The following is a 72089-nucleotide window of genomic DNA, read 5'->3' as shown; positions in this document are numbered from 1 at the left end:
CAGGCTACAGTCAAGCACGGAGGTGGCAATGTAATGGTGTGGGGATGCTTTTCCTGGGCTGGTGTTGAAAATCTGGTGCGAATTCACGGAATCATGACAGCAAATGACTACATCGACATCCTCAATAGCAACCTGAAGGAAACGTTTCGAAAAACTGGCCTATGAAACAGCCTATAAAATTTTCCAACAGGACAATGATCCGAAGCATTCTGCTAAGAGGACCAAAGTCTATTTTCGTCCACGCACAATAATGCCCTGTGAATGGCCACCACACAGTCCTGACTGATTTCAAACCGGTTGAGAACCTGTGGGCTATTCTCAATAACAAAGTGGTGAAAGATGGTGTCACTAATAAAGACACTTATTTTACGACTCTCCAGTATGCGTGAAACGAAAGCGACCCTCAGATCCTCAGAACTTGGTCGAAATACTATCAGCCCAAACGTCTTCAACAGGTCATTGAAGTTTCAGGAGGCCACACTAAATATTGATGCTTTTAACATTTTAGCTTTCATTGTGTGATTTGTTTCTTCACGAATTCGGGCTTTTGTGCTTGTTTTCTACATTTATAATTATGCGCACGTTCTTTCTACGTGAAAAATCACGTTAACTTCTCTATAGGGAGTTACGTGATTTTCAATTGATTGTTGATTGTTATTGGAAAAAATTATAACATCTATTTAATTTTTACGTAAATGCATCAGTATTGGTGCGAACTACTTTAAATTCACGTAAATAGCACAGGAAATGTTGGATAGAAAATAATTTCTTATAATCTCGACATGAAAATTATTTTGAGTGTGTTTTTATTTTGCGTGCCATTGAAATCAAATGTTTGGTTTAAATTTTATGAATTGAATCCAGCTTAGTATGATGGAAATGCGATAAAAAATGTTGTTTCTATAATAAAGACTCATGAAATTACTACTTTTACTTAACAAAATTGTTTTGTTTCTTTCAAACAAAATTGAGAATATCGTTATCTAATGCGGTTTTTAATATAATGTAAATAACGCTTTGTTTATATTGCTTCAATATCGATTGCTAACAATACCACACAGCTCTAACTGTCATAACATGAAGAAACGAGGTTTAAAGGTTGAAGATTTTGAGTGATTTTAATATTATTTTTTGGGGATGGGTTTATTTTTGTCAACGCATATTTCCACGCATTAAAGAAGTCATGTAAGGGAGTAAACAAATTCTAGTAAAAATGGCAGAGCTTGTTAATTACTTGAAAGAATATTGTTTTTCCTGAGTGGACTCATCACTGCGACCAGCATAGTTGACCTATTTGATATCGCCCGGGTGTTGGTGTTTACTGTATGACCTGCACTGCATTTCTTTTTGCTATAATCGCCATTGAATGAGCGATATGCTTATTAAATTTTATGCGTGTTTGTTTGTATGGTGGGGTTTACCCTTCCTTCAAAGCTTGATCTACTTTACCCACTTATTCCGCACTGCCAATACTATCCCATATTATAGCCGTCCGAGGACTCATTCGTTCCTCTGACCAATACACTTAAGGGGGCATAGAACTTTTTCAACTTAAAAAAATCAAATTTCTTTTATTGATTATTTCGAAAGATTAACATTTTGACCATATGTGTTTCAAGTCATTTCAATGAATTCCAAAAATTGACAAAGTTACAGCAATTTGTATCGCGCATGTCTGGAGCGATTACACGGCGAATAAAAAGTTCAACAGCGTTTTTCTCGAAACCAGGTTTTGAAAGTCGGTACCATAAATATCTCAAGAACGGCTCAAGCAATTCTCATGATTCTTTTTTTGTTTTAAAGCCAACAAAATTATCTGTTTGACCCATCCTTTTTTTGATATTACTATTTTTGTATTTTTTAGAAACGTTTAAAGTCAATTTTTTCGACTAAAAACCTTTCTTTTATGTTTGAATGTCCGCCATTTTGTTATGCGTTCGAATTTTAAAAAAAGGATGGGTCAAACACGAGATAATTTAATATACTTTCATGTCGTTTTGGAATTTTTCAATTCGGATAAGACCCCCAGCGCCAATCCATGGTACCGCAAATCATGTTTTTTTCCAACGATCATGTTCAAGGATCCGCAGGGGAGAGGGGAAGAGGTTCATATATGCAAACAAAATTGTAAATATTAGTATAAAGTGCAATGTTTGGAATGCAAAAAACCCGAATCGATTTGCTTTTCGCGTTATCGAGAATAAAATATTTGAAATTAGGCAAAAAATATGGTGTTAAAAGTACTATGCCCCCTTAACTATAGGAGGGACTTTCGCACTGTCAAGAGTGGGTAAATTTAGAATTCAGCATGAAGGAAAAGTGAATGGGGCTGAGAATAAACCCATGCGAAAGTCACTTGACATCGAATGGCTTGATTCTACTAAGATTCGAACCCACGACCACTCGCTTGTCAAAGCAGACTCGGTAATCTTGTGGCTATGGAGCCCCTTTGAAAGAATAATAGTCAACAAACAATTTTTTTTTTGATAAAATAGTCCAGAAATTGAGAAAAGTTTCTAAAAGTCCACAGGACATAAGCATAAACTTTTTTATACCTACCTATCACTGGATGTGCCTATTACCATTTCATTGGAAGAGTAGGGAAAAAATTTATAGAGTCGTGGCAACGATGTGCTACTCATTAAATATTATCGAATCCGTAAAATGGGAGAAAGGCTGGTAATAAATAGTATAGTTGGAGGTCTGTGCCTAGGGGAATAAACGAGGGGTTTACGTAAGACTACGAATACGGGCAGAATTCGACAATGCTTGACAATTGGAAAATGTTCAGTTTGTTACTCAAATGTTTAATTTACTTTATGAAACCCAAAACCTTTATATACATTTGTTAAATGCAGTTTAGCTTAAATATCTCAAATGTCTGTACTCTGTTTATCATTTTATTAGTTTCTTAGAGTTTGTAGCTACACTAAGGGTTAAACTATCAGGTCACAATTACACATCTTCTAATGATTGGCGATATTCTCGCATTTTGACAATTTTTGCATGACTTGTAGCACTAGTCAACTTCAAGTAACTGGCGTGAAACTAGTACACAATCGATGAAGTTAGTTTTCTTAAGTAGCTTGATGAACCGTAGTTGATTAAACCGAAAAAAAAATTATTCTGGGCTATCATTTTCAACATTGATTCGCATTCGTCAATTTCCACGAAATTATTGATAACATCATTCATTGCAATAAATTGATTTGTTGTGCATAGGGGCCTCGAAAAAAAATACCAAAATACCAAAAAATACCAAAATTTTAGTTGCCACCCTTTAGGTCCAAAAACGCTAAAAAACTTACTAACTAGCGTGAATAGGAAGAAAATGGTTGTAGCTCAAAGCTTAAGTTCATCACTTAAGGTTTAAAATTTAATCGTTATATGAGGAAATCGATAAAACTAAACAGCCGCTCTGTCCGTGTGGTACGGTTGAACGAATAGAGCCGAAATTCGTATAAATATAAGCATATCGCAAAACAGCGTGCACGTATCGTCGATTACTGTTGTGCAATGTAACTTCAGTTGCACCCTTCATTACGCGTTACGTGCTCCGTTCACACATTGCACATTGTTTACGCATAGGACCGCATTGCTACCGATGAGCATATATTAGTACAGACCAATTGCTAAACGATCGGCTTGCAACTAAACACTACCGCGCTGGACCTTGAGTGAAGATGGGCTCACCACTTCGAGAGTAGGTATAGTGCTGCTGGTATGTGACAGAGCTGCTCCCACCGTGCGTGAATCGTGAACAATCAGGGAAAGTTTCGATGATAATTTACTATAAACGAATTGATGGACGAATATCACCATTTCATGATGACACCTGGCTCTATAAAATATGTTTAACGGTAATTGTTTACCGGACAAATAATTGCTACCTGGTTCGATTTAAACGGTTTTTAAGCTTATATGCAAACAATCCAAATCACTGACGTAATTGCTTAAAGAGACCAATCATATGAGTATTGAAGGATATTTACCCTTCCGGTTTTGGTAGAGTTCATCACTGCCATAAAGTTGTTAATAGTTAACATATGAAACTGCTTTGTGGATGTTTATGGAAGGAAGATCACTGCTGCATATGTACTGACCTTGCCGTTTCAATCATGCGGTGACGGCTCGTTTCAATTCCTTAAACCATTTAGGCCGTCTGTGAATTGACGTCTTCAATTCGAATATGTTTATCGAAGTTCTGCTTCAAAACTGAACTTTGTACATTATCCATCCTTGTAGTTAGCATGCTTCTTGACCTAAATCAAACCGAGCTCATTTAATATGACTAAACTCACATGCTATCTACGGGAACATGTTTTCATAACAGGAACTATTTCCTGTCTGCTCTCTGATAATTTTTGGTTCTAACACTCTAATCATATGCATGCTTTTCCAAATGGACGTTACCAAGCGATTAAAGGCATAGGCAATGTAAGAAACATGCCTACTTTAGCATTATCTATATAATAAAGCCAAGTTGGTGCGTTTGTTTGTAAGGGATAAACTCAAGAACGGCTGAAAGGAATTGCATAATTCTTTTTTCAGTTGGTGTGTTTTGGCTTGCGTCAGGTTTATATGCAAAAAAAATAATGAAAATCTACGCGAAAAGCTGGAAAATAGTCAAAAACTGATATTTTACTTTTCCCGCCATCCATTGTATAGACAATGTTTTAGATTGCTATGATTATTATCGGTGCAAATCAGCCGACCCGCATTCAATATGAAGCAGCGTCGCGACGTTGCTGGGCAAACAAACACATTGATGAAGGTAACTTGATTGAATGGTGAATTGTGCCGAATTTTCATAGAACATCGTGTTCGTTATAACAGTGCTAAACCATTAGTTAGAAATGGTGTTCTTTCCAAAATCCGAATGATTACTGCCGAATATTCATTGGAAACATGTGGAAAATGTTAATTTTTCAGTTCTTAGGACTCAACAGTTAAGCCGGCTGTCAATTTGTTTGTTGTAAAAGTAAACTCGATAGTTTTAGATAACACCTAATTCCGTTCGCTGTAGTTGATTGTCAAAATGATTATATTCAAACGAAATCTTATTCTTGCTAATAAACGATTTTATGAATTTGCAAGATAAGAAAATAATAAACGTTGTATGTGTTATGGGTTCAGTTTATCAAATAGCCTAACTGCCTAGAGCTAATTCTTTCACCTCATTTATCAAATTAATGTAACTAACCAAAACTGGAAACTTTCTACATTAGGTGCGTATCTAATGCATGTTAAAAAATTTTTACACACTAAATTGACTGAATAAAATATACGTAAAGCTATCTGACTGTCAAGTGAACAATATATTTTATGTACTAAAAAAATGTAAATAAAATTTTGTGTTGGAAAGGAATATTGGCCGGATTAAATTGGCAGTAAAAAAGTTTTACAATGATGGTAACCCATTAGAATAAATCGTATTTGAGTATTGTTAATAATTTTTTGTCTTTTTCACTTCCAAGTGGACTTCTTACAAGTGCAAAAAGGCTCATGAAATACCAAAATAATAAAGAAAACAAGAAACGATTTAAAGCAAAGCAAAGGTTTAATATCAAACAGAATTAAAGATCTAATAAATATTGACATCGGATACATATCCGAATTTACACGTAAAAATTACTGTGGAAATCAAAACAAAGCTCTGATTACGATAGAGGAAATGTGATCGAAAGTGTCAAAAAATTATTTGTTTATTAAACCAACAATTTGCGTAAAAAACAACATGTAAAATTTCAACCTAATGGGCGAATGCACAAAGGCAAATAGAAATCGTTTGAGGGCGGAAATGAAAATATAATTGGTGGCGCAATGATTCTGTTCTCAAAAAGTTTAGAATATATATTGCATATCGTTAGTCGGTTAACCGCAGAAGACGAAATTAGACGCCATCGAGTTTACTTTTCCAAAAAAATAAATTGACACCCAGCACAACTTTTGAGCACTGCGAATTGAAAAATCGACATTTTTCACAAGTTTTTAACGGATATTTGGCAATAAATGTTATGATTTCGTAAAGATTGCTATTCCCAACAAACATTTTATTTGAATAGTAGATATTATATAGATAGTAGAACCGTTATATAGCCAATGTTATATTAATAAGCAATTACATATACAGCTTTTGTTAAACGTTTGTTGGGTTTCTAACTAATTGCTAAACGATTGTAGAAAACAGACGTTCTGTGAAAATCCGACATTTAATTAACCATTCCCTCAAACTTCTCAAAACAAGTACAAAACGTAACCTATACTTTATATACATCCGCCATTAACAATTTACGTCTTTTAATACAATTGGTGGCAGTACGAAGTTTGCCGGGTCAGCTAGTTAATAAATAAATTCCTCAAGTTCTTATCAATTAAGTGTAACACATACTTTCACGTAACTACTTATTTGCCTTTTTACCAAAATAGTTCAAAGAAACGTAGTTATTTTTATTTTCAGCTTAGTCTTATCCAACATCTGCTCGACAGTGCTATGGTCTGTACCATTTGCGCGTTTTACGACCTGAATATTACCATTAAAGCTGACATTGATAGAAAAGGAAATACCTTCACTATACATATATGGCTTCGTTCAAATGCAGAGTAGAACTTTTCTCATAGTAAGTAAGACTAAAAGATTTTAGTAAAGAGCCAAACCTCGTAAATAGGCTTCTATTTCATGAAGCAGCGCGTCATATCTTCCGTAACTAGCTTGGATTTTTGTCCTGCACGTTCGACTATCATAAATCCAGAATATGGAAAATGATAATCAAATACATACTGTTTACACAGTCTTAAAGGTGGCCTTTGACCGTGTAGACTACGATTTCCTTTTGGTTAAAATAAAGCAGAACTTAACTGATGAACCAGCGTTTTTCTGTGAGACTAGGCAAAGCTCACTCGAACCAATTTCATGCAAAAATAATAATCGTCGCCAAGGCGATTGTCTGGTGTATTTGTTGAATGATGGAATTGGGAGGAACATGAAAATTAGGTATTAGACCACCTTATATAATGGTGCAGCAGTATTTTAATGAGTTAAACATTCGGGTTCTACCCGAAAGAGCGTGAGTGCGCGCCCCAGTTGCCATTGAACGACCAGAGCTCGGTTTGTTTACATTCGTAAACTGTAAACTGCAGTGGTTGGAGAATTCGCGAAGAAGTGATTATTTGAATCGATGAACATCCCTCATGAACATACACTAGTAGCCTGCCTCGCCGATAATGCACCCATCAGCTTTGAATTTTATCACGAACAGAACCTCATTGTGAACATCAGAATTCGTTCAAAAATTGAATATTGAACATTGAACATTGAGTGTGTTCGATTTAGCGGATATAGGATACCCGGGAACGCCGGAAAATATTCAAAATAATATAACCACGAAAAGGGAATAGTTTAAAGTAGTGTTAGTGGCTTTATAAACATGGCGGGGAAACGCTAGCAAAGGCTCTACACTGGGTTATTTCGAGGATTTGGGAGGAGGAAAAGCTACCGGAGGAATGGATGGAAGGAGTGGTTTGTCCCATCTACAAAAAGGGTGATCGGCTAGACTGCTGCAACTATCGTGGTATTACGCTGGTAAATGCCGCCTACAAGGTACTCTCCCAGATCCTGTTACGCCGGTTGTCACCGATAGCACAAGGTTTCGTAGGGAATTATCAGGCGGGTTTCATGGGGGCTCGCGCAACTACGGACCAAATGTTTACTATCCGACAGATCTTGCAGAAATGTCGGGAGTACAACGTGCCCACGCATCACATCTTTATCGATTTCAAAGCAGCATACGATACAGTCGATCGAGACAAGCTATGGCAGATAATGCACGAATACGGTTTTCCGGACAAACTGACGCGACTGATCAGAGCTACATTGGATCGAGTGATGTGTTTCGTACGCATCTCTGGGACACTCTCGAGTCCCTTCGAGACGCGACGAGGGTTGAGACAAGGTGACGGTCTATCCTGCATGCTGTTCAACATCGCTCTTGAGGGGGTGATCCGACGAGCGGGCATTGAAACGAGAGGCACGATTTTTACCAAGAGTAGCCAACTTCTAGGCTTTGCAGATGACTTCGATATCATTACCAGGAACTTTGCGACGGCGGAGGCAATCTACGCCAGACTGAAAGCGGAGTCTAGGAGAATTGGGCTAAAAATAAATGCGTCGAAGACCAAATACATGAAAGGAAGAGGCTCAAAGGAAACAAATGCGCGCCTCCCACGGACGGTAACCGTTGACGGCGACGAACTAGAAGTGGTAGAAGAGTTCGTGTATTTGGGATCGCTGGTGACCGCGGACAACAACACTAGTAAGGAGATCCAGCGGCGCATCCAAGCGGGAAATCGGGCCTACTTTGCCCTTCGTAAAACGCTACGATCAGGAAGCATACGCCGCCGCACGAAGCTAACAATGTACAAAACCATTATTAGACCGGTAGTTCTTTATGGACTTGAAGCCGTGACGCTGCTTACGGAGGACATACGCGCCCTTGCCGTGTTTGAGCGGAAAGTGCTGCGGACGATATTTGGCGGAGTACAAACTGAAAGCGGAGAGTGGCGGAGGCGTATGAATCACGAGCTACAGGCACTGCTTGGGGAGACTCCCATCGTACATCTAGCGAAAGTTAGCAGGCTACGGTGGGCCGGACACGTCGTAAGGATGCCGGACGACAGTGCGACGAAAACGGTCCTCTTCAACAACCCCACCGGCACCAGGAACAGGGGGGCCCAACGTGCACGATGGCTCGACCAGGTCGAAAGCGATTTGCGACTTCTGAGACGACTAGGAAATTGGCGACGAGTGGCCCAAGACCGAGTTGAATGGAGACGAGTGCTTGAAACAGCACGAGCCACCCCGGCTCTATGCTGCTGAAGAAGAAGAAGTTAGTGGCTTTACAAGCAGCAGAAGTTCTTGTTTCGCACTTTTGCGTTGCGCACGATATTCGTATATTCAGCGATGCTAAGAAGTGTGAATGTATGTGACTCATTATTATAGGCTAATTGAACCACTCGCGTCGCTGTTTTCTCATGATAAAACCGTTTGCCGATGCTCGGCGTGTATATACATTTCGCGAGTTTTCCAACCTCTGGTGAACTGACATTCCGTTTACTCTGCTGCTAGTGGTCTGCTGTAGTGGTCGGAATTAATGTTTACATTGCGCCACGATAGGTACTCTAATCACAGAGAACAAGGTAATTAACAAAAAGTGTGTAAAAGGTTTTTATGTTATCTACGAGTATTCCTTCAATAGAGCACCCCTCGAGCAGTAAGTGCCAACTAAATCTTGATGTCGCTGCCGTCACTGCTATTGTGCTCCAGCACAAAGAAATATTGATAAAGGTACATGGATATTTTTTGATGCGTTTGGCAAACTATTTCTGGAGGGCGCTACCGACAGATTTTACACACAAAAAATCGATTACTTCCTTCGAGCCTGTTAATCTGTTCTCTGTGCTCTAATGTCGATGATATCCGATGATATCCTGAGTATCAGTACGAGGGATAGCCTTACCAGCCAGGAGCGTCTGTCCCCTTTTCAGAGGCAACTCTTGACGGCTGAACATTCCTCAACTTAGTGAACGCCTGTATTGCAGGTTAGAAGCGGCTCATAACAGTGTCTGATACAGAGCTGGTGACTGAATTAAGCAATATGATGTCTCGATACTAAAGCTAAGATGGCAACATAAACCTTTCTTACTACACAGACACGAATGCATCGAACGGTGTAAAGTGTCTTTAATAAACAAACAAACAAAAACCATCTCCGCACTCCACACTCTCCACATTGTAGCCCTGTCGGAAGTCTGTTGCAAAGGAGAGAAGCTTTGAAAGATCCGCTGAGGAAAGGCCCTGTTCGACCAAGTGTCCCAGTTCAACACAGTGAACAAACAGCGAAATACGTGATCGTGTGATATTGCGCCGAAACGTGAAGATTTTCGCATGTAGTGTCTTTAGGAACATTTCTTGGTATAATCAGCCCCTTCTTGTGAGAGAGATCTTTGGGTGATTAATTCCCTTAGAAGTGAGATACGAAATTTATTTTCTCATATATTCGAGATACAGGTGTGGTACTTTCGGCAAAGTTGTTGTAAATATTAATACAAACAACTTTGTTAAAGACACCATACTTGTATCTCTTCATGGAAATTATCTATTAAGCGTTATTCGTGAAAAAACCCTTTAAAACAGTTTTTAAACCCTGACTTATTCTGGTCAATTTTTACGTGTTCATGTTCTAGAAAGTTGTTTATCTTGCTAAAATCAACGTTTCTGTAGAACATTATTATATGTTATTTTCTAAAGTTTCGGAGATTTTGAGCTTTTTTGGTGAAAAATAGTACTTCTTTGAGCTTAAATATTTCCCAAGGTGGCAAATGGTGGCAGATCAAACAACTCCTACCTAAAAGTACAACAAAAAGCCTGTAAAAGCAAGTGTCAATTGATTGTATCTGTTTGTATCCTCAAAAGTTATAGTTGTTTTAAAAATCCATCTCAGTCATGTTTACAGAACAATTAAACTATACTTCGGATGCAATAAACGCCATTTTGTTTACGTTGACAATCGTTTTCTACCAAGTTAAGTTAACAACAATTTTTTCGCCTATTTCCGATACGAAAATTAATGTAAACTTAAAATGGACGCAATTAATAAGAGAAAAGCTTCCAAATAACTTACTTAAGTCTATTTTGTTCAATTTTGCATTGATCTCTCCTTGCGCATTTTTCCAAAACAACATTTGATGATGAGTCATCTCACCTACACCTTTATTTAACATAATTAACTATATATGACGTCCTGCTTACTTAGTCATTCCGAGAAAATTCGGTCTTTCATGACTCGGTCTTTTGTGACTGTTGTTGAAATTCGGCCATTTGGATTTCGGCCATTTGTGTTTCGGCCATTCGATACCAGCCAGAGTGTGTTCTTTTGAAAAGACACCAATCGAAGGAATTGAACAAAATAGGCATAAGTAAGTTATTTGGAAGCTTTTCTCTTATTAATTGCGTCAAATAATTTTAAGTCTACATTCATTTTCGATTCGAAAATAGGCGAAAAATGGCTGGTAACTTAACTTGATAGAAAGAGATTGTCAACGTAAACAAAATGGCGCTTATTGCATCCGAAATACAGTTTAATTGTTCTGTAAACATGACCGAGAAGGATTTTTTAAACAACTATAACTTTTGAGGATACAAACAGATACAGTCAATTGATACTTGCTTTTACAGGCTTTTTGTTGTACTTTTAGGTAGGAGTTGTTTGATCTGCCACCATTTGCCACCTTGGGAAATATTTAAGCTCAAAGAAGTACTATTTTTCACCAAAAAAGCTCAAAATCTCCGAAACTTAGAAAAATAACATATAATAATGTTCTACAGAAACGTTGATTTTAGCAAGATAAACAACTTTCTAGAACACTATGAACACGTGTAAATTGACCAGAATACGTCAGGGTTTAAAAACTGTTTTAAAGGGTTTTTTCACGAATAACGCTTAATAGATAATTTCCATGAAGAGATACAAGTATGGTGTCTTTGACAAAGTTGTTTGTATTAATATTTACAACAACTTTGCTGAAAGTACTACACCTGTATCTCGAATATACGAGAAAATAAATTTCGTATCTCACTTCTAAGGGAATTAATCACCCAAAGATTTCTCTCACAAGAAGGGGCTTATTATACCAAAAAATGTTCCTAAAGACACTACATGCGAAAATCTTCACGTTTCGGCGCAATATCACACGATCACGTATTTCGCTGTTTGAACCACTGTGGCAGTGGTCCAAACAGCGAAATACGTGATCACGTGAGATTTGACCGAAACATGAGATTTTTCGCACACGGTGCTTTGGCAATATTTCTTGGTATAAAAATGCAGTGATGTAGTAAATATCGATACAAACAACTTTGTCAAACACATCATAGTTGTATCTTTTTATGGAAAATAGTTATGGAGCTATTATTTGTCGACAAATAACCCTTAAAAACAGTTTTTCGTCCCTAACTTAATCTGGTCAATTTTCACGTGTTCATAGTGTTCTAGAAAGCTATTCACCTTACTAAAATCACCGTTTTAATGGAATTTTACTATGCGCCATTTTCCAAATTTTCCGAGATATTTAACTTTTTTGGTGAAAAATAGTACTTCTTTGAGCTCAAATGATTCTCAAAATGCAAATGGTAGCAGATCAAATAAGTCACACTCCAGAGGTGGGCACCGCTAATCAGCTAACCGCTAACATTTTAGCTAGCGAGTAGCACGTTCGCTAGGTTTTAAATGTGTTAGCGCTTCTATTACCTTCCGATAAACATAAGTACTACTAAATAAACTACCAGCCACTAATTTTTGAAAATAATTTTTGGAAATAGTTCAACTAGCCATGAATGAACTATATTTGCTCGCGTCGCGAACAGCAGCGAGCAATTTTATCAATTTGTAAGAAACCGCACACTTATTTTTGTTATTATTTTCAAAAATTAGCGGCTAGTAGTTTATTTAGTGGCACTTTAACTTATCGAAAGCTAATGAAAGCGCTAACAGATTTCAAACCTAGCGAACGCACTACTCGCTGGCTAAAAGGTTAGCGGTTAGCTGATTAGCGGTGCCCACCTCTGTCACACTCAAAGTCTACCAGTTGCTGTATTTGATTGCATAGTTGTATTGTTAGGCAGTTCTGACGCAGTAAACGCCATTTTGTTTACTTTGTTGATCTTTATCTAACAAATTAACCTACCAGTAAGTTTTTCGCTAATTTTTGTGTCGAAAAATTAATGTAGATTTAAATTATTTGACTTTTGCTTTGGAAAAATGCGGAAGAAGGCAGCAATGCCAAATTGAATAAAAAAGCATAAGTTAGTTATTTGGAAGCTTCTCTTATTAATCGTGTCAAATAATTTTACATCTAGTAGTAAGTAGTAGTAGTAGTAGTAGTAGTAGTAGTAGTAGTAGTAGTAGTAGTAGTAGTAGTAGTAGTAGTAGTAGTAGTAGTAGTAGTAGTAGTAGTAGTAGTAGTAGTAGTAGTAGTAGTAGTAGTAGTAGTAGTAGTAGTAGTAGTAGTAGTAGTAGTAGTAGTAGTAGTAGTAGTAGTAGTAGTAGTAGTAGTAGTAGTAGTAGTAGTAGTAGTAGTAGTAGTAGTAGTAGTAGTAGTAGTAGTAGTAGTAGTAGTAGTAGTAGTAGTAGTAGTAGTAGTAGTAGTAGTAGTAGTAGTAGTAGTAGTAGTAGTAGTAGTAGTAGTAGTAGTAGTAGTAGTAGTAGTAGTAGTAGTAGTAGTAGTAGTAGTAGTAGTAGTAGTAGTAGTAGTAGTAGTAGTTGTTGTTGTTGTTGTTGTTGTTGTTGTTGTTGTTGTTGTTGTTGTTGTTGTTGTTGTTGTTGTTGTTGTTGTTGTTGTTGTTGTTGTTGTTGTTGTTGTTGTTGTTGTTGTTGTTGTTGTTGTTGTTGTTGTGGAAAGCCACCATCACTTCATAGACTTGTCAGTGTAGAAGGGCCGAAAGGGATTGGGCGGACCCACAAGCAGTGGCACTTGTGCGCGTTCCGGGGATACAAGAGTCGCCTTCCACCATTAGGATCCTTCCATGTAATAATCAATTTCGCTGTACCAACTTTAACCCACGTGATGATTTGTTTGTGAGAATTGAGAACTTCCATATTTGCTTCAGAACTTAAGGAAAAGTGTTGCGTCCTTTGAGTTTCCATAAGTGCTTCCAATAATTAATTAATTAATCTTGTACCAGCCTACTAACTCGACGGTAGACCATCGGGACAGTCCTGTTAATCGGTGCGCACTAACATGAGGTCAATGATTCTCCCTTTTCTGTCAGCATACGACCAAGGTTCCACCGGAGTTCCAATTCATTTCAAATAGGGATAAATTAATTGGTATGTCAGAAAATATATTAATCTATTATTCGAACTTGTCTCTTAGTAATAATTGAATCAAGATGAAAAATATTGAATCTGTAGTAAACAACTATTAAACAACCTAATTCCGATCCTGTCCATCAGGCGGTACCGTAACAACCTGCTAATGTCACGCATTCACCACCATCAGGCTTCGCTTCGCTGGTAGAATCGCAGGTGCCCCGCACACGATGGCCTACAACTAGGACGATTTAAATTTTTATTTATTTTTTGCTCCTTCACTTTGACATGTTAGCACTCTCGGCAGTTTGTCTCGAGTGGAAACGTGACGTTACATCACCCCGATCTTCGTTCAAAGCAGATCGTGTAGGAAGAAGATCCGGAATATATACTGCAAAATCGACGGCCTAGAGTCGATCTACTTTTGCAAAGAAGCCTTGAACTAATCAAATGTTGCCCGCTAATTACACGCTACTTCGTTCATCAGTTGAACAATTGTGAATTATTGGATGCAACCAATGAAATAGGCCAACTCTAATGGAGGGGTAATCAACAATAAGTTGATCCGGTCGGATACAGGTGGGTGCATGACATACTGATGATGATGCTACAAAACGGAAGTGCATTAATCGCATTAATCGAACAGTTTTGACACAAAAGAGACAAAATAGGTGAATGGGAAGTCAAAATAATCATTCTGACAGTAAAGTTTTATGCTCAAAATTCATGCAATACTAATTAATTGCCTAATTGCAACCGGCGGCGGTAACTGGGTGTGGAAAATTCCATGCTATACATATAGCGTGACCGCACAGTGGAAACGAAGCTGGGACAAAAACTTCAAAACCATGTTGAAGTTATTAAAGTGTTTTATTTCGTAAAATTAAATTCTTCAATAAATAAAATATGGCATTTCAGAATGGTGGATTGATCAGATCGATTACCTCAAATTGGCACTTAAAATTTTTAAATTTGTATTTGGTAAAAGATACATTTTAGTATATCAAGAATAAAATTGATAACTTCTACGGATTTCGGACAGCAGGTTTTAATTTTTATTCCATATGCTAACCCATGACAGGTAAAAAAATCCTATAGTTGCACACAATTCGAGCAAAAATCAACGGAAATAGTGCCAAAAGTGTAATCGCAAGTACCCTAATTTATGACGTTAGGCACGTAGAGTTTAATATAGTTATAGACTTTTGTCCTATTTTTGTTCCGCCAGGCTCCACTATGCAGGGATGGCACCTCCTCAGAAGAAAAAAAGAGAAGAGAAAAATTCAAACTGTGCTCAGTCTTCAACGCGATTTATTCTGCTCCGTTTCATTTTAACTGTGCTCTTTCTTGCTGAACACAGTTGTATGAGCAACCGCACACTGTGCTACTCATTGAGGAGAATGTTAATACACTTTGAATAAGTTGATGCGATGCGCTGACGTATGACAACTACGGGTAGTTTTAACATGGGTAGTGCGTTGAGAAAAAACGACGATTGTCAGTAGCGGTCATTGCCATCAGAAAAATATTAATCCATTAATGCAGTTGAATCATGATTCTTACATTTAGTATATTCAGTTGAGTTTGGCTACCCGTGAACGCAACTGCATCATATGGTTAGGCATGTCACAACGGCAACAGTGCGAAAAATGTTATTTAGATATGGCAACATTTGAATTCCCATACATTTGCTTCTTGACGCGTACCAACAGGAAAGTCCCATTATAAACAAAGGCAATTCTCCGCTAAGATTCAAAATATAACGACTTTTGATTGTCTTGACGCCTCTGAGTCTATAGCTGCTGTACGCGCACCGGTTGTTTTGTTTCCAGGTTTACTGCTGTAGCTACCGAGAGGACCGGGAGCAAACCCGAAAGTTGCTCATTTAAAGAGCGCATTAAGAAATTTTTCTGCACGTCAGTTTTTCTCATTGTGTTTAGTCTGTTTCTCATTGTGTGGATTTACTTCTCATTTCTGAAAGCAGTTCTGCTCATTGTGTGGAACAAAAAAAGTTGCACTTTTTGCACAATGAGTGAGGAAATAACAAGCCTGCCACTATGGGTCGTAAAACAGCTCTCAGCGCGCCACGGCTATAGTTTCGTTTGGTCTGCTGCTTTAGCATGCCGGACCTACGCATGGTGCGAGTCAATTTTGTTTTCAAGACACTATCAATCAGCTTTGTTCCGTCGAAGTTGCCGTCATATTTCGGAAAGTTCTGCTCTGCGACACGCTGTTAATGAATAGTGACAAAGGCCTTTTCGCACGATCCATCTATTTGTCGGCGCAGCAGTTAAGTGGTGTCGTGAATAAACGGTTGCTAGTTGCCTGCAGCGGCATTCATTCACACGAATAAATGCAACAATTGCGACCGATAATATGATAATGCATCATCAAACATGACTCCTAACTACATTATCAACAGGATGATGTGAATCGTTATTGTCAAGGGGTGCCGGAGTTTGTATGCTGCTTCACCATTAAAACTGAATATTGTGTGTACAAGAATGACTACGTATGGTGAAGAGATGTTAACCACTTACCTTCCATTCGATATTATTTCCAATAGTAAATTATAAGAGAACAAAGCCAAGTGGATGACCGAAGGTCATAGTAGAATTCTCATGCGCTGCACAAAATTATTGCACAAATCCGGGTTTGGACGTTCAGTCGGATTGTAAAAAAGCAAATGCCTTCAAGTGTTCCACAGACGGACTACCTTCATATATAGATTGCTCTGCAATGAAAAGAAACAACAAATTTATATTAAATAATAACAGCGTCCTTCTGCTGCACTACACTTATTATAACGAGAACGATAAGTTGGCACTGATAAAACATTTTTGATTATTTTATTACATAGATTCATCGATGTTCGCTCAATCACCAAATATTTACCGTTGCATAATTGATGACTTGCTACCGTGAACATATCACTCATTGCATTGGTTGATAAAATTCACTCCGTTGTAAGTTCGGAGTTAGCTTATCGGATCCTCGATATTGATAGTAAATAGTGTCCTAAATATTCCATTATGAGACTAGTGGTGGAACAAACGCCTGTGGGCACTAAAATCCCTAACAGAAAGCAGAACCTCACAAGCTGAGTGAAATTTGTTTCATATTCCAACAAGTAAACCAAATTGACCTTGGCCTTTTTATGATTTAAATAGATTACTGGGTTATCCTACTGTCATTCAGAGCTTAGTCTAGATTTGAATTTGTGCCAAAGTGGTTTATATGATTGATATCTTGCCGCAAAGCATATCCGATGAGTTCAATACGTGATAAAATACAACCATCATGGATATATCGGTCAGCACGGCACAGAGAAAGCAGAACCTCTGAAGAGTACAATATTCATCTACTCTAATTACACTATCACTTTGTTTTGATAAACTTTGACCTTAAAAATATATACTGAAAGCTAGTCAAACAAAAATAAACAAACAAATTCAGGAAATCAGTACCATCAAGGCTCAACAACACGAAAAGAAAATTGTTTCAATTAGTTACACTACAAAATGAATCACAAGAAAAAAAATCACGACAAGTATATTATACAGGAATCTGATGCTAAAATTATTTATAGTCTCAAGGTTGCCTAGTCCGCACGTCGATCTCAATAGAATCGGACAATACCACATTCAACTTAGATACTTTAGCGTGGCTTCATTTTATGTCCTTCTTCACACTTCCTCCATGCTGACAGAACAATGCAGTTCCTATCATTAATACAATGCACTGATCAGAGAAATATAATGAAAACACAGGTGACACTAGTTCGAGAAACGTTTGTATGCTACTTTATTGCTAATTATGCGCTAAACAACTCTTTTTAATTAGGTATAGCATAAAATGAATAAAAACAATCTCGGTTCCTGGAATGGCCCTGTGATTGATAAAGATGAACATAAAGCATGCACACAAGACACAAGTACAAGTAGAAATGGATTACCTACTAGATAAAATGATGGTACCCCATTAGGCATATGGTAGGGATGTGCGATATTTTATCGATACCGGAGGTATCGATATTTTCTTTCGATATATCGAGTATCCAGCATCGATAATTTACCATGCGATATTATCGGATATCGATACCTTTTCAACCGATATTATAGGTATCGAAAGCTACAAAAAGGCCAGGGGTGGCATTGCGATTCTCGTTTCGAGTGATTTTGGTTCGTTTCGCCCATTCGTTTAACGTGATCGAAACGAACCAAAATCACTCGAAATGAGAATCGCAATGTCACCCCAGTTCTTCACGCATAGCTTTTTGCCAAATTATCGAACTCGCGTTTTTCAGTTTTCAAGCTTCCAAACAGGCATGTCTAAAAGCTGAACCATACTGCATGCCGCATTTGAAAAATACAAAGTTTACAAAGTTACAAAGTTTATTTGAGGCGGTACGCTGCTGCCGTGCCTGATAAAATGAACTGCACGCTCAAACAAGCAACCGCAACCCGTTTCGGTGTTGTCTTTCAGACGCCGGTTTTTAGTACTTCGGTAACACCCGGGATTGCGTGTGCTAGCTTCGTAAAAGATCCTCGGATATATGCTAGATGTGTGTCTTTTTGCTAGCGTTAGGTTTTCGTATTCCCTTACCTATTTCATTGACTCACACGGCCAACTGAAATAAATATGAAGCACCTTCATGTGTGTTTTTGCAAACTTGAGAATACTTTTCTACGGTGGATGCCGATATCAACGGACTGTTAGGTTAATTATTTCCTGAAACCACCACCGAACATCGTATCGCTGCAAGCGCAGATTGATTTGCAAGAACCATTTATAAAGTGAACTGTGAAGCGAGCTACGTATGATAATTTGCTTTACACCGATCGTGCTCCTGATCAGCTATTTATATTCTCTGCCTTAAAATGCGAATCTCATAATCCAGCCATGCCTTGTGTCACTCAAAATATTTCAGGAAATCGAAAAACATTTTTATTACTTAACATTAGTTTATAAGATGTTTCCGGACTTATAGGGTTTTACCGAAATTAGCTGAAAGGAAAGCTTTCAACTTGGACCCCAGGACCAAACATTTCGGCTTCACTCAAATTATATGCAGATGACAGTCTTGCCAGCGCGTTGGCCGATATCAGTTAACTCGGAAATCTGTTAACCGGGTGCATTGAAAACTGGTGCAAAACCAATTCAACACCACCGATAAATTCCTAGCCACACTTCATGTTTGTTTGCATGTATGAAAAAGAGATGAACTTGGTTGCGTCGTTTTAGGAAACGGTAACGGCCGTATAAGCTACGCTCGGTGTTTTGCCAATGTCTGATTCTAATTTGGAATTTTATTTCTTGAGATGTGGATTATCTTTAATATTTTCCCACGTAGAATAACACAATGTGAATAAATAATATGAGAAGGTAAACTTATGCGAATCTAAATTACATCTAACACTTTTCTGATTATAGGAGTTAATGAAAGCATTTATGATGCTGCTTCTGTTGGAATATAACAAACTATGCAGCAAATCAGCGGGGTTTTCAAAACAAATTCTAGCCCGGATATTTTGTTGCATTTTAGACCAATTTGTTGAAAAATTGTTTGATACTGATCAGTTCTAGTCCTGGTGTTTCTAGTTTAAAAGCGCCCGCCTGACCAATAAATCTGCAGCGAACATTGTCGAGTGGAACGTATCTTGGAGGTGCGGAGATGGCGGCGACATAAACGAGGCAGGTGGCCGCATCGCAAGCCCGTGACGGATCGTATCTGAAAATTTTCTGGATATTTCGGGCTTCGATATCGGTGAATATCGAAGTATCGATATTTTGGTTGCGATATACTCATTACTAAGTATCGGATCGGTCCGATATATTGCGATACCTGATATCGATACTTTGGCTTTCGATTCCCATCCCTAGCATATGGACCTTAGGCATATGGACCTTAGGCATAATCATAATGAACGAAAGGCATAATGGATGTTAGGCAAAATGGATAATTGGCATAATGGACGATAGTCATAATGAACGATACAAAATGGATATGGGGAAGGCATAATTACAGAGACTACAGGTTACAGAGGCAACAAGGCACTCAAAATCCGCTAAGTTTTGAATCAAAACGGAGAGTACCATCACAAATAAAGGTAACTCTCCGGTATGATTAAAAAATTAACGGTTTTTGAGTGCCTTGTCGCCTCTGTAATCTATAGTCTCTGTAGGCATAATGTATGATAGGCATAATGGACGTTAGACAATCTACTGTTAGCTTGCAAGCGGTTTAATCGACTCAGTTTAAAAATGCACTGCATATAGGGCGAGTCAGATTACATACGAATGGCCGAAACACAATGGCCGTAGCACGAATGGCGAATGGCACGAACTCAACTGGACGAAATAAGAAAAGGTGTATACTAGATCTAATGCCCGAGTCAAAATGGCCAAAACACGAATGGCCGACAGGGATGGTTCGATCACTTTGACTCAATTTTGATTCATTTGACAGTACCGTCTCAGCTGAGCCAAATATGACAATATTATGTATGGAACATTTGTAGAACTAGTTTTAATCTACAACTTTTCTGTACAAAGTTTGGCTGTATCTTTAGTAGTTACGGTGCTACAACGCTAGTAACTCATGAGTTATTAAATGAACGTTCATTTAGTCACTAATAAGATACTAGCACTGTAGCGCCGTAACTACAAAAGATACAGCAAAACTTTATTCAACAAAATTATAGATAATAACCTGTTCTACAAATGTCCCATATATAACTTTGTCATATTTGGCCCCGTTAAGACGGTACTGTCAAATGAATCACAATTGAGTCATAGTGATCGAACCATCCCTGATGGCCGAATCACGAATGTCATAGAAAATATTCGCTACCTTCGACCTGTTCAAATGTCGGGTATATACTGTCCTTACTCGCTACCGCTCTTTCGGATTCAACTAAGGAATAACACCTATTAGTCACTAAACCTGGGAAAATGTTTACACCCTCATAGAGATGATTTCTGCGTGGGCTGCCCCCTCGCCCCCTTCCGCAGTGGGCGGTGAACCGGCTTCTCGCCCGAAATTATCAAGGAATCGTTTGTTATTGACACGGTTCATAGGTCTCGTGCTTTATAATGGGCGTAACTCATTTGCGTTCAAGAGAAAGCAAGAAATATCGATTATCTACACACTTAAAAAATAGCACCGAGTTCGGCAAAATTTTGCCAAAATCTCAACAGCCGAATGTTCGGTAAAATGTCGATGGTGTATATCGACGTTTACGGATCTTTAGTAACGTTTGGCAACATGAAAAATTTTACCGAATTTCGGCAAAATTTTGCCGAGCTCGGTGCTTTTATTTAAGTGTGACTACTCTTTGTACTACTAATGACCAAAATACAAAATAAGATGCAGAGCGTATGTGTCTTGTTGTTCTGACATGCTTTTTTCCTTCATTATTTGAATTATTTTTTAAACGCATGAAAATATCTTTCAATCATTTTGATAATAGCTTCATCAGCTTCGCATTGACATTATTTTTATCGATATTATTCAGGCAATAGTTTTCGGCAAAATTCAAGTAAGTAAGGGTCGGCCTTTCGTGTTTCGGCCTTTTATGGTTCGGCCAAATACAGTTTCAGGATTTGAATGAACGCCTGGCGTTTAAAAAATCCTAATAAACCAATAACAACAACAAATACAGTTTCGACCTTCTGTGACAGTTGTTCGGCCATTTGGATTTCGACTATTTGTTATTCGGTCATTCGGTACCAACTCGGTGAGTCGATGCAAGGACTAAGGAAAATCAACAAAAGTCGGTAGACCTAGAAAAACGAATATTCCTAGACAGATGTGATTTCTGCTGAGGGCTGCCCTCATAGTGGCCGGTACTTCGGACGACGAGTCACCAGCAACCCTCGTGGCCTACGCCTGTCTCTCCCTTAATCGTCTATGAAAAGTAATAAAACATTTTTCATGAAATTATACCAAAAGGTCGCTAGGCCAAATGTTTTTTGGTAAATTGTCTCTTATATTTATGCTGACGTTTTTATGGCAAACAGCGTTATGTCAATCAGCAATAGATGCGAAATAGATTTATGTTAAATGGGCGACCCCGGTTCTCGTTATATTGTGACGTAGCGATGATTAAGTGAGTAAGTTTCGCGCAAGGCTGTCGAACACGGCGAAAGTTCGCACTGAGAGGACGCTGCGGTTCAACATCCAGCGGTTAACGGCAGACGGCATAGCAGTGGAGTACGCCAGGAAGCTTGATCAGCGAATCGCAGAACAGCAGGTAAAAGAAAAAGATATAAATGGGCTGTGGAGGAACATCTATGGTGCCATCCAAACAGCAGCGAGAGAGGTGGTAGGCACGACGCGTGGAAAACAGCGTAACAGCTGGTTTGATGCCGAATGCCAGAGAGTGACAGATGAAAAGAACCAGGCCAGGAGTCGCATGTTCACTGCGGCAACGCGCCAAAACAGAGAGAGATACAGAGAGACTAGAGCTGCGGGTAAAAGAATCCATCGTCTAAAGAAATGCGAGTACGAGGAGCATGTGCACGCTGGTGCAGAGGAGCGATTCGCTAGCAACGACACACGGAGTTTCTATAAAACGGTGAGATGCAGGAATTTTGCCATGCCTGTGATGTGCAATGATAGTGCTGGCAACCTGCTTACCGACAAAATGGCGGTAGCAGCCAGGTGGAAGGAGCACTTTCAGACACTATTGAATGGAGAGGTAAATGCGGAGATCAGCAGGGACAGGATAGAAATTGTAAGCGATGGTCAAGCTGGGGAGCCACCAACACAGGAGGAGGTTAAGAAGGCAATCAGTGAGCTGAAAAATGGTAAGGCTGCTGGGAAGGACGGTATCCCAGCGGGGAGCGAGTGGTTGTACGAAGCAATCCACCGGATCATTGTCAGGTTCTGGGAGGAAGAACAAATGCCGGAGGAGTGGTTGGATGGCCTCATTTGCACAATTTTCAAAAAGGGACATCGACTGGAGTGTAAAGACTATCGAGGAATTACATTGCTTAATTCTGCCTACAAGGTACTTTCCCGTATCCTGTTCTGCAGACTGAGACCGTTAGCGGAGTCCTTCGTCGGCGAGTACCAAGCTGGTTTTCGTGTGGGTCGCTGCACGACGGATCAGATGTTTACCCTGCGTCAGTTGCTAGACAAGTTCCGGGAGTACAACTTGCCGACACACCATCTGTTTGTGGACTTTGAAGCGGCGTACGATTCAGTTAAACGAAATGGGCTGTGGCAGAAAATGCTAGAACATGGTTAGCCGACGAAACTAGTTACGCTGATTCGTGCGACGCTGGACGGATCCAAATCATGCGTTAGAATAGCGGGTGAGACCCCAGCTGCTTTCGTGACGTTGGATGGACTGAAGTATAGGGATGCACTCTCTAACCTGCTATACAACATTGCCTTGGAAGGTGCATTACGAAGGGCAAACGTGGAAAGGAATGGAACTATCGTCACGAAATCTCACATGCTTCTTGGTTTTACGGATGACGTCGATATCATCGGAATCAACCGTAGAGCAGTGGAAGAGGCCTTCAGGCCCTTTAAAAGGGAAGATTGGGCGAGATTGGGACTTACCGTTAACACCACCAAAACGAAGTACATGGGTGCTGGTAGGGAACGTGGGAGCCCAAGTGGTGTTGGTGCCGAGGTGGAGTTACATGGGGAACGATATGAAGTAATGGAGGAATTTATATACCTTGGTATACTCGTGACATGTGACAACGATGTAAGCCGCGAAGTGAAACGACGAGTTGCAGCCGCGAATCGGGCTTTCTACGGATTACGTAGCCTACCGAAGTCCCGTAGCTTGCAAATTCGTACAAAACTGGCGCTCTACAGAACACTAATTCTCCCGGTGGCCCTTTACGAACACGAATCATGGACGCTAAAGGACGCTTATCGGCGAGTGCTTGGGGTTATTGAGCGTAAAATTCTGCGATGTATGCTTGGTGGCAAAATGGAAAACGGAGTGTGGCGCAGACGCATGAATCACGAGCTGTACCAAGTATACAAATATGCTGATATAGTGAAGGTAGTGCAATCTGGCAGGCTACGGTGGGCTGGACACGTAGCCAGAATGCCCGACGAAAGAGTAGCCAAAACTATTTTCAGCAGAGAACCAGGAAGAGGCCGTGGACTCCGAGGCAGAACCCGCACCCGGTGGGTGTGTGCTGTCGAAGACGATGCACGTTCAGCTGGTGTTCGTGGGGATTGTAGAACGGCAGCCCAGGACCGACGGTACTGGAGGACCATAATTCGTTCGGCGCAGGATCGATCGGTAACAGACCGTTGCCACTAAAGTAAAGTAAGTAAGTACTAGATCTAATGCCCGAATCAAAATGGCCAAAACACGAATGGCCGAATCACGAATGTCATAGAAAATATTCGCGACCTTCGACCTGTTCAAATGTCAGGTATATACTGGTATATACCTGAGGTATGGTACTCAACTAAGGAATAACCCCTATTAGTCAGTAAACCTGGGAAAATGCTTGCACCCACATAGAGATGATTTCTGCGGGAGCTGTCGCCCCCCCGCGTATAATGAGCGTAAATCATTTGCGTTTAAGAGAGAGAAAGAAACACCAATTATCTATACTCTACTGTTTGTACTACAAATGACCAAAATACAAAATAAGACGCTGCCCTCAGCAGTGGTCGGTACTTTGGACGGCGAGTTATTGCTTCAGTCGCTTTAGGGTATAAAACCCTGGCGGGCGCCAGTATTATATGTTGCTCACAACAGATAGTTTTTGACGTATCTTAACCATCACTAGGTAGTGTTCCGAGTCAGTATTAGCGCCCTGATAGGTTCTGATGTCGACAATATCTGAAAAATTCCTATTATCTATCAGAATGAGGTTGATTTGTGATTCCGTCTGGTAGTGTGATCTTAGGGTATACCGATGGTGGAGGGTATGCTGGAAAAAGCTGCGTATGATCATGTTCTTGGAGACGACGAAGTCGACAAGTCCTTGACCTTTTTCGTTCATTTGTGGATGTGGATGCGGTGCGCTGAACCATTCAATCACCGGTTTAAATTCCTCCACCTGACCAACCTAAGCTTTATAGCATAGACAAACAGACAAGACACTCGCGTTAATTCAATCGTCCGATCAAAAACTACTCATTTTTCAAAAAATCATGTTTCGCAACATGCCCACACCGTGGCGCTCGAGTATTGCTTCGAGTTTTCGGCATAAAACCATTCGAATGTAAAAACCCTACAACATAAAACCGTACAAATGCAAGCTACTCCGCAACATGCATAACAGAGGATGCTAGTATGCGAGCTAGTGCTAGTGTGTAGAACGATGGTTTTCAAAGGATATTCTTGTATGTGTCATGTCAGTTCGTCAGTGTTTATAGTTTCCGATTATGGTTTAGCCATCATATCTTGGGCAGCGATCTAATTCGCGCTCCAAACAGGGGTAAAATTCATCTTTGTCATCATCGGTATTTCCGGGGTGAGGGCAGTGCATGTTAATTAAGCTAATTTTAAAGAATCGGCCCTTAATTCTTAATGTGCACATTTGAGGGTTGATCGACTACTACCCGATCACCCACTTTTGCGTCTAGCCCATCATTATAAAGGCTTATTTTAGTGTATTCTACAACAGTTTTGCATGAAAAAAATTTTTAGGACGCAATTAAGAAAACAAAAGTTTGTATCACTCTAAACGATGAATTCACGAAATAAATAAATCAATAAGGTGGGTGATTAGATCACTGACAAAATATGCACATTTGTTATAATTGTTAAACTTATCATTTCAAATTTTTACAATCTCAAAAGTGTTTAATGGATTCAAAATAATTTGATGAACTAACCGAGGTTTATTGATGCACAATAATTATTCCACGAATATCTGGGAATTCAACATAACTACCCTAATGGAACTAATTGCAAAGTAATCGACATTCACAGCAAATGTTTACATTTGAATGCACACGTATCAAATTACTTAATTTACACCCCATCGCAATGTCATTCATTGCTATATCGCCATCTCGGTGACTCATTTGCAGTATAATTGTTCCTTTTAAATGATACCTCCTCGTTACTCGGCCAGGCCTTACTTTTAAATCATGCCTCATATTACGCCTATTCGTAGGCAATGTGCTCACCTGTTGCACAGGACAACAGTTCAGTCGTGTATCATCGCGAAAATTGGTCGACTCTGGCCGCTTCGTCGTAAAGTGAAACACAGCACTATCATAAATTTATTCGAGATTGTATCTTTGCTTGTGATGAGTGCTTTTACCATCATTAAATCGTTTATCACGGCTGATCTGCTTATTCGGTGGTGTATACTAGACCATTTGTCGAATAAACAATACGACTACCCTGAGCTAGGACTACAAGTCACACGAACCACACCAAGTTAATGAGACTTGAACGAACGAGTGAAAAGGAGCAATGTGATACTATGGAACCAACAAAGCATGAGTGTTACTGCTATTAAAAATGCATAGGAACAGGATAATAGACTCAACAACCGTCTACGAACCATTTTGATATTAGTCTTTGCTCAGTCGTTGACTAGTCAAGTAGTTAAGTTATTTCGTAATTCAATTATTCCTAAAATTTGATTAACAGATTAAAATGTTTAGAGGAAAAATGCGTGACATATTTATCCCAAAAAATTTCTACGAAGCGCAGTTCCCAATTTTGCGAGTGACTTTCATTACCGGGATGACTCCGTTTACGGTTATGCGAGAAGGACCTAACATTATTGGATTACGGTGCACAGCTTTCGGATATTTGAATAGTTTAGTGCACATTGTTCTCTTCTGCGTTTGTTATGTTATGGCATTAATACACAGGGAAAGTGTAACACGTTATTTTTTTCAAACTGATATCAGTTCCCTGGGAGATGTTCTACAAATGATGACTGGAATAGCGGCACTCGTGTTGACATACTTTTACACTGTTTTTCAACGTAATAAGCTAATTTACGCCTATAATTTGTTGGCAAACACCGATGAGCAGTTCAAAGATATTGGAATTGAAATCAATTATAGAAAAACACTGGCATACAATTACGCGATTACATTTGCCCAAGCTTTGATTCTTAGCATTAACTGTGGTGTTTCTATTGGCATAACTCAATTTTCTGACATACATCCAGGATTTACAGCATGGGTATCGTTTTTTCTACCGTTTATAATGATAAGCTTGGTCATATTACTGTTCCTGTGCCTGGTTCATCAAGCCAAACATCGGTTCTATCTGTTGAACAAAAACCTCGAATATCTTCGACAAAGAAGTTTAGAACAGAAACTTTTCACTCGTGACAAAAACCCGACCACACTGAAAGTAGTGAAACCACCTGGACTATCGTCGACATATTCTATCGGAAGTAACTATCTGCCCGACATGATTAACCGAGTGGCACGCATCCAGGACGAACTTTGCGAGGCTTGCTGCTGCGTGGAGGAATACTTCAAGATTCAGATGCTAGCCATCGTGACCATTTCCTTTCTGATAATAGTGTTTGATTCGTATTATATATTGGAAACGGTTTTCACCGAATCCTATGTGCACACGACTTTCAGCCAGATTCAGTTTGTGGTGTTTTTCTTCTGTCAGGCGATCCTGCATGCGATCGGGGTTTTTAAAATTGTGTACTTTAGCAGTGCGGCAGCCAAAGAGGTAGGTTTAAAAATGTTTGGGTGATGACATTTGAATTTTTAATGCAGTTCAATTGGCAAGTATTTATAGCTTTATTTGCACATTTATACCTACTGTGTTATTCGCATCCTGGACGCGTGCGCAACGTTTTCATCCATTATCTATCTTCTTCTGTTGGGTACCCTTACCACTGCGTCCATTATTTTGAACTATTGTGGTATGCCCCGTTTATTATTTTTTCTGTACGCTGCAAGCTGACCTATTATTTAATAAGGAAGTAATAGGCTGTTAGCTGAAGCGAGGCAGGTGCCAATCAGAAGTGACTTGGTTTTGAACCATGTTACCCTGATCGGCGACGCAGACCATATCTCCCCTTTTTGAGATATTGCAGTCTGCGTGCTGTTTGTGTTCTGCAATTTCAGAGTAAGTGTTCCGTGGCTAAATATTCTTGTAAGAAACCAAGGTTCCGAACATAATAATAACTCGGACAATATCCTGTCAAAGACCGGTAAGCGTGTTGATATCTCTGTTCGGCTCTCCCATAGTTTCAGCTCACCCTTCAGAGTTGGAGCCATCTCGTCTTTCGACTCACTGCGAGTATTGAAGATAGACGAGCAACAGGGCTACATGTTCCTCCGCTATGCTCCTATACTCCCCTCCAACTCTTTCGTGTCTTTGTTTTTTTTTCGGCAGAGGGAGCATGCACGGTAAGAAATCGTCCACCGCATCAGTGACCGGCTTGATGCAGCAAGGACAGATTACTGAAGAGGGCGCCCTGGGACTCCACACATCCCTCGGCACGGGTCGCGTCACACCTTGGATTAGGGGTTTATCCATTCAAGTTTTTACATAATAGCCATGAATAACAGCTATTAAAACCATCCTCCTTTAGGGACTTTGGACCCTCTGCTTAGGTTCCTAGTAGTAGGAACCGTCCTGCAGGCGGAGAGTTGACACTCAGCCTTGGCATGAATATCCCCTTCTTTGACCGCATACGACCCTAGTTTCCACCGGTTGTCCGATAAGGAACGTATCCCGGATGGTACCACGAGGAGGTAGAGATAAGAGTTGCTGAATAAGAGGCTGTGGAACCTCATGGTGGTTCTGGAGCACATTGTTCAACCATTTACCATCCTTCTCATCCATTACCCTCCTACATTCATCGTCAAACCAATCGTTCCGCTGGCTTCGACAGTGTTGCGAAACTCAAACTCATGTGGTCTAATTTTCTCACACACGCGTACAAATTCTAACGAGCATGGCATAAGCATCGCTTTAAAACTGTCGCTCTTATTTCTTCATGCACTGCAACGAGTTTTTTGACTCTGGAATAAGCTATGCAGGAAGACGATGTGTAGGTGTGCGTGCGCGAGTGTGTGGGTAGTAGAATGTCTGCACTCCGCACCGACGGTTGTTTCTTATACGCCTGCGTGTGCGGCGTAAGCTTTGAATGCTATGTTTCTCATACTCTTTCATGTGTGAGTAGGCATGGTCGACTTCTCGCTCGATTCGCAACATTGGGTGTCGGTACCGAGTGTTGTTCACAACGGAGCGTTTTGAGCGTATCTTAACAATCGCTAGGCAGTGCTTTAATGTATGTTGATAACGTCTGGGAAGTGCCGATCAAAACGTGGTCGATCTGTGATTCTGTCTGATTTGGTGACCTCCAGTTATACTTGGGTAGGAGTTTGTGCTGAAAGAAGGTACTACGTACACGGCCGTACGTAGGCGACTTGGAGCGAACAAAATCGATAGTTCTTAGGCTCATTTCATTGGTCCACTAGTGTGCGCTGAACCCTCCAATCACCGGCTCCTCCTGGCCGACCTGAACATTGAAATCCCCGATGACGATCTTGATATCATGCTCTTCAACTGCCCGTAGAGTTCATCTTTGTCAGCATCGGTACTCCAGAGGTGAGGGCTATGCATGTTGATGAGGCTTGATGGGGATCGATTGGCCACCACCTAATCACACCTTTTCGCATCTCGTATATCACTATGAAAGCTGTATTCAGCTCGTGTGTGTTGCCGCAGCACTGGTAGATGGTATGCCAATCTCTAGACATACGTAAGATTCAACACACCTTCTGCAGCGCTACGAAGTCGAACTTGCGGCTCTACAATGCGTCGGAAAACACTCGAGTGCTTCCTTGGAAGTTGAGAGATCGGCAGTTTCCAATCTATACCTCGCCAAGGAACATTTTTATTATATTGGTTCTAGCTTGTTGCATTGGTTCAAGCTATGCAATAGTTGAATAAGCTATTCCCAAGCAAAAATGTTTGTTGGGTAGTCCTTTTTCGTCATGTGGGTCTATTCCGATTGTGCCAGTCTGAATTTCCTTATTCTTCGTTTATGGCTTAATAGTTTTTCGTGGTGGCGGCTTGCAAGGCATCGTCTTTTTATAACAAATTAGAAGTCATAAGAGAAGTAAGAAGCAAGAAGTAAGAAGTAAGAAGTAAGAAGTAAGAAGTAAGAAGTAAGAAGTAAGAAGTAAGAAGTAAGAAGTAAGAAGTAAGAAGTAAGAAGTAAGAAGTAAGAAATAAGTAAGAAGAAGTAAGAAGAAGTAAGAAGTAAGAAGAAGTAAGAAGTAAGTAGTGAGAAGTAAGAAGTAAGGAGTAAGGAGTAAGGAGTAAGGAGCAAGAACTAAGAAGTAAGAAGTAAGAAGTAAGAAGTAAGAGGTAAGAAATAAGTAAGAAGAAGTAAGAAGTAGGAAGTAAGAAGTAAGAAGTAAAAAGTAAGATGTAAGAAGAAGCAAGAAGTAAGAAGTAAAAGTAATAAGGCTTATACAAACTTGGAAAAAAGTTTATGTCCTGGTCTCGAAATTTTGTTCAAGAGGGGGGGGGAGTAAGAAAAAATAACATCAAACCTTCAATAACTAAACAAAGGAGAAGAAACCAGTGTTAATTTTTCCAGATTAATAAAAGTTTAATCGTACTTAAGTACGAAAGTACTTAAATTTTAGTTCAAAGCAAAACAATTTTCAAATTCTTTTGATCAAAGCACATAAAGTATTCTGGTAGAGATGAATCAACTTGAAAATAGTGGAGTGCTAAAGGATTATCCTAGAGAGCCATAAACAAGCCTTTATTTGAATTTTGCTTTTTACTTGCATGTCACTCGGATAGTTACCTTGTATTTTAGAATAATCCAAATCTGTGTCACTTACTAGTTCAGAACTCGGTAACCACGAAATAGTATCGGAATCTAATCTTCTCGTAAAAATGGCAATTTAGGTCCCCACAACTTTTTTACTTGAAACGCATGTGCAATGCTACCGACATTTTTTAAGAAAAACAATCATTCGCACCATTCACGTTTGAAACCGCTTGTTTCTTGGTTAACCTTTTAGTCATATGAATATCAGCCCATTCCTCAGCTGATGCTGGTTCTCAACAATAACCTGTTTATCTTTGATATATTAAGGATGCAAACGCACCACTATCTGAAGCGATTATCATTGTTTGACTAATAGCATTTGTCCAGTCCGGAGCTGCACTTCGGATGAAGTGCGCTGGTAGTTGTTTTCCAAATATAAGGGCTTTTAACAACCCTCTGTCGAAAAACCTTGATCTTTAATTGAAAAATGCCGTACATCGGCATAATAGGTGTTTCGAGTCCTTTTTCCTGTGCTACAGAATCGACATACATCACCTTGCAGTTTCCCCATAAGCTTCAGATGGTAGCGGTTTGGACAATGTCCTGTTATAAGATCAGTATAAATGCTTAGATCATTCTTCGAAAGCTCTAGGATTTTGCGAATCATTGAAATGTTTGGAGAGATAAACTGTTTCGACTGCCTAGTAATGAAAGTGTTATTCCAATTTAATTCCACTTTAGTACATTTCCATTCCTTTTTTCGGGTTATCCAACTGGTCGCTTAATAGCGTATAAAACTCTGCGCTGGGCCCTTTTGTGATGTGAACAAAGTATCAGGGAGACCTCAAACATCAGTTCTACCTGACGAGACAGGCAATGTCGCCCACTAAAACACAGACAGAGCCCCAAGCATAGCCGTCACGCCTATGCCCGCAGGCGGAGGCGTTCCGGCCCTGCGTGGACTCCACGAACTGACTCTAAGATCTCTCTGCCAAAGGCTTCGTAGCAGAATGTTCTTCCAAGTACCGTTTCGAAGGACAAATTATGCAGCAAACGGGGCCATCGTCGGGCTACAACGAGTTTTCAACCAAGTGTCAGCTGGGTCCGACTTTTACCTAAATCGTAGGACTATTCGTAGGAACTTTTTATATATTTTACGTACTAGTTAGACCGAATTATCATTAGGACAACTATATGTCTGTTGATACAAACAATAAACAAATAAACAAAGGCCGGAATGTCATATTTTAAATATAATGATGATGATGAGAAGAAAAATGATAGAACGAATTTGTAAATGTGCTTTGGACTTTTTGTACTACTTGAGTTGCAAAATGTAATATAGTGAAGAAGTGGAGGATACGTCAACCCCGCCTGACACCGGTCCTCAACAGCGCGCCCGCCATCAATTTTCCAACACTAGCAACCACAAATGAACTAATAGGAAAGACAAATTTCGGAGCATTATTGGTTAACAACTTATCAGGGCAAATTTAATCTTTCATCTCCCTAGCAGTCCCAAGATACAAAGTTAATTGAGCGCAGCACAAGCTGGACGTTCGCGGTAGTCGACAGAAGCTTCAAAATATAGAGACGCATCCGCCTTCCAACCCTCGAGACCAAAGAGCTAGTGCAGTAAAGCTGTGGCTTAAACGTCTCTCTAAGACTCGACCCCTCCCCATCGGCATACCCCGCGGCTATCAGAGCACAGGACAGCCACGGGACCAGTGCAAAAATCCTACTGACTCTATCTAGCAGCATCGCTCAGCCGAGACTCGAACACACGACACGAATTGACCTAATTTTCCCATCTAATTTTCTAATCTACCTACCTAAGCACTTCTATTATTACCCGTAATCATTATAGTGGTCCTTCGGCATGCAATCGGATTTGGTATCCTGCTTACATCCCCTTACTAACGCTAAGCCCCTGACCGACTCAATCAACCCGACTTTTTCGGAGATATTTGTGACAGCTGTGATAAATAGGGATGAATCCCAGAAACATTCATATATTAATTATCAGAGATCCCCATACTGGCCTTATTCTTAAACGGAATAAAAGCACTTTCTGAACAACGTAACAATCACATTTGGTAAATTTTTACCCCGAGTCCCACTTGAAATCACAAAAGTATTTTGTACTGTTAGTTAGTTAAAATGCTCTACACAACGACAAGGTTCAGTTTTATCGTAGGGAAATTCCACTTTCGTACATTTCCATACTAAAACTCCATTTTTAAAGCAGAAGCAGATAAAGCTCAATAAAAAGCAATACAACTTAACATGACTTGATTTGATGTAATGGTCGGGGCCACCGTTGATCCCAATGATAATCACAACATGACAATAGTCAGAAAAGTTTCGAACAGTTCAGTGACATCCTTTCTGCATGCGTCCAATGCATAGTAAAAAATTGTATCTTGAAGTTTTTCGTCCCTTACATCCAAAATTAGAGTAGGTACTTGGACACTACGGAATAAAACGATCAATCTGGAGCCCCGAAAGCACCGAAAGGTGATTTATGGTTCCATTTTATTTCTTGGAATTATGTCTATTATGTACATGCTGCATAGTGTGCCTGTCCGTTGTCAAGAAAAAATTATTGATTTCAGTAATCGCCATTTCCCAGGATGATTTCAAGAATTGGTTCCGATGGTATGAGATTAGATTAAATTAAATTAGATTAGATTAAATTAGATTAGATTAGATTAGATTACATTACATTACATTAGATAATTAATATATGTCGTCTTTACAATGTCCTAGCTGAGCGAAAGTTTGATCATAAATTGTCTTAATTCCAAATTACCTTTTACTTAGTTTTTTAACTTTCCTATGTTTTGTCTAGGTGTATATTTTCCTTTACCATTATTCGTTGAGTTGTGTTTACATTTTGCCTCATTTTCATTTTGATAATCTTTATATTTCAGTTTACCGAAAATCGTGAAATGTGAAAAAGAAAAGATATGAATATTCTGAGAATATCTTTACTACGATATGAATTAATACTTTACTCATAAAAAATTAGCACTTTGTCGATAAAAAAAAACTGCTTCTCTGATCCATATCCTGCGGAATTCATGACTACATCGACAAATTTCAAATAAATGGTACAACATAGATGGTAGGGTCCGATGTGCGTGTATATCATAAATGTATTTTCAAATTCGCCTAAGCATTTTTCAATTGTTTTCAAAACGATAAATCAATTCTGTATGAGCTTTGTTTCACAACAAAATTGTTTGTAAAATTACAGGTTACATTCTAAATTATAGGTTTGTGAAATGGACTTTGTTTATCATTGGAACATATCATTTTGAGAAGGGAACAATCAATGTTACACGTATGACCTGAATTGAATGTACCAATCAATACTTGTATTTAGTAGAGAGTATGCCCAACAAACGCATTATTCTGGCGTGAGCAAAACACTTTTGTCTGAATTCAATAATTCAATATGCGTAGTATGATATCTGCTGTTGCTCAATTTTAATAAATCACTAAATTTATTCTTATGTTTTAAGATTTGCTTACTTCGGCTTACTTCTACAAAATTCTATCAATCAACTTCATTCATTTTTTAGTTGCGATTGAATGAACAACAAACTAGACCCACAGTGTAGCTCGCTCAACTAAATCCCTCATTAGACACGAGTTCAGTGCCTTCAGATGGTGACAACAGGATAACACGGTAATGAGATATACTCGGAACGCGCTGCAAGATTGTATCACGAATTTGGCGACACCTCGTTGGTGTGTGTACCGTACCATTTACAAGGCAAACAGTTTTTCATTTTCTTGACAGGTCCTGTGCCGGTGCGTCGAGGCTCATAAATGGTACGGAATGATTAATTCGTTAGTGAAGGTGGAGCCATGAGAAAAATGTGATCCTATCAAATCTAGGAAACCCCCCGGAACACTAACGTCGTAAAAAACGCATAAGGGTTGGGTAATAAACTTATCACCCACAATGTACGCATCGCATGGATTAGTCCTTTCGGAGCTGTTAACCGACAACGTTGCTTTTCGCCGGTAACTGAAATCGTTTTTCACGCAATGGCGATTGGATGGTGGAGAGATTTTGTTAATCCTGCTAGCTTCTATGCAGCTCAAAGTCCTATCCTGAGGATAACATTCATTACCGGGATGACCCCGTTCACGGTCATGAAAGTCGGACGTAAATATGTACTACAGTGTACTGCATTCGGTTACCTCAATTCAATCATACAAACGGCAATAATATGCATTTGTTTTGCTGTTTCGCTCATCAATCAGGAAAGCATTACTCGGTACTTCTTCAGTACTGAAATCAGTGTTCTTGGAAATTCTCTGCAGTTTTTCACCGGATTGAGCGCATTTGTGATGACCTTTTTCTATAGTGTGTTTCGGCGGGATAGATTGATACGCGCTTTTCACTCTCTGGCAAAAACGGATGAACATTTCAAAGAGATTGGCGTCGAAACAGATTACCGCAGTACGCTCCTGTACAATTGTTTCATAATGATTTACCAAGTTATCATACAGATCGTGTATATTGGAATATCGGTGGCTGTTTTATTTGCTAGCAACATTCATCCTAGGTTCACTGCATGGGTGGCCTTTTTCATACCCTATTTAATGATGGCAACGATCATCGTGCTTTTCCTTTGTCTCGTCAATCAAACCAAGCATCGATTTTACCTGCTGAATAAAGTGTTACGTTCTCTTCAAGAAATCAGTTTGGAGAAAAAGCTTCCAGCCTACGATGAAACACAGAATCCTGCGAAGAAGATACGGTTTCAAAAACCACTGAGAATATTATCCTCTACATTTTGGAATACCAATCGTTACATGCCGGAAGTGATCACCCGAGTGGCTAGCATCCAGGACGAATTGTGTGATGCGTGTAACAGTGTTCAGGAGTACTTTAAAGTGCAAATGTTAACCATCGTTACGATAACTTTTCTGATCGTGGTATTCAATGTATATTACATACTGGAAATCATTTTCACTAAACATATGTCAACCACACCCTGTACCCAGTTTCAGTTCATTCTGTTCTTTGGTTTTCAAGCAATGATTCACGCCTTTGGAGTGCTAAAAATTATCTTCGTGAGCAGTTTGGCTGTTCAAGAGGTATGACACCGAAGCGTGTGTGTTGATCTGCAATAAATTATAAGCATAACGTTCTGACTTTTCGTATCAAATGACTTCTAATACGAACAGAAGAGATTTATAAGTGCATTGGCAAATAATTTTAATTTTTTATTTTAATTCAAATGGTATTAGTAACCGAATGAGCGGTATAATTGTTCGCTAGTTGAAGTTGGAACAAATTGGACTCGTCTTAGATACGTTAATTATCCCTTTTCTTACTATTTTCGTTTTTTCACAATATTTTTGTCACTTTAGTCAGTTCTTGGCGTCATCAGTTTTATTGCATTTGTTGTTATTTGTAATTCTTATAACGTAAGTTAGATATTTCTTTCTATATTTGTTCTGTACCGTCCGCCGAGGTGAGATTGTGCCAAAAAAGCATAGGTTTTTGTTCTTTAGCCTATTATACACACAATTTAGCGATTAAGTTAATGCAAAGCCTGTCAATATATTTCAATGTTTAGTTAATAACTGCCACAAAGATGGTTTACTTACAATAAACATTGATGATATTAAAATTACATTAACTTTGGCACACATGTCCAAATCACGAATGGCCGAAATAACAAATGGCATAATATATCTAATGGCCGAATCACGAACAGCAGAATCACGAATGGCCGAATATCAAAAGACTGAAACACGAATGGCCGAACGTCATATTCGGCCGAAAATAATGACGGCCTACAGCCTGCACAAATGATGGGTATATGCTGTCCTTACTCGCTGCCGCTCGTTCGAACTTAACTAAGGGATAATCCCTACTAAACAATAAACCTAGAAAAATACCTAAATAGCAGTGGTTTCTGATTCTGCGGGGAGGCTGCCCCGCAGCCGTTTACCAGCCAAAACTAAAGTACAGAATTTTACGAAAAGCTTTTTTACTTCACCTATCAGTGACGCGGATCATCACAGAGCTGCGAGAAAAACAAGGCAATAGAGGGGAAAATTTTAAAGGTTTATCAGGGGGATGTTTCAAATTCGCGGAGAGAAATAGGTGAAAAATTTTATTCAAGGTCTCACAAAATGAGCAATAAAAATTTTGCTGATTTAGGCATTCCGGGAAAATTCGGCCTTTGATGATTCGGCCACTCGTGACTCGGTCTTTCGTGATTCGGCCATTCGTGATTCGGCCATTTGTGATACGGTCTTTCGTGATTCGGCCATTCGTGATTCGGCCTTTCGCGATTCGGCCTTTCGTGATTCGGCCTTTTTTCCACGTGTGGACTCATTACTGCGACCAGTATAGTTGATCTATTGTAATATCGCCCGGGTGTTTGCTGTATGACCTGCACTGCATTTCTTTTAGCTATAATCGCTATTGAATGAGTGATATGCTTATAAGGTTTTATGCGTGCTTGTGTGTATTGGGACTTACCCTTCCTTCAAAGCTTGATCTACTTTACCCGCATATTCCTTGCTGCAAGTACTATCCCATATTATAGCCGTCCCTGACGAGGACTCATTCGTACCTCTGACCAGTACACTTAACTATAGGAGGGACATTTGCACTGTCAAGAGGCGTCAGAGGGTAAATATAGAATTCAGCATGAAGGAAGGGTAAATGGAGGGGCCTGAGAATAAACCCATGCTAAAGTCACGACATCGAATGGCTTGATTCTACTAAGATTCGAACCCACGACCACTCGATTCGGCCTTCTGTGACTGTTGTTGGAATTCGGCCATTTGGATTTTGGCCATTCGTGATTCGGCCATTTGTGTTTCGGCCATTCGCTACCAGCCCGGCTGCAGGATATCGAACGAAGTAAATAATTAACTTTGTTGAACGATCAAATAGATAAATCTTCTGAAGTTTTACACCCCTTTCGTTTCCCCTTTTTAAAGTCTGGAGATACTACTACTACATAATTAGTGCATCGAATATGATTTTTCTAGATATATATCGGTACATATTTCTCATTTGTTACTTTGATATACGTACGAAAATGTTTGCTGGGTTTCGTCCATACAATTTATTATAATCCATATATTATTTAATGTGTAAGGTGCGCTGCTTTTGGTTGTCCCCCGACTTATAATAGCCCACGAGGATCATAGTCGACCCGGGCTGGTACCGAATGGCCGAAACACAAATGGCCGAATCACGAATGGCCGAAATCCAAATGGCCGAATTCCAACAACAGTCACAGAAGGCCGAATCACGAAAGGACGAATCGCGAAAGACCGAATCACAAATGGCCGAATCACGAATGGCCGAATCACGAAAGACCGAGTCACGAGTGGCCGAATCATCAAAGGCCGAATTTTCCCGGAATGCCTAAATCAACAAAATTTTTATTAGACTAATCTCAAGTTTTTAGTCTTGACCTTGAAATGCGATCATACATATATATTAATATTTTTTGAAACGATGGTTCTACAATTGATGAAGGGACCGTAGCGGAAAGAAATGAAAATTTTGGTGAAGGAGGGGAAGAGCGGAAAAGAAGGGGGGGGGGGGTATTGGTAGCTACGTTTGACAAGTAGTCATTTTGACTCCTACCTTTTGTCCAATGCTGGAAGGTGCATGAGTCGAACCAAGCTGTAATCTGAGATTATAACCGGATTCAAACCCACAACACCCGCCAGGGCATGTGGTTCGCTGGTACTTGTACCTTTGAACCATAGAGGCGCTGAACAAAAGGAGACTGCAAAATCCACTTATCAAGGAAGCGACGCGTTTGGTTGGGTTATCGACACATATTGTGCCGCTTCCTAGATGAACTGCAGATTACCACCGAACGAGAAGTTTTAATCTAACTACTTTTTACTTTCAGGACGACGACAATATGCCGGCCCTTACCCCCTACCGTCTCTTCATCAATTGTAGAACCATCGTTTCAAAAAATATTAATATATATGTATGACCGCATTTCAAGGTCAAGACTAAAAACTTGAGATTCGTCTATTACATAGGAACGGGGCCTTCCCTCGAAAACCCGCGCCGAGAAACGCAGCTAACACACGCTGACAGACGAACAACGTCACGTGCAGTACCTAGTGATGTCCGATTTTTTCAGTTAATCGATTAGTTAATAATCGATTACTTTTTAGGCGGCCAATAATCGACATCGATTAATCGGCGCTGCATAATCGATTAATCGAAATAATCGATTGGTTATAACCTTTACGTCTTGTAACGGGGAGGGATGGGTTTTGGGGCAGGGAGCAGTGATAACCTTCACTTAAGCGCCAGGCAAGGATTAACTTGCCGTGAAGGAGCGTGTTTAGCGATACAATCCCGGTCCGGCTAGAATACCTCAGGGCAGGTCCATCAAACACTCAACTATAAACTTACGAACGAGTATCCCCTAGGCATCCTACACTAACCTACCGGGGGCTAACTCGCGAACCGATCTGGGAGGGGGGCATTCGGGGACTCACACTTTCCGAGGACACATATCGTAGCAAACACCATTTCGAGGGTTAACAGATCTTCATTTACACGATTCGCTTAATCTAGTGGTTAATTTGCTTCAGTTTTTCTTACGGTCTGCTGCTTCTTGTCGACGAAGGGTCTCTGATGTTCCGATGAACAAGTGACTGCGCTAGACTAGCGGTTTCGTAGACCGCTTACAGATAGCTCGTACCAGATACGGGGTGGGTGGTAAATGGTGAATCGAATATTTTAGTTCGACCGGGTCCGACATCCGGTAGCCGGTACGAACGGTGGTGAATCCACGGACAGTAACAATTGCTTATGTGGTGGGTATATCATACGGTTGGCTCTTCGGCGATCGGTTCCTACGGTCAATGGTGTATAGGGCCACGGATGGTAGCAACTGCCTGCTCGCTCGGTGTGTTGCTCGGAGAATCGGATCACGCACTCATGGCCGACACGTGTTGAGGCCGACTGACGACGGTCGCGCTCTCAAGATCTAAGGGAAGACCTCCGTTTGAAGGAGGGTGCTGGTGGTCTTTTGCTTCGTTCGACTAGGTAATCTAACCTCGCTTTAGCGCCTATATTTTCTACCCGTGTTTTTCCACTTTAGAAGTTATTGTATCTTTTCCGAATACTAGTTTACTTCGCTTTTCGTCTTCTCATGTATCACTTTGCGTCTTCTAACTTCTAGCTCTTTCCAATCTTGCGTGTCGTCTCATAGGTGGTTATCTTTAAAATCGCTCATTCGCCAGACTGATTTGCCTGTCCTGTCAAGCACAGGACTTTACGACGGGACTGACGATTCAGCTTCGGCTAGTTTCGCCAGGTTCCACCCGGTGGGCATTAGCAGGGTTTGTTTACTGTCGCGGTACCCTAACCTTTTTTCGGGGATAACGGCAACCTTTTAGTGAAGGTTGTGTGTGGGATTGGACAATAGGGTTTGTTACCTTATTTATTTTGTAACCTCGTTACAGTCCCCGACACCAAAAAATAGCTTTGCGTCCCGTAGTACTGTCCACGTGTTTTGGAATGTGCAGTCAGACTTAGGCTAGTTACATAGAAATCGAGGAGACCGCATTTTTTGGTTTTTGTATAGAAAAAGACGAAGGGTATTACCCAGTTTTCTAAAAATTCCTTACAAAATTTCGTGTCTGACAGACTGACAAATTTCGAATTATCTTTTGACGGTGGCACGGTTAATATCTAGATAAAGTTTAGTTTGGTTTTTAGGTTTCAGCGTGGTATTCAAGCTGGCCTACTGCGTGTAAACTGGATGATTAAAAGAAAAAGCCTAGGGGTTAAACATACTTTCTAGGATTAGATCCATCTTTATCGACAGACTTCACAGCCAGATATTAGAGTACAAGACAGTTACGGGGCTATTGCAACAATCCTACTGACTCTATCTAGGAGCACTGCCTAGCTGAGATTTGAACATACGACTATTGGTTTCTTAGATCAGCATCGTACCTCGAAACCAACGAACTGGCTGATTGCATGTGGTTAATTTAGAAGGTAAGCGCCTGCCACTGTAATAATTAAATTTGTTAGAAATTGTCAAACAATAAAATTTTAAATAATCCGGCATAATCGATCGGCCAGGTAATCGATTATCTAATAATCGGAACATAAAGCAATCGATTAAAAATTAATCGATTATTTTAGCGGATAATCGATTAGTTCGATTAATCGAGAAGTAATCGGACATCACTCAGTACCTTGCAAGTCGTAAGGGCCGCAGGCCGCGAGTTTGCACCGGTGAACCGCTCTCGGAAGTGCCGCCCACTACGGGAGGCAGCCCCCCGCAGAAACCACTACTATTTAGGTGCATGCATTTTCCTAGGTTTATTGACTAGTAGGGATTATCCCTTAGTTAAGTCCGAACGAGCGGCAGCGAGTAAGGACAGCATATACCCGACATTTGTGCAGGTACGTGATTATTTTCGGCCGAATATGACGTCCGGCCATTCGTGTTTCAGCCTTTTGTGATTCGGCCGTTCGTGATTCGGCAATTTGTGATTCGGCCGTTCGTGACTCGGCCATTAGATATATTACGCCATTTGTTATTTCGGCCATTTGTGTTTCGGCCATTCGTAGGTAATCCCCTGCAGCCAGAGGACACACAATCAGCCTTTCTTTAAAACCGACAGTAGGGCAACCAACCTATTTTGAACCCCTTCAGCAACTGTACATAATTTGGACACTTCCATTTGATTTGGCTGTAAGTGTCCAAATTATGTACAGCTGCTAATGGGGTCCAAAATACGTTGGTTACCCTATATACATAAGGTAAAGCATATTTGTCGCATATTAAAGTGTCTATTCAAAGAATCTGAAATTTCCAGGGAAAAAGTAAAAATAAATTTTAATTATTTAGCAGACTTACGATACTGTTTGTTCCTTAAAAGATAAAAGCAAAGCAAAGCCTAGGTGCTACATTTCGTTATCGAAATTTGACCTTCTGTTTTTTATACGACAGACTTTAGCCAGCTGTTAGAGTGTAGGACAATTGCAAGACCAGTTGCTAAGATCCTATTGACTCTAACAGCCTCTCCCAGTCGAGGCGATATTAAAAACTTGAATATATTTTGCAGAACGACAAAATTGCTGTTAATGTGCACAAATTAATCAATGTCAACAACTACGACGACGAAGCTGTTAAACAGGTACAAGGAAAATATGAATACCTACATTACATTAATCCTTGTAAAAATGTATTAAAATTTCTTCATATGTTTCAGTTGTCCAATCTATCTCTACAGTTGACTCATCGGAAAGTAGCATTTACAGCGTACGGATTATTCAACTTGGATTTTACATTGCTATTCACGGTAAGCATCACTGACACTGGAATTTAACAATTAGGCTGCACTACTGGTCTAGATAAAACGCATTGACACAAATTACTTTATTCATTGACATACATTCTCTGTACACATTTTATTTTATTACATACTTTGGTATTCGAATGCTGAAAAGGTGTCTCATAAGTCTTGACGAATATGACAAGTTCCCAAAAATATTAGTAAAATACCAAACTGACAATCTTGTCGATCGTCTTTTGCAGTAGGTCAAGACACGGGTACTGTATACAATTTCCCAAGTAACATTTTTGCTTTTGCCATATTTATTTCATTCAACTTCAATACCATAGCCGTATGCTCGCACCCTACGCTTAACTCCACTCAAAAAGTTTTGTACAACATCTGGTTGCAGCTTTGTCTGTACGGAAACCCACTTTTTCTTTTTTTTTTTTTTTTTTTGATTATAGTCATTTTAACCAGCTTGGGTCATTCGTGACTTCTGCGGGGTTGGGATTTGAACCCGGGTCCTCGGCGTGAGAGGCGTGAATGTTAACCACTACGCCGGGACTAACCCCTGCCACTTTTTCTTCATGTCCTCCTAAGATTTGGCCTCCTTGGGATACTTCCTTAGTGCCTGCTTGCTGCTTCATAATAGGTGAGTATTTTTCATTGGGCCTTAGTTCCGGTGCGCTGGGGGGAGGGGAGGAGGTTCATGTCCTTGGGTACGAAAGTAATTCCGTTGGCTTCGTACCACTCCAGGACATCCTATGAATAGTGGCACGAAGCTAGATCCGGCTAGAAGATCGTAGGGCCCTCGTGTTGCTTCAACAGTGGAAGCACACGCTTCTGTAGACACTCCTTGAAGTAGATCTGCCCGTTTACAGTCCCGGTAGTCACGAACGGCGCACTCTGTTTACCACTTGAGTAGATCGCTTTCCAAATCATATGTTTCTTGGCAAACTTTGAAAGTTTCTGCATCCTTACTGCCTCTAGAACATCAAAATTGTGCTGGGCGGTGAAGTACAGTAGCCCCGGAAGCTGGCAGAAGTCCGCCTTGACGTAAGTCTCATCAGCCATGATGAGAGACTTGAGAATTTTCCAGGTGCTTGCGCAACATAAATTCGCGACGTTGCTTTTCGAGTGACGCCATTTTGTCCAATTTGCGAAAAACTGACCGCGATAAAAATACGGTGTTAACAATACACTGTAAACTACTTCTACCCAAACTTTCAAGAGAGAATACCCAATGGGTATTCTCTTCGGCGTACCTTCCGTGCTGTAATTTGATGTGGGACACCCTTTAGCCACATAATAGTTGGATAAACTACTATTACATAATGGGCGTACAGCCATCTAGCACGTTGAGCCCCTCTGTTCTACCGTTAGGCTCCTTGACGAGCACAGATTGCGTTGCACAATCATCCGACAACTTTACATCGTGGCCACCCCAAAGTACACTCCCGACTTTCGCCAGGTATTTAGGAAAAATCCTTCTAGTCCAGATGGGACCAATCATGCCATCAGCAAGCGGTTGTTTCTCCTCCTCCAAATTCTGCAAATTATCCAATAAAGTGCCGTCATCGATAGTTCATCACCTCCGTTCCAGCGACTATATTTGTCTTCAACTGTACAATTTCTCGGCGAGTCTTTTCAAGCTTGGGAGCAGGGATGCTACTACCATTTGTCAATACTTTAAGGTTAACTTCCGCTCCGTCTTCTTCCTTCATGTCGCCATTGAGCTGTTCATTAAAGTGCACCTGTCGAATGCCTCGCGCTTGTTAGTAATCAGGTTTTTTCTCGTCCCTAGAGATTGGTGAATGAGATTGGTTGACCGTCTCATAGAACTTGCGCCTGTTATTAGCCCAACATTGGTATTCTAGTTGTTCACGACCTCTGCATTCTATTCAAGTGGTGCTAATCGCGTAAGTTTAAAATTGTATAAGACTCCCGGCGCTTTTTTCTCTTCAGACTCGTCGATACTGGGCCAAACTTTTCCCCGTAGCAATGCTTAGGATTTTTCCAAGTTTTTGTCTCGTTGTCTCGGCATATGTCTCGTTAAACCATGTATTTCGTATACTGGGGAGTGTGCACTGACTATATCATACCGTATCGTCTTTGAGTGTCGAAGCAACTAGCTCATCCAGTAGGCGCGCGTAGGTTTCTGCAGCTTGCCGGTTGTCTTATTGCCGAATATTTGGCCTTCACGGCTTTGTCATGAGTTGTAACTCAAGTAACATCACTCATGACGGTTCTGGTGACCAAAAATGCTCATCAAAACCGAAAGAAAAGTGCAATAAAAGTTAAATTGTTTCATGGAATGTACTGCTACTAGGTAATGCTGCTAGTTAATGTCATCACCAGTCGGACCGCTTGTTCGAAAAAAAACCGTCTATCGATGAGAATGTGATCGATTTGGATTAATCTTCCTTGGTCATGTGATTTTCAGGCGGCCTTGTATATTTTTGCGAAGAAAAAGAAGCGGTTCTGATTACCAGACCTGGACAGCTGTAAAATTGATACACCGCTAGTCATTATTATATGTCTCGGTGAAAAGGCTATGGAGCCCGATCACCCATCACATTCCTTCGTTGAACACTGCACTGCACTGGTAAAATTGGGCGACGGAATCTCCACGCTTTTTCGCCTTTGCGACAGATCTCCTGTAATGCCTCAATTTCGCACCTTTGGGATTCTATCTATTCATACAGCACTGTTGCCATCTACACACTTAAATTTTTTTACCGAACTCTGAGCAGCCGAACTCTGAGCTGTTCCAAAGTTCGGTAAATTTTACCAAACTCGGTAAAACAAATATTTTCTTCAATATATCTTCCTTTTGTTCAGACAAACCTGAGCTAGATGTGTTGTGTAGTAACGATTTTGATCTGTCCGATTCTGTTGCATCCGACTGCTTATGGAATGGTTCTTCCGGATATTCTTTAAAAGGACTTTGTTGTTGTACTGTTGTCACAGCTGGGTTTTGCGTTTCAAACGTATTCATCCACTTCCATTCTAACATGATTGCGATTCGATCATCATTAAATTAATTTAGTACTTGTTTTAAAATAAGATTTTCTTCTAATATTTTGCCAATATTTTGCCACGTCGCGAACCCTGGAAATGCATTTGGGTCATCCGCTGTGGAATCCGATACCATTTGTGCCTTTTCTTCAATTTCCTTCCAAACATAAAATAAGTTTGTATCACCTTCTGGACCCGGCCAAATTAAATCGGCTTCGTGTTTTTTGAACATTTTAAGTTGCGCAATGTTGAGGTAAGATTCCAGATATTTCAAACAAAGTTTTGCCTCATTTTCTTTACCGCTCTCATCTTTGTCCGGTTCAACCCATACATTCGTTTCATCACTCGGTTTGGCTTGCTCTTTCAGAAGTATTCTATAATTAACCGCATTAGGATTCCACGGCAAGATTCCGCATCTTCGGAAACTGTTTATTAGTATGCTTTTGAAGTCCTTTATGTCATCAACCGCTTTTTTCAATAATGGTGCGATGTCATGCTTCGGTAACGACTGTCCGGCGTGAAAAGTGCGAAATTCTATCAAAAGTTTATTCCAATAAACTTTCAGTGGTCTAAAAAAAGACAGGTCCAATGGCTGAAGCACTTGAGTTGCGTTAGGATATAAAGATATTAAAACAACCTGGTTCGTGCGACAAAATGCAATACTCTCATACGATACATGAGAGGTATGACAATCTACAAAAATTATTACTGGCAATGGAACTTCAGTTTTTGTCACCCAAGGAACAAATATGTTTCTCAAGTAATCTAAAAAGGTTTCTTGCGTTATCCATCCAGATTGGTTCCGTCCGACCGCCCAACCGGAGGGAGCGTTTCGAGCGATTTCTGCTGGTAGCCGTTGTTTGTAGGGGAAAAGAATCAACGGTGGAGCAAGAGTATCGGCAGCGTTGGCTGCAAACAAGGCGGTATAACATTCCTTTTCGGAATTCCCATTTCTCGTATGCACATATTTCTCCCCAATTTTTGCAAATACTTACTCTTTTGTTGGAACCATCCGAACCACTGTTTCATCCATGTTAGAGACACACACAGGCTTCTCAAGAATCTGATGCAATTTCTGTTTGTCAATAAACGAGCCAACTTCATTGAACCAGTTCCGGATTGACCTTTCAGAAACTGCTGTACGTTGCTTTGAGAGAGCGCTTGGAACGTGACAAGAAATTTCTGGGTGACGTCGGAGAAATATCTCGTCCACTTACGACCGGGAACTCCTGCTGTGAAAGGATTAGGTCGACCGGATAAGCGAAAAAAGTAACCAACTGATGTTTTTAACTGCTTTGTATCAATTGTAAAGCCCGATTGTGCCACTAAACAAATCCATTCAATTACATATTTTTCCATTGCTTGCGTTAAAACAGTTGGTTTGCCACGAGGGCGCACTTCCTGCAGCTTCTTCTTTCGACGGACGGTGACCTCTAGCACACTAAACGAGAGAGCAGCTTTTCGAACTCATATACCTTGTCTCGGAATAGGTGACATATTTCGTTTTGAATTCCATATTTTGCTCTGTAAAAATAAGGAACACTATGAACCTAATTTGATGCAAAACATTTTGGTTCAGAAATATGCAAAAAAGGCTTTTAAAGTTCGCATAATGATAACAATACACTAATGATACTTACAGTTTGATAGTTATTGATAATATTATCACAAAAAAAGCACTTTTCCTTAAAAAAATGTTAAATTCCTTCGAGCGATTTCTCAGCGACCGTACTAAGGTAGCAAAAAAATGGCGCATTTGACAGGAGCACTTTCTCTTTTTTTTTCACCGTTATAGGGTGTTTGCAGAGTGCATATGTAATGAAGGTCTCAGATCTGTTGGGCAGGCAAAAGTGACAGCTCCATATAAAACACACGGGCTGGGAAGAGCAAAATTTTTTAAATGATTTATTTTCTTTATTAAAAACAGAAATTACAAATTGCTTCATACATATGGCAAGGTAATATATCTGTTTACTAAATAAAAAAAATATTTTCAACAAATAAGCTAAGACGCAGTAGCAATGATCAAAAATGTAACTATGACCTATGTTAGCCGGATAAAACTAAACAAATATCAATAGCCAGTAGTTGCTTTCGGCTAAGAAAGCAATTTATTATGCTAAAACCAATTTTATATTCCGTTACTTTCAACTTGACCTATGCCGTATACTGCTTCAAAAATCAGTATATTTGGGACCCTGATTTAACGCGAATTCCAAGGCGAATTCACCGAAACCCTAGTTACCAAAAGTCAGCATATATTTCAGGGAACATTTGTCGGTTATTTTGACTATTAGGTAGTTGCTTTAAAATGATGAACAATTTTAGAAAAAATGATAATTTTATCCAGCACGTTTTTGCTGCATCGAATAGGAAAATATGCAATGTGTGCCCAACAGATGTCTTGCATGTGTGTGTAGCAAAAGCCCTATTGATAACCGATATGGATCTTTTTCTTTCACGAAGGCGTGAATATAAGTGAAAACCCACCAGCGTGAGACCCACACATACGTTTCTGAGTAGTATTAAATGATCAAACAGGTTATTATCGAAAATGATTTAAACATTGCGACAACTTTGGAGCAGCGTCAAATATGGTACTTGCACGGTAATTCTACAAATGTCCCATACACTACATTGTCAAATTTTGTTTGGCTTAGACGGTATAACTATCAAATGAATGTAAATTGAGTCAAAGTGATCGTGCCATTCCTGATCGGGAATAGTTACCCAATCCCCACTAAGGTTGCTCGTATCTCGGCTGATACCACAACAACAAGAGATATATGTACCTATAAGAGGATGAATGTTGAGATTTACTGCATACGATAGTATGCGGTACTATAGAATATTTCCTTCGATCCCAAAGACTACGGTGATCGTTGTGGGTCATGATTAAGATATATGTAAGCTCGTTTAACACCCCTATTCTGTATTTCGAACGGGATTATGTTTCGTTCGAAAATGACATTTTGTTCGAAAAAACAGCGGCTCGAAAGATCTTCATATGAAAAAACAACTCGAACGAAGTATTTGCCAAGTCGATCGAAATATTTCAACTCGTTCGAAATACAGAATATGGGTGTAAATGTGCATGCGTGGGTCGATCCCTCTAGGGTTGCCAAGTGGCCGGTTTTTGGCCGGCCCGACCGATTTTTCCAGGGGCTTGCGATGGGTGCCATGTTTTTGTTGCCAACATCCTCAACACATCTCGACAAGGTTGGCAGCAAATTTACCTGTCAGACGGGCGCTATTTCCTGCATTTTCTGCAAATAGCGCCCTTCGTTAAGTCGATTGTCAAACACCGTTCGTTAAGATAAGGATAGCACCCCGCTGGGTTTTTCACCTGCAAAGCCGGTGGCCGGTCAATCCTGCAAAAAGGCCGGTTTTCCGACATATGAAGCCGGATTTGTACTTTTTGTTAATTTTTTTATAAATTTATTAGCAATCCTAAGCAGTGGATCATTGAAAATAGCCAGTTTTGCAGTGAAAATATGCTTCTGGCGGTAATATACATTAAATTGTGCACTAGCCAGGGGTGTGAAATTGTCAAAATTTAGCGGACTAAACATCTATGGACGGCGACAACTTGGAACCAGCCAGTATACTGACAATAACAGCTAGAATTAGTTAAATTATAGCTAAAAGGCTTTGTTCAACTGCTTTCTAATTAGTTTCAGTAGTCTTAAAATCAATAAACCTTTAAGTAGGCACTAGAACCAAAAGTACCAAAACCAATGAGTGGGACATGTACAATGTATGTAGTTTGACAGCCACACCACCCCGCTGGCACTAGCAAGCAAGTAGTTTTCATTCTGAAACTAGCTATATTCAATAATCCATTCAATGTTTGTCGTGATTTCGACTGTGATGTCCTACCGTTCGCTATCTCCACATCTAACTGATCATCCCATTTACAGGGAAACTGTGTCATCAACGCAAATCCTCTAATAATATAGTTACCCTCCTGTCTTTGTTTTCACCTAAAGCATTTTAAATGTTTTGCCTTGTATCTCACTATACATTTACAATCATTTTATTCCATTTCAGCTCACTGGTGCAGCTACAACGTACCTTGTAATCCTTGTGCAGTTTACTATCAACCAGAACGAACTCTGTGGACAAAAGTTAATCAATTCAACGATTGTATCACTAGTCAAAAACGGATCATTATTACAAAATGATTGAATCAAAGCACGTACTGCTTTACTTGTGATTGTTTCACTATGGATCAGGTATTGAAGAAACTAGACAAATTCGAAGCAACAGTCAGCTATCAGCGTTTATGTATCGTACCTCAAGTTATTTGACAAATATGTGAACCAAATTATCATAAATTTCAAATTTTAAATAAAATTTTCATCCTGTGACTCCTATGCAACGTTGTAATAATACATTTTTATTTTGAATAGTATACATCAGTTTACAAAATACATCACTCTTAGTGGTATTGATAATTTATTCTAACGTTGAATTGCGACTACATGAATTAAATGGGATCGAACAATCTGCAGTTAGCACTGTATCGCTGCGGATATAGAAAACTCCCCTTAAAACGCTATAATTGTATAATTCAGCTAGAATAGCGGGACAGTCAATATCAGCCGTTATCGATTTGGCGCCGTAGGCAATAAAGATGTAGTAACCGTTCATATGGAGCTTAGTATTGCGAGCAGGTCAGGATCGATTGAATGTATCGATTTATTTAATAATCTGTGTCCATAAGTTTCAAAGTAAGAATAAATTTAACAAATTCATTGCCTGACAATTACCTACCTACTGGTATTTAATTTGGAATATATGGGTACATAATTCGTTGTGATTTCGACTAAACAAATTACCTTAAATCCTTAGATTCTCCACAAAATATAAATTAAGCTCTCTTTTACAGCTCTCTTTTTTTAGAAAACAGTTTCAACTCATTTCAAGATTTTTATTTGTTTTTTGTTTTACTTGTAATCGGCATTTTTATTGATAAAACGTTCCTAATTTATAATATTTATTAATATTTTGTTTTATATCACGTTAGATCTTCACGTATATTATTTCTATATCGCAGTCCAAAAAGCCAAAACAAACAACTGTAACAGCTTGTAATAATGTAATCTGTAACTGTAATAATTGCTTCTCTTCTTCTACCTAACACCCTTCGTCGGGCACTAGTAAATTCAAATTGGCAGCATTGGCGCAGCTTCCCAGAAACTTTTCTTCATCGCCACGAATAGATAGACCTGCTCCAGGTTGTGAGCTCTTCTTGTCCCGGATCATCGCACAGCGTTCCCAGCGTGAACTTTGACAATTGCGGCACGAGGTTTTCGGCAACCGATGCAAGGAAACAGTTCGGTTGCCACAATCTGCACATTTGAAAAACCGTTTCTCAACATCCCGAACACGCAACTCGTGTTGCTCCTCCTTGCAACGATCTGCTGCCGAAAAGGCTATATATTTGCAGCGCGTACAGATGACAGCTTTACATGCAACTTTGAACGTATTCATCATTTTTTCCTCCATTGCTTCTTTGCGTTCAAGATCTTTGAAATACTTCTCCTGTTGTTCGTCTTCGTGAGCTTGGATTAGATCAGTGTGAGACGATGATGTATTCATGATTTTTTGAATCCATTCTTTTCGCTTTTGTTCTTTTTCGTCTAGTTTTCGCTTTTTAGCGTTATTGTCCGATTCAGAATCGTCTATTGCTGATATCTGTTCTAAGGCACGTTTCTTACCTGTTTCAGTACCACGATGTTTGATAAAATTGGGGTTAGATTTTTCTAAAGGTTTCTTTTTCAAAATTTCCAACGCTTTCTGTCGCGAATGAAGAGCTTGTTTCGGGGAAGCGCCCAAATCGATTACGAAGTTACCGGTACTTAAGCGGGGAGCTGCTTTTGTTTCTGAACTAAACGATCGGTTCTCAAATCCGTTAGAAGCTACTAAACGGGGTGCTAATGATGCTTCTTTGGGGTTCTCCTTAGGCGTGATTTTCTGTAGAGTATTCATAGGAGTAGAAACTGCCGTTGAACCACTATCTAACTGTTTCAGTCGTTCGATATCCTTCTCGCGTTGCTTTATATTTGTTTCCAACCCAGATGCCGCTCGTTTCTTGGGAACATTCTGTTGCTGCTGACGATAAGAAGGTGTGGAGGTTGAATTTCTTTGTGGGTTAGCACTTCCTCCAGAGCTGCTTCCCTGAAATGGCGACTGATAGTATTCAGAGAGTGTCATGAGACGATCTTTATCCTTTTGCACTTGTTTGGGATTTTTAGTTGCTTTTACTGCAGTAAAACTTTGACCACCATAAAATACCTGTGAATTAAACCAAAAGAAGTATTAAGCTAAACATTAAATTTTAACAGTATCTGGTAAAACAAGCATCAGTATAAGTTACATAATTTAATTGCCTTATCTTACAACGATCTTACCTCATTCTTCCCAAGAACTTTATTCCTAAGTTCATTCAAGCCCCGCCCAGCGGTCGATGAGATTAGTCCTCCCCGATTGCATGCCTTATTGTACTCCTGTTTGACGTGATAAACGCAGTATTCACATTCGCTCAAATTTACAAAAGCCGTACATTTTTCTCCGTTTTTCTTTTTACTGCGACAAGTTCCCATATCCTTCGACTGTCCCAAAATCATAACTTTTGATGACTTATCAATCGACAGTGTTGCGACTGAATTTTTGTCATCATTTCGCTCAAGCACACCTGGATTTAAAATGCAGATAACCATGCCCTCTGCTGTTTTCCACAGATCTTTATACGCTTGAGAAAACAGAAACAAACTTATCACTTTGATTTCACCGTGAAGATCACTTAATTTCCAAATGGCAAACTGTCCTCCTTTGGCTGTAGTTTTTGTTGGACTTTTGCTCAAGACAACCCCCGCCAGTGCCCAATCTTCCTTCAGATTACCATTCTCGATATGATACTTAAGACGTACCATAGGTACTGCCTTACGTCCTTGCATTCGTTCTTGTAGAACTGTACTGGACACTAGTGGATGCACTATACGAATACCGAACACTGGATCAGTGTAAACGCTACTTTTAAAAATATCTGGAATTGTATTTTTCGAAGCTTGAACGGGGTTATCGACTTTTGCAGCCCCAAAGAAAGGACGGATATCCTGCGTCAAACTATGTTTCTTTACAGGCTCCGCTTTTTGAGGTATTCGAGCAACATCTTCGTCTGCTTTTTTTATAGCTCGATTGACAAAATTAGAAACCTCAAAATCAATTTTCTGTTCTTCTTTTTGTTTCAACAGTGCGTTGATACCTTGACCGTATTCGTCATACTTTCGTGCTAGAAAATTTCGAACATCTTCATCGTCGGACGAATCCGTGTCCCCCTTGTGTACCACGCTGGACAGCTTGGACTGCTTAGATAATGGCCCGTCACTGTTACTTTCCTGCGTCAAGTCTTTAAGAAAAGTAGATCCGGCTATAGATAAAGTTTTTCGTTTCACCACTCCAGTTTTTGAAGAGGATGGCTCAGATAAAATAATTTCTCCCCTGCACAGCTGTTTTTCTTCCGATTCCGCATCAAGTAAAAGTTGTTCCAGCTCATCGATTTCAAGTGATTCCTGTTCATCTTTTGTTTCGGTGGATGACATTGCTTAAGAGTTATTAAACCACTGGATTCAAACGAATACTACTGTTAAAAATAGCGTATTGGTAAACTAAATGAAAAAATTTCAATTTTAAATAAAATCAAGACGAAACGTGTTTACATTTTTTCGCGCTTCTTTTAAATCAGCTCTTTATGGAATAAATGAATAAAAGGGCCTAAGCGAGAATTTCCCATTTTTAGCAGTTACGAGGATGTTCACAAAGTACGCAAATCACACATTTAAACACTAAGAAAACTTTTCGTATAGTTTCTACACACTTTACAAAAAGCACCGAATTCGGTAAAATTTTACCGAATTCTAAACAGCTGAACGTTCGGTAAAAATTTCGATGGTGCCAATCGACGTTTACAGATCATTAGTAATGTTTGGTGCAATAAAAAATTTTACCGAACGTTCAGCTGTTTAGATTTCGGTAAATTTTACCGAATCGTTTAAGTGTGTATGTGTCCCATCACACATATAGATTTTTGCAATGTGCCCAGCGAATAAATGAATAGTGTTATCATTTATGTGTTTTATTGCGCTCTTCGCACTCAATTGGACTGCACAGTTATAAAGTGCAACCTTCAAAACTGTGATGAAAAGTGTGCTACTGATAATATCGCTAGTAATCTTATATCGATAATACCATCAAACTTTATCGTCACGGAAGAGTATCGAAAATTGGAGGGTTTAAAGTGAAATCTTCTTCTTGGCTTGTTATTATTTTAACATTTTTGTTCTATTTCTTACGTATTTTTGCTTATTCTGTCATATTATCATTATTAATTATTAACGATAAGAAAACTTGATCTATAATCGTTATAGATTTTGATCGGCATTTCCCATCATTACAACTCTCCCATCTGAGCTGACATTTGATTTAGCAGTGGCGCCAGTACCAGTTGTAGGAAAAGCAAATAGTATTTAATTTTTCATTTATTTCATATATGCTGCATATTTGGTAAAATTATGAATATGCGCGGAATTATGTATTTAGAAACTATTTTTATATTATTCGTAGCGTCGATAACAACTCTACTTAAGCATTAGAATTCAAATAGGAATCAACCAAGATTCATGGGTTTTTATCACGAAATTTTGGCAACTTTTCTCACCTACAAAATGTGTGACTGAACAAGTGTGCTCAAAATCCAACTTTCAATGCAAAGGGCAATAACAGTTCAACAGTTCAACAATAACAATCATTAAAATTTGCACATACTATTCATATGCGTATAATTTTTATGTGTACTTCTGGGCGGATTGTGTTTATATGTGGCATATGATAATCATATGGATTTTACCATTATATGTGCAGATTATTTTGAATATAGGTAAGAAAAGCTAAGAAAGATAAGTCAGAAAGTGCTCTTCCAGAGGGATTATCAGAGAGCAAACAGATGCATAGTTAGCTACGTGACAGAAGAGGGAGTTGACTAGTACGAAGTTAACGGAAAGGGGACGAAGAATGTGCGTATGAATGTATACCGTGTTCGTTTGACCGTTTTTAATCTGAACACTTTTTTACTTATGCAGACAATGCGCAAGGGGTCGGAAACATTGTGCTGCGGCACTCCAGAGATATCAAGCGACACACCTTCGGTTCAATTTTACATATGAAATGGGAGCACTGCTAGTTGTCAAAATCATCTTGCACGGTTGCCTGATCTATCAGATTATAACGAATTTAACAAATCTTGCAGTTCGGCACTTTCGGTACAGCATCGGGACAGCCCAGTAAACCATTTGGTTTGTATATCTCGATTGCAACTGAGGTATACGAAATCATATCTGAACGAAAAAGTTATATTTCACGCCATATAAGACCATATATGTACCAAAGTGGAGGCGATATACGTGCGAAAATTTTGACAACTATTTGTAATTCTATTTTGCGCAGTTTTTATAACACGCAACTAAATACTCCTGAATATATGATATAGATATAATGAAATATTGCAATTGTCTATCCTGCTTTATAATTCACAGTCATGAATTGTATATGAAGACACGCACGACTGCAAAACAACTTATTGTTCACTTCGATTTGACATACTCTAATCATTATACAATTCCAATGTGAAATTGACATGAAAACGATTTAACGTGGACTTTCTATTACGATTTTGTGTTATCTGGGAGTTCGGCTCGTTTCAAGTCGCCTAACATAAAAACGGTTGTGCCGAGTGACCGGCCCCTTGACATAAACACGATTTGTTTGTACTTACGTAGCGTGTGTAATTAGTTTCACATTCCGTTTTTCCAACGGTTAGGGTATCTTCTACGGTGGTCTATATTTAGATCAGAGTTATACCAAATTTGGACCAGCGAAATTGAAAATAGAACTGGCGAAATGGTTCAATAGGCGAGTTCGAGCAAAACTAATAGCAACCGTTCGCTACCTGGTTGTGATTATTGGAACTACAAAAAAAGTGCAATTCCCAAAATGCTTGCTGGCACCTATATGGAACTCGACTTTAAATGTAATATTTTATTGAATTATCAACAGTGGGAATGATGAAAATGGATAATAAAGGTAAGAAAAAGCATTACCTTTCATTTGATATATATTGTTTCTGTTTCGGGAGATTATTAGAGCTTTGCAAGTGTATTTATGTTTACGAACTGATAGGTTATATGTTTGGTTCTTGGCGCAGATGATGCTAATCACGAAAATAAATCCGTTAGCATTTGAAAACACATTGGAAAACAGTGAAGACTGAAAATAATCGGTGATTCTCTATCCAGGATATGTAAACTTTACAGCTGACTCTATGTACTTTTGTTTCATGCGGTACAAAATCAAACATTAACATTTTTCTGCCATAAAGTTCATTAATTCGAATATTTTCACTTACCTTAACGTAGATAAACAAATTTCTTCCAATATTTCGCTACCTAAAATCCTGACAATTGAAAGGGTTAATCAAAAACTGCATTTCATTTCAGCTTTTTTCAAAAATGTATGGAGTTTGACAGCGATTTTACTTTTCATCACTTTTTTTATGCAGCGCCTCTAAGCGGGCGATAGCTTGTCAAAAACGCCTATTCAGATCAATCCCCAGCGGTGATGCAAATATTTTCTGTTGCGAATCGACAAAAGGGTGCATGATGTAAATAAACCAATGGATGGTTCGATTTCGCCTTTTCGTTTGTTTATGCCAGATATGAGAAATGCAACTCCAAGCGATAACATCGAAGCAATTTTAGTTTAGATGAATTGATTAATGTATTTCACAATCGGTCTACTGAAGAAATGGCGATGGCTTTATAAACTTCACCATATTCATTTTTTTTTCGTGTCATATGCTACTCCCCCGTACCTGTAAGATTTAAAACAACCTTCGCGCTGTTCCAAATCCAGTCAGAAATAGACCAAAAGTTATACGAGTTGTAAAAAATTTACAACTTCGCTCTGGTATGAAATTAGATTTACAACACCGGTGCGGAAACGTTTTTCTGTTTGGTCTAAAAATTTGGACCAAAACCAGCATTTGGATCACCGTAGAAGATGCCCTTATGATAGAAATCTGATCGGAGAGTGAAATATTCGCTGCTAGCAACTGCCAACTAAATCAAACCACCAAAACATTAACAAAGAGCAGGGCGACCAGTTCAAAAGGTTTGTGCATATTTAGGGTTACCAGTTGTTCAAATCAAAAATTTGCCCCGTTAGTTTGCATGAGTAATCGTCCACGGTAGCCAAAAATTGGTTGAATGTTTACTCAAAATTTAAATTTATACACTTTAAGGGCATTTTGAGTAGTTTCAACCAAGTTTTAGCTAAATCCGACCTATAAAGGTAGAATCATTTGAGAGTGTAGGTTTTTATACCTTTTCACACCCCATCGGCAGGCAACCATGTTTTCGCCGCCAACATCTCGTGTGTGCGAAAATGAGATAGGATGTCAGCACTGCGTTTCACTCAACTGCCACCAGTCTGATTTGAGCCCGCTGTCAAATTTTGAGCCCAGGACATGCTGTCGCTGACGTTCACTGCAGCTAGATATGCAGATGTCGATGGGGTGCCTTTTCAGCAGCGTACCCCGCTTTAAACCAAAGCGTATAAACAAAAACACTGTAAGGTTACAATTAAGTTTAACGTAAACTGTACGAATGAAATCGTTGGATTTCGGATGTGTATGACAAAATAAATCTTAACAAGATATGAAGTATTCCACCACGCACACTTGTTAAGATTTTTTTACATTAGCTGTGGCCCTCACTGAAGCTGTTTGCAGTAGAAATAATATCAACAACATCAAATTCCAAACTCCCGAATCCCTCTAAATTCCAAACTCTTTGTCCCCCTCCAAAGCCTACACATACGAGCCACAGCTAATGTCATTCTCGTTTGGTGATATAACCGCAAATTACTTCATTTTAAACAATAGAGATTGCTGCTAGGATTGCTGACGTTTGTCTTACACACACTTCGCCGCGTATACGTATACGCGATTTGTATTCATCGCGAATTTTTTTCCATAGTGAAATCGTTTCACGATGCGCACAAACCACCAATCACAAACCAGTCACACACTAGCAACCCCAAAGCAACACCCCGCTTAGGCGCGTCCGGCAGAAATCGAACAAAAATCTGGCAGCGAAAAACTTTTTGTCGCTGCTAGAGCGGAATGATAAAAATAAATAACTTAGCTGGAGGCATTATCGCTTCCAGAGGTAGAGCAAACAAGCTGCTTAGCTAGACGCGCCAACGATGTAAAAAAAAAAAAAATAAACACGCCAGCAAAACGATCCATCTGATCGGGAGTAGGAAAATCAGAATATGAAAAGGAATCTGAAAAACCATCTCGTGCAGGGATTATGTACTGATTAGACTACCTGCTTAGGGCATGAAAGATTAAGCCACTCCCATGTGTCGCATTTAGAATTTCTTTCTCTTTTTATCGTTAGGACGCAATGAGCAGTGTTCAAACAATTATAGTGTTTTAGAATAAGCGCCCGTTAGACTCCAGAAGGAAAATAAATAAAAATTATGGATATTTGAAGAAAAGTCTGGTATCTAAAGGGACATAGTATATAAGTAAATTTTTCTGGGATGCTTTACATAAGTATCCATCGATTATTCAACGCGTAGCTTTAAGACGACAATTGTAACCTTTTTCAATAAAGTTAAGTTTTCCTGGGAACAGTTTCCCACAGTAGTGAAGTGAATTTAGTTAATCAGCACGAGTGAATATCACATCCAATTTCAAAGTACGACCTAGTCGGAAAATTGACTTTGGAGCAACAACGAAAACCACCGGCTAAGACCATCTCTAGCCAAAATAAGTGTTGCTCGCGACAACATTTAATGGTGGCTATCCAGAGAGGATAGTAAGGAAGGCGAACTCACGGAATAAAACCAGGAAGCTTCCAACCAGACTGTTTGGTTGAATTTTTGTGTCGACTTCTGCCACTGGCGGTGGAAGTGACAATTCTTGACCCGCGCTAGGGTAAGAAAGTAAAAAAAAAAAAGACCTGTCGCAAGCGTACAGGCACTAAGTCGAGGAAAATAATACTCGCAATTTCAGTCAGAAAGCTGACTGTTTTGAGTCGACTTCTACCACAAGGGTAGAAGTGACAATTGTTGGCCCGCACAAGGGTAATTAAAAAAAGACCTGCTGCAAGCAAGCAGGCAAAAGACGGGACGACTTCTACCAGTTTGGGGCAGCACCCGCTATCATTGGCGCTCAAGGAGGCCGGTGATATCTACCGACAACAGGCGTCGGTGCTATCCAAAATCTCAAGTTCAGTGAGCTGCTTGAGTCACTGGCAGGCGCTAGTGCAAAACCGAAAAAACACCGGCACACAAGGAGGCCGGTGCAACCCAACCGACGGAAGGTCGGTGCTATCCAAAAGCTCAAGTCTAGTGGGCTAGCTTGAGTCACTAGTAGGCGACTAGTGTAATCCGAAACATCGGCGCTCAAATAGGCCGGTGACACTCCAACCGACAGGCGGTCGGTGATTCCAACACATCGGCACCCAGTCGGTGGCAAAAGGTCGGTGAACCGAAGCAGCAGCGTAGCAGCATCGGGAATCAGCTGGTGGCAACCGCATCGACGAACGGTCGGTGAACCCTAGAATCAACAAACACAGCAGACACAGGCAAAGGCAAAGAAAAACATCTGGTGAGTGAAAATGCACAAAATTTTAGTAAATAATAAAAACGGCAATTGCCGTCTTTGTGAAAAACCCGATAGCATCGGCACGTTGGTAGCCTGCGACGAATGTGATCGCTGGTTCCACGTGTCATGCGCGGGATTAGATCACACTCCCGGCGAAAAGGAGCCGTGGATTTGTTTTAAATGTAAGAGACTCTACGACGAGATCTCGAGTAGGGACAAGAAGATTTCTCGATTAGAAACTCCCGACAGCTCGCATGTCGAGGCATTTAACGAAATTATTAACAAAATAAAAGAAATTAATGTCGAGAAGCATTCATCAACTGACAATTTCTTGATGAAACAGTCGATGATTGACTTGCCATATTTTGATGGGGCATATAATCTTTGGCCCAGATTTAAACAAACCTTTATCGAAACCACGAATAAAGGTAATTTTTCCGATTTGGAAAATTTGTATAGACTGCAAAAAAGTCTCAAAGGAAATGCATTGAAATTAGTCAGTGCACTCCTGTTGGATTCCGCCAACGTCGGAATAATTTTGAATAAATTAGAAGAACATTTCGGCAGTTCCGAAATGGTCTATAATGGCTTATTAAGGGAGGTACTTTCGTTAAAGGCTCCACGATTAGAAATGCCTAAAACGGTAGTCGACTTTATATCAGGGATTGGAAACCTGGTAATAACTATGAAAAGTTTAAATAGAGAGGAATATTTAAATGACCAACGTCTGATTAAAGACTTGGCCTTTAAATTACCAACAACATTGCATCAAAAATGGTTGATGCACCTTAACGAGAAATTAGCCCTCATCATGTATTCATGACTACCCTGATTGCTTTGAGTGTGTTGGTAAATAGGTCTTAATGGCTCTTTAGTTGCAATTTTTTAAATGTAGTACAGTAGATTCGCTAGGATAAATGTTTATTTGTCTCACATTATCGATAATCTTTAATATGCAACTCAGTTCCATCGACAAAAATGCTTTTCTGATGAAAAAACTGCTTATGAGCACATGCCCTTCAACATCATCTCAGCATAAAACATAAAGCATAAAACACACACACAACACTAGCCTCATCGCGTATCGCATTTTCCTTGCATATTTTAAACAAAACCGGCCCTTCACTTCACTTGAAAAGCAGTAGTTGGAAACATTTAATTGTAGCACATCAATATCTGGCTCACTTTCTGTCAATATATCTCCGCAGCTGGCAAAAATTTGCAAAATATAAAAGCACACGAGCAGCTAATCTACATTTGCGCATGCAAAAGACACTCTGCATGCACTATGAAAAATATGTATGTACAACTGGCGTAAAAACTTGCGCAGTTTTCATCCACCGAACTTTTCACCAAAAATTTGCATTTTAACGACTTTTACTCATATAAGCCATTCCATATAAAAATCTGGCAGGTTTTATTTACTTTATTCTTAAACATAAGACGAAATGCATGCCGACTGCAAACCAGATGATTCCAAAATCATTCCGGTAAATGAGCGTATCGATTTTTCAGCGTGCATCTATTTCATGCGGCAGGGGGATTCTTGTATTCTTTCTTTTGTCTCTTGCTCGTAGTAACACAGTGGTGCCATACAAAATACTAAGATTGTGGCTTTTTCGACATGTAGTAAAGAAATCTAACGGAAGATATGGCAACATTACGTTGGGTAAAGAATACAGGCGAATTTTGTGTTAAGCTCTCGCGTGACTTTAGCTGAAATGTTCATCATATGTTATACAATACTCCCGTTTTTTAATAACATTTCTCGTCAAACTGCATGTACACACACAATGCGTTTTGTTATTTGTCGCTTACAGTTTCTATTCTATTCGCAAAACAATACAAATATAAAATGATGATATCTTAATGATCACTAATTTCACCTTAATGAGGAGAGACTCATGTCAACTCCTAAAAACCCCTATACGGCTCCAACATTGGAAAATTTTTATAAGTGGTTGAAACTCTTGCGAACATGTTAATCGCGGAAAGAGGCGTTAATTATGAAAGAACAAGACCAGACCGGGTGAATTTCCTCGGTAATAAACAGTCCAGATGCTTTGCTTGCAAGGGCGATCATCGTTTATCTGATTGCTTAAATTTTAAAAGGATGCCACTTGACAAAAGAAGGCAATTCACAAGGGAAAGGAAAATTTGTTTCTCTTGTTGTAATTACAGCAACCATAGAATGCAGGATTGCAAGATTGGTAAAACATGTGGTGTTGACGGTTGCACATTGAAGCACCATCCATTGCTGCACGCGCCCTTTAATACAAGAAACAACAATTCAGACACGTCAAGAAGACAACCTGAAAATGTAAATTGTCTTGTGCAAAATAACAAGACTATCTACTATCAAGTAGTGCCGATTACAATAATCGGCGAAGACTGCGAATATAAAACATTCGCTTTCTTTGATACAGGTTCGTCTGTAAGTTTGATCAAGGAACAAGTTGCAAATGATGTTAAAGCAACAGGTTCATGTGTTCCGCTAACGCTTGCCTGGACCAACGGAGAAGTCCAGGAAGAACGGAATAGTCAGGTAATACAAATTAAGGTCCAAGCCGATAATGGACAAATCTTTACCATTAAAAACATGAGAACAGTTGATGAACTGAATTTACCTGTTCAATCAATAGATATGAAACAATTAAAATCACGATATCCTTACCTTCGTGATGTAAATATGCGATCATATGAGCAAGCGGTACCCACCATACTATTGGGGCTACTTCATGCTTATTTATTTAAGGCAATAGCAGAACGCTCGAGGGGAAATAATGAGCCCATTGCCAAACAAACAAAATTGGGATGGACTATTTTTGGTGGTAGCGAAGTTAATACTAACACCAAAAACTTGTTCTCCATAGATGAAGTTATTGAAGAAGAGAAGTCAATTAGAGAAATGATGTCGAATTACTTCTCAACAGAAGCCTTTGGGGTAAAAGTCCCACAAAGCAACCTGATTCCGAAAGCGGATGAGCAAGCCATTAAAATAATGGAAAACACCTTAACAAAAACTAACCAGGGCTATGAGATTGGCCTGTTATGGAAAAATGAAGACGTGAAATTTCCAAACAGCTTTAAAACTGCGTTGGGACGTCTTCTAATACAAGAAAGAAAGATGGATAAGGATCCAACGCTAAGAGATTGGTATAATGCCAAGATAAAAGAATATGTCGAAAAGGGATATATGCGTAAATTAACAGTTGAAGAGTATATGAAAAGTACTCCAAAAACATTTTATCTCCCTCACTTCGTGACTATAAACAAAAATAAGCAGCCGCCGAAACCAAGACTAGTATTCGACGCAGCTGCAAAAATGGAGGGCGTTTCCCTCAATTCTCAATTGCTATCAGGACCAGATATGACTGAATCAGCCTTAGGAATCAAGATACGCTTTAGAGAAGCACCATTCGCGATTTCAGGCGACATTCAGGAGATGTTCCATCGAGTTGGAATAATAAAAGAAGATCGGCAAGCCCAACGAATCCTCTTTAGGGAAAGTTCCAAGGTTCGTTTGGACGTTTACGAGATGCAAGTAATGACGTTTGGTGCGACATGCTCGCCAGCTTGCGCGCAATTCGTAAAGAACACAAACGCGAAAAACTTCTTAAGCGAAAGTCCTGATGCAGTAGAAGCAATTATCAGAAATCATTATGTAGATGATTATCTAGATAGCTTCCATGACATAACTAATGCGACAAGAATAGTTTCAGATGTAATTCGCATACATGATGGGGCAAGCTTTAAAATAAGAGGCTTTGTTTCAAATTCTAAAGAACTACTCAGCAAATTGCCGGCTGATAGAATATCGCCAATAAAAGAAGTCTCTCTTGATGAAGAGCAAAACTTCGAGAAAATATTGGGCATGTATTGGAATACACAATCCGATACATTTAAATACAAATTAAAAATACCTGAAGCAGTCACATTAGAACCAACGAAAAGAGAAGTTTTGTCTTTCATTATGAGTGTGTATGACCCATTAGGACTCATATCTCACATAACGATAGAGTCAAAATTAATAATGCAAGATTTGTGGCGCACTGGTATTGAATGGGATGATAAAATTCCCGACAATTTGAATAAAACTTGGCAAAACTGGATAAAAAAGCTATCGGTACTTGAGAACTTGAGTATTCCAAGATGTTACTCTCTTCAACAAAAGGAATCTAGAAGAGAACTTCATATATTTTGCGACGCATCATTAAAGGCATACGCAACTGTAATATATATGAGAACTATGTCACATTTGCAAACTGATGTCACTATAGTCGCCGCCAAAGCTAGAGTCGCGCCTACGAAAATTATATCGGTGCCGCGACTAGAGCTGCAGGCAGCAGTTTTGGGAACTCGTTTATTAAACACAGTACAAAGCGAGTTAAGATTAACTATCCACAAAACAATCTTTTGGACTGATTCGAAAACAGTCTTGAGCTGGATAAAATCAGATGTTAGAATGTTTTTGATTCGAACCGCTCAATGGAATGCGTTTCCTGATGAGATGGTGGAATTGCAAACTACTGGAACGGTTGATAAAAGCAGTAGGATTCGAACTCTCACGCCGTTTGTGGCAGACAACGGTATAATGAGATCAGAAACACGTTATAAAAATACGAAATTTGTTCCATATGCGGCTCGATATCCCTACATTTTACCAGATAAACATCATGTATCTGAGTTAATACTGAAACACCAACATGAGCGTTTCAAGCATAAGAAAATGAAGGCTGCTATAGCAGCAGTCCAACAGAAATATCATATCATTCACATTGACGCCGGTATGAGAAAAATTAAAAATCGTTGCCAGCGTTGTAAGAATGAATCTGCGAGAGCAAAGGCGCCTAAAATGGCACCATTGCCCGAGTGTAGATTACAACCATTCGTAAAGCCGTTTACACATACGGGAGTGGATTATTTTGGTCCATATAACGTATCGGTTAATAGACGGTCGGAGAAAAGATGGGGAGCTCTATTTACATGTATGACAACTAGAGCTGTTTATATAGAAGTAGCACAGAACTTAAGTGCAGATGCATTCTTATTGTGCCTCACTACAGTCCAAGCTAGACGAGGTAGAATTAAGCACCTTTATAGCGATAACGGAACTAATTTTGTTGGAGCAGATAATGAGCTGAAAAAACTTCAACGTCGGTTGTCTACTGAAGGAATTGAATGGCATTTTAATACTCCAGCCTCTCCACACCACGGTGGATGCTGGGAGAGGCAGGTGTACGAAATAAAGACTTTAATGCCCAGTGAAACAATGCCTGAGCACGTCTTTAGACACCTTTTGGCAGAAATTGAATTTATAATAAATTGTAGGCCACTAACAGCCATTTCACTTGACGCCACTGATGATGAACCACTCACTCCAAACCACTTTTTATTTGGATGCGCCGGGGAATCAGAACCTTCCCTGAATGACACCTCCAAAGCGGAAGCGTCAAGACAACAGTGGAAGCGCGTTCAACTACTAGCAAAAAATTATTGGGATCGTTGGTTACATGAGTATCTTCCTTCAATCGCAAGGAGATCCAAATGGACAGAAGAGATTCGCAATATACGTGTTGGTGACATCGTAATGATAGCCGATGATCATCATAAAGCAAAGTGGCAAAAGGGAATGGTAATAGAAGTACATCCGGGCAAAGACCAAAAGGTTCGCTCGGCCACAATCAGAACGACGACAGGAATATTAAAAAGACCCGTTGTTAAGTTAGCCGTACTAGATGTAAGCCCTCCGAGTGAAGAGGGAGGTACCGCAAAAGGAGAAGAAAATTTGGGCGTTGAACTCAAACAAACAATAAAGCAAAATTTTGAAGAGCAAAGTTCTAGGAAGCCGCATGCTGTAAAGTCAAGTGCAGGCAATAAACATAACTTTGTTGGTGTAGTAAAAAGAACGCCAACCGAAATATTTAAACCATACGAATATGGGAAGAGAAAATGCATTGATCTTGACGAAGTCAAACGGATTGCAGCTCAAATTTCAAAACCCGAACCAAAGCGTAAGAGAAAAGCTATAATTAGACCCTGGACGTGGGGTAATTTACTTATGCTTATTTACATTATATGTGCGGCATTCGGATCCGTGTTTTCCTATGAAGGTTCCGGGCTAATCGCTTATGACTGCGGCAATCCTGAAGTTAACTTAACGAGTTATTCATTATTAGATGTAGCATCTTGTATTCCACCTTCCAACAATTTAACGACGGAAGAAGTGCAAATACAGGTCTTGCAACGTAATGTCAAAAGCGAAATACATGTATTCCAATGCAAGGTGATAATGAAGCGCCGAATTAAGCATTGTGGTATGCATTCGCATACATCTGAATTCGAGAGGGGTTATGCTTACATGGTGAAAGAGTTTACTGCAGAAGAATGTAGACTTTCACATCAACTTAATAGAGTGACACTTACAGACACTCATACGATTCGCGAACTAAAACGAAACTCTACAGTTAGAGGTGAGAAACTCATTGTGGGTTCCGTTTCTGGAAGTAGTTGTGTAGGCGGGAGACATTGGACACCCGAATATACATGGGAGAATGCATTGGTTTTTTACGAGTATGAGATAACGTTACAAGATTATGTAGCAACAGTTGACTTCGAAAGCGATACTGTATATTTGAGAAACAGTATAAATTGCTTTTATTCCCAAGGACGATGTTTAGATTCAGAAGACGGATACATCACCTGGGACGTAAACCTTAATAAAAAATGCGAAGAAACTGAGTTCGAAGTTATTTACGAGGGTACAGTAAACAAAACTAAAAACGAAAATAAACACGAAGGTCGTAAAGCGATGAATGTTATCTACAGCACAATCTCCAAGTCGAATTTGTTTTCTATTCGTGCTAGGGAGCAAACGAAAATTTGTGGTAATGTTGGTTTTACAACTGATCACCCACGAATATTAATAGTAGAAGTAGTTGGCTTCAACTCTCCCTTTATTAGACGATCTACATCAGGTAGAAATTTTGACTTGTTTACATACTTCAACTCAAAAATAACAATCGTCGAAAATTATATTGGTCAGAGCATGACTGAACTTTACAATACAGTTATGACTGAAATATGTAAAGTCGATAAAACGCTAATGGAAACAAGATTAACATTAGCACGATTAAATCCTACGGAATTTGTTTCTAGTATAATTAAGCGGTCCGGATATACGGCCGTTGTAGCAGGTGAAGTTTTACCAAGGGGTCGGTCACTCAGCACAGCCGTTTTTATGTTAGGCGACTTGAAACAAACCGAACTGTGCCGATGCTGTACCGAAAGTGCCGAACTGCAAGATTTGTTAAATTCGTTCTAATCTGATAGATCTGGCAACCGTGCGAGATGATTTTGACAACTGGCAGTGCTCCCATTTCATCTGTAACATTAAACCGGAGGTGTGTAAAGCCATATAAATGTTATTTTTATAGGGCTTTAGAGGTGTGCCGCTTGATATCTCTGGAGTGCCTGGGCACAATGTGCTGAGTGTCCGACCCCTTGAGTTTTACACATTTTGGAGTGTAAACCAGTTTACGTAATGCCCAGGTCGGAAGAAAACTGCTATCAAGAGATACCAGTAAATTATAATAACAAATCAATGTTTATATCACCTGTGACCAGAATTCTGCAAATTAGAGGGACGCAAATTGATTGCACACCTTTACTCCCTGCCAAATTTCGAATCGGTGGTAGATGGTATACCACAGATAGTCGTATACGAGAGACTACCGCTCCGTTACAGCTTGCAACGGATATTCTTACTACATGGTCCTACACGCCGCTACCAAATCTTATGCAAAGTGGAGTATATGATGCGGACAGTGTTGAAAAAATGAGGAATATGATATATGAACAGGGAGACAGACGTATAGCGTCTAACGTATTACACAAAATCCTAGTTGGTCAGCGACCCGATGTTCAAGGATTTCGTTTCGATGCGCTTGTTTCAAGTAGGATAGTTGAAAACGTCATCGAAAAATATTGGAGCAAGTTGATGTCCTGGTCAACTTGGCTGGGGAATATAACTTCTACATTTATTGGAATATACATGATTGGTAGGATAATTAAATTTGTAATTGATACTTTTATGCACGGACGTATACTATATGATATATACGGTCTCGGTTGGCAACTTATAGCATCATTTTGGGATTCACTAACGAGCTTCTTGTCCCACCGAGATTCAATGAGAAGAATGGCCCAAAAGAATGAAACAAATGAAATAAGTCTACATATTGAAAGTGCACCAAGGGAGGCCGATCTGCCGGCTGCACCCGAAGCATATTTATATCCAAAAATACAACAAATTAATTAGTAAATCTAGGATGATTTACGGGCCCCGGAATGTCGCTGCTAGAGCGGAATGATAAAAATAAATAACTTAGCTGGAGGCATTATCGCTTCCAGAGGTAGAGCAAACAAGCTGCTTAGCTAGACGCGCCAACGATGTAAAAAAAAAAAAATAAACACGCCAGCAAAACGATCCATCTGATCGGGAGTAGGAAAATCAGAATATGAAAAGGAATCTGAAAAACCATCTCGTGCAGGGATTATGTACTGATTAGACTACCTGCTTAGGGCATGAAAGATTAAGCCACTCCCATGTGTCGCATTTAGAATTTCTTTCTCTTTTTATCGTTAGGACGCAATGAGCAGTGTTCAAACAATTATAGTGTTTTAGAATAAGCGCCCGTTAGACTCCAGAAGGAAAATAAATAAAAATTATGGATATTTGAAGAAAAGTCTGGTATCTAAAGGGACATAGTATATAAGTAAATTTTTCTGGGATGCTTTACATAAGTATCCATCGATTATTCAACGCGTAGCTTTAAGACGACAATTGTAACCTTTTTCAATAAAGTTAAGTTTTCCTGGGAACAGTTTCCCACAGTAGTGAAGTGAATTTAGTTAATCAGCACGAGTGAATATCACATCCAATTTCAAAGTACGACCTAGTCGGAAAATTGACTTTGGAGCAACAACGAAAACCACCGGCTAAGACCATCTCTAGCCAAAATAAGTGTTGCTCGCGACAACACTTTTTCTGCCAGACATTCTGCCGGATCACTTGTGAAAACTAGCAGAAACCCGCTTAGGCGCGTCCGGCAGAAATCAAACAAAAATCTGATAGCGAAAAACTTTTTCTGCCAGACATTCTGTCGGATTTTTGGCCGTCGTCACCCATGAAAACCAGCAGAAATGACACATTCGATTCGGGCAGAAATTTCGCCTCAGTTTTTCTGCCGGATTTCTGTTCGATTTCTGCCAGAGGTTTCGAATAAAAACCGGTTTTGTACCAATTCAGCTTTTCCTCCTTTTTGGAGGGCAGCAGCAGCGGACTGTAGCAGCACGAAGCGTGCAATAAACAGGTTAACAATTGAATTATACCTACTTTGTCATGTTCCATATTATTCTCTTACCTTTTGCCCGAAACTGCAAAACTGATGAATCGCTTTTCTCCTGCCTCAAAGTGACATAAAGAGAATCGAGCGAAAAATGAAGACTAGTTCTATTCGATTTCTGCCAGGCATCCGAAATTTTCTTAAGCGGGAATGCAACATCCGATTCGGGCAGAAATTTCGCGTTACGGTTTTTATGCCGGATTTCTGTTCGATTTCTGCCCGACGTGTCTAGTAGAACCGATTTTGAACCGATTCGGTTTATTTTGGGTTTTTATTGTTATTGTATCAATAGGAAATTGTCATCTTTAATAATCACAACCTTTTTCGTTTACTAACTACTCAATCTGTTCGTGTACGGTGTACGTGTTTATGATGATGACAAGAGCACACAAATCGGGACTACGAAGTTGCTGATATTTGTTTGGTTTTTGTGTGAGAAAAAAAGAGAAGGAAGTATTTTTGCCTAGATTTTTGCTTTTGTTTTCACGCAAGTTCTGACAGTTCGGCATGGGTTTTCGTGTAAGAGCGAAAGGGCTTAAAAATCGCCTTTACTTTCGTAATCGTGAAAAGACAGCAGAGCGAAAAAAGGGAAAACGACAAAAAAAATCAAGAAAAGCGAACCGGTTCGAAACGTCAAATCTGTCAGTGCCATATTGATTCTGTTCGATTTCTACCAGGCATCCGAAATTTTCGTAAGCGGGCCCTAGGGGTTTCCAGTAAGGCGTATAAGTGTGTAGTAATCAGAGATTACTTCTGTAATCATTTACGAATTAATTAGGTAATCAATGGTAATCAGTAGAGTAATCAATGATAATCTTAAATAATCATTGGTAATCATGATTAATTTATAGTAATCACAAGAGATTGATTACTGGTAATCAGAGGTAATCAGTAAAGTAATCAAAAGTAACTTTTTTCGAAGGTGCGTAGTAATCATTGCTGTTGGAAACCCCTTGAGCGGGCCTGCACGGTAAAAAAAGATCACGTTGAAGAAAAGTGATTTACACGGTAAAAAAAGATCACGTTGAAGAAAAGTGATTTACCTTTGAATTCGCACTACTTGCCAAAGAGTTCAATCCGAAATGCAGATCTCTTGAATTGAATTAATACAAAACAAGATAAAATCAACAGAAAAGCACTTCGATTGGAATGTTTTTATACATTTTTGTTCATGTGCTGTGGTTTGAAACTGAACAGTCAGTAATGTCAATGAAAGTGGTACTATTTATTATAATTTTTTTTATTTACAATGCTTGCAAATTACAATTTTAACAATTTAAATGCCTTACATAAATACCATGTAATGTATAATGAAGAAGCGCCAGTTGCACTACACCCTCCGCAAAAACGTTTCCGAACGCTGAATACCGGTGGCATATGACAATCTTCATTGTGTTTGGCCTGCCCGGTACTTGGAATCAGCTCCGTGACCTTAAAACCAAATGCTTATTAATAAATTTAATTCACAGTTATAATTCTTTTTATACTCACCCTGAAGAGCACATAAATGATTCTATTCGATAATATTCTTCTCACTTAAAATGCAGAATTTCACTGCTGCCGCGAGTTTGTGACTGTTTCTTACTGACATGCACATTTTTGACATTTGAGAAATGCAAACAATTTCGAATTCAATGGATAAAGACAGTGGTGATAATTACAAATTGAGAATCACCTGAAAATCAAAGGTAAATCACTTCAATTTATAGTGCAAAGTGTCAGACTGAATCAAGTGCAAAAGCACTTGAAATAGACGTGACGATTTTTTACCGTGTACCTTTGAATTCGCACTACTTGCCAAAGAGTTCAATCCGAAATGCAGATCTCTTGAATTGAATTAATACAAAACAAGATAAAATCAACAGAAAAGCACTTCGATTGGAATGTTTTTATACATTTTTGTTCATGTGCTGTGGTTTGAAACTGAACAGTCAGTAATGTCAATGAAAGTGGTACTATTTATTATAATTTTTTTTATTTACAATGCTTGCAAATTACAATTTTAACAATTTAAATGCCTTACATAAATACCATGTAATGTATAATGAAGAAGCGCCAGTTGCACTACACCCTCCGCAAAAACGTTTCCGAACGCTGAATACCGGTGGCATATGACAATCTTCATTGTGTTTGGCCTGCCCGGTACTTGGAATCAGCTCCGTGACCTTAAAACCAAATGCTTATTAATAAATTTAATTCACAGTTATAATTCTTTTTATACTCACCCTGAAGAGCACATAAATGATTCTATTCGATAATATTCTTCTCACTTAAAATGCAGAATTTCACTGCTGCCGCGAGTTTGTGACTGTTTCTTACTGACATGCACATTTTTGACATTTGAGAAATGCAAACAATTTCGAATTCAATGGATAAAGACAGTGGTGATAATTACAAATTGAGAATCACCTGAAAATCAAAGGTAAATCACTTCAATTTATAGTGCAAAGTGTCAGACTGAATCAAGTGCAAAAGCACTTGAAATAGACGTGACGATTTTTTACCGTGTATGTAACACAGTACGTCACGATCACATAGCCCTTACGAGCGTTTGTATCAAAATCTATCTCCAATAGCAATTTTAATTACTAAACGTCACTTTGACGATGCGGTGTCCTTTTAGCTATTCAAAAATCATTTTTGTTTTTGGTTGCGCTTGCGTTTGTCATGTGCATGTCGAATTACAGCGTTATGTGGGAGTGCTCAGTGCTGAAAATATATTAAATTTTAATAAATTTGATTAATAAACATATTGTTGCGTCCACATTATGGCAAAAGAACTGAATTCATGGTAAGTCACACTTCGGGTTTCGAGTTTGCTGTATATTTACATTATTTATCCCTATTCTCTAGTCGAAATGAATGGCGCAAATTGTTCAAAAAAATGCGAAGAAAGAGAATTAGACAAAAGTTGGCCAAGGAGCGAGATCAGAAAGCATCAGAAGCCGAGGCACTGAAGCTCGCCGATCCAAACTATGTTGCGTACCTTCAAGATAAAGAGCGGTTAGAACTGTTATCGCAACAACACCAGGAAGAGCGAAGTCGATACGAAAACGCACTCTGGATGGATCGCGAAAAGGAGTTTCAGATGGCATTTAAAGAGAAACAGAAACAGCTGGAAGCTGAAGAAAAACGGGAACAAGAGAAACGGAGTCGGATTCGAAAGGAGTTTGAGGAGCAGACACAAAAGGCCAACGCAATAAAGGCTGAAAAGGAGCGTCTCTTGATGGAGTTCCAAAAACAGCAACAAGAGCGGGAGCGAATGCTGGCCGAATTTCTAATAGGTATTGACGATCATCTTGCTAGTCTGTGCGATACAGTACATTCGAGAGCTGGAGCAAATCCTTGTTTATTTTTCACAAAAATTGGATCTTGCCGTTATGGGCTGCGATGTTCCTCTGACCATCCCACTCCTGGTTTAAGTGAAGTACGATACTTTATTTTAAAAATATTACTTTATTCACAGAAGCATCTTTTATTTTACAGCTCTTGGTGATACCAAATTTCTTCGCTCATCCTGCTTTAGATGATCACGAGCATCCAGAGTATGGAAATGATTTGGGCATAGAGTTCGATGAGGACGAATTGAATCGATGCTACCGGGAATTTTTCTTTGATATCATAGAAGAATTTGAGCAATTCGGTACTATTGTAATAATTTTAGCATGTCGCAATTTCGAACCTCATCTGAAAGGAAACGTTTTTATTCAGTATAGCGATAAGAGGTAAGATTGGTATAGAATTGTGAAAGGTTTTAACAATTATGTGATTGTTTTTAGGTCAGCAGCGAGAGCTTTCCAAAGAATGAATGGTCGATTTTATGCATCCAAGCAACTGCACCTTGAATTTCGTTCGCCAATAGTTTGGACATCTGCTGTTTGTGGTAAATGGAGTTAAAAGTATCCTTTTTATAAAGCCAACCATAAATCCTAAGTTTTTTTATGTGTTTAATTGCGAAAAAACCTTAACTAAATTTTTATCCGCTTACAATAGCAAACGTTTCAA

General features: G+C 39.4%; 4 protein-coding genes across 4 annotated transcripts in view; 3 read left to right on the top strand and 1 right to left on the bottom strand.

Moving 5' to 3' along the window:
- Window positions 1–26560: 26560 nt before the first annotated feature.
- Window positions 26561–27544, top strand: LOC128740365 (putative gustatory receptor 28b). Its single transcript, XM_053835904.1, has one exon. It carries the CDS (start codon window positions 26561–26563, stop codon window positions 27542–27544), a length of 984 nt encoding a protein of 327 aa, XP_053691879.1.
- A 7111-nt stretch (window positions 27545–34655) lies between these two features.
- Window positions 34656–49130, top strand: LOC128740364 (putative gustatory receptor 28a). The gene is made up of 4 exons (XM_053835902.1): window positions 34656–35714; window positions 41712–41783; window positions 41859–41948; window positions 48993–49130. Exons 1-4 carry the CDS (start codon window positions 34656–34658, stop codon window positions 49128–49130), a joined length of 1359 nt encoding a protein of 452 aa, XP_053691877.1.
- Window positions 49131–50081: 951 nt separating this feature from the next.
- LOC128740363 (protein MCM10 homolog) lies at window positions 50082–52549 on the bottom strand. The gene is made up of 2 exons (XM_053835901.1): window positions 51359–52549; window positions 50082–51242 (listed from the first exon to the last, which is right to left on the bottom strand). Exons 1-2 carry the CDS (start codon window positions 52547–52549, stop codon window positions 50082–50084), a joined length of 2352 nt encoding a protein of 783 aa, XP_053691876.1.
- Window positions 52550–70787: 18238 nt separating this feature from the next.
- The window catches only part of LOC128743236 (U2 small nuclear ribonucleoprotein auxiliary factor 35 kDa subunit-related protein 2), a 1474-nt gene continuing 172 nt past the window's right edge, over window positions 70788–72089 (top strand). Inside the window, exons 1-5 of the mRNA XM_053839779.1 lie at window positions 70788–70875; window positions 70938–71511; window positions 71571–71809; window positions 71864–71983; window positions 72078–72089. The exon at window positions 72078–72089 is cut by the window's right edge and continues 172 nt beyond it. Of these exons, the coding sequence (XP_053695754.1) occupies window positions 70853–70875; window positions 70938–71511; window positions 71571–71809; window positions 71864–71981 (954 nt within the window). The 5' untranslated portion in view covers window positions 70788–70852 and the 3' untranslated portion in view covers window positions 71982–71983; window positions 72078–72089. The remainder of the gene's footprint in view (window positions 70876–70937; window positions 71512–71570; window positions 71810–71863; window positions 71984–72077) is intronic.

The sequence above is a fragment of the Sabethes cyaneus genome, chromosome 3 (genome assembly GCF_943734655.1).
Source record: "Sabethes cyaneus chromosome 3, idSabCyanKW18_F2, whole genome shotgun sequence".
Taxonomy (NCBI): Eukaryota; Metazoa; Arthropoda; class Insecta; order Diptera; family Culicidae; genus Sabethes; species Sabethes cyaneus.
This window is presented reverse-complemented; position numbering and strand designations above follow the sequence as displayed.

Coding starts and splice junctions, on each gene's coding strand:
- LOC128740365 (XM_053835904.1), top strand. CDS start 26,561: ATGACTCCGTTTACGGTTATGCGAGAAGGACCTAACATTATTGGATTA.
- LOC128740363 (XM_053835901.1), bottom strand. CDS start 52,549: ATGTCATCCACCGAAACAAAAGATGAACAGGAATCACTTGAAATCGAT. Junction 51,243..51,358: donor AAGTTCTTGGGAAGAATGAG/GTAAGATCGTTG, acceptor TTTAATTCACAG/GTATTTTATGGTGGTCAAAG.
- LOC128740364 (XM_053835902.1), top strand. CDS start 34,656: ATGGCGATTGGATGGTGGAGAGATTTTGTTAATCCTGCTAGCTTCTAT. Junction 35,715..41,711: donor GCAGTTTGGCTGTTCAAGAG/GTATGACACCGA, acceptor TATATTTTGCAG/AACGACAAAATTGCTGTTAA. Junction 41,784..41,858: donor ACGACGAAGCTGTTAAACAG/GTACAAGGAAAA, acceptor CATATGTTTCAG/TTGTCCAATCTATCTCTACA.